Raw genomic sequence first — 72,089 nt, forward strand, 5'->3', positions numbered from 1 at the left:
ACCCAGTGTATAGTTGCTGTCTCTAACTGAGTGTATTATACCAATTTGTTTGTATTCTTTTATTTGAATTATTCTTTGTCATCATTCCTTGACAATACTTTCCTTCACTAATATGTAATCAGCATATAAAATCAAATATTTTTCATTTTACATTTCAAATTATTTTATTATTTTTTAGAATTTAGTTCATGATTTTATCTTGAATATAGCTAAACAATTTTCTGAAATACAGTCTACAATTTTATCTTTAAAATAACTAAAAAGTTTGGCATTTATTCTATAGTGTAGCGATGTAATAGTTGGATAGTAACAATACATTTTATCCTTGTTGACTTTTATCTATGTTCGGGGTGCTGAACATTCTATATATTCCACATTGAACTTGACGAATACCATTGATGGTAGGCTGCACCACTGGCTGGCAGAGCAATAGTTTTGTCTGACAATAAACATAGATTATGATGAATCTCCCTTTGTTATTTGTAAAGAAATTGTTTAACTGAATCACAAACTATTAAATGATAATTTAGATAGTAGTAACTTGTTTTATAAGTTTAAAGTCTTACACCAAAATATCAGGAGCTACATTAAAAATATATAATTATACTTTAGGGTATAAAAAACAAATTTCATTGTATTATTCTGACTGAAGCTGGGTTAAATGATGATAGTGATTTGTTAACTATTGATGGCTATAACATATTTAGAAGCTACAACAACTTGAATTAGAACAATGGAATAGTAATATATATAGATAACTCATTATCAATTTCCTGTAGCCAGTTATTAATTGGTGGTATCACTATGAGTCTTTCCTTGACTTTTACGTGGGCAGGTGTGAATTATTACTTAATTGCCATGTATCACAGCCCTGCTTTGTCTTTGCAAATCGTTATTAATAGTTTACATGAATATACAGGGTGAATAAAAAGTCAAGACCCCCCCCCTCTAATATTTTTCCAAGTAAATATACAGAGATATCCTTTTGGTGGTCGAGCAATCTTAGCAAGAAGTTTCATTTTATCATTTTGAAATTTTTGAGTGTACCCCCAAAAGGGGGGATTTGGGGGGCAACTCATATATTTTAAATGTAAACCCCCTTCAAGTGACACCTCATTTTGAAGTGTTTGTAAAAACTTAAAGAATGGCGAAAACTAGAGGTCGCTATCTCTTCTCTATCTAAAATCGTAGCCCGTCAAATGTTGTGGAAAATCAACGGTAAAATTGTTAGTATTGGCTGCCATTTTGGATAGAGAAGAGATAGCGAGCTCTGGTTTTCACCACTCTTTAAGCTTTTGTAAACACTTCAAAATGAGGTGTCACTTGAAGGGGGTTTACATTTAAATTTTTGAGTGTCCCCCAAAAGGGGGGATTCGGGGGACAACTAAAAATGTTTCAATAGAAACCCCTATCAAGTGACACCTCATTTTGAAGTGTTTAAACAAACTTAAAGAATGGTGAAAACCAGAGCTCGCTATCTCTTCTCTATCCAAAATGGCAGCCAATATTAACAATTTTACCGTTGATTTTCCACAACATTTGACGGGCTACCATTTTGGATAGGGAAGAGATAGCGACTTCTAGTTTTCACCATTCTTTAAGTTTTTACAAACAATTCAAAATGAGGTGTCACTTGAAGGGGGTTTACATTTAAAATATTTGAGTTGCCCCCCAAATCCCCCCTTTTGGGGGGACACTCAAAAATTTCAAAATGATAAAATGAAACTTCCTGATAAAATTGCTTGACCACCAAAAGGATATCTCTGTATATTTACTTGGAAAAATATTAGAGGGGGGGGTCTTGACTATTACTTTATTCACCCTGTATAACAAATTCAACAACTTGTTCTAGCATGAAAATAATTACAGGTGACATCAACTGTGACATTTTGTGCCCTCAATTAAATTCCTTAGCAGACCATTACTTCTAAAGACATACTAAGTGACCTAGGATTCATCCAGTGTATAGACATAGTAACAAGACCAATAAGTAACACATATATTGATCATTACTTTGTCAAACTTCCACCTAATTTTACAACCAACTCAGCCATTCTACAGACCTCAGTCACAGACCACTATAGTATTTGTCTCAAAATTAAAAATACTGCCAAAACCAATCTGAGAGTAAACAATGACTCTAAAAAACAATCAATTAGGAACGTGTTAGACAAGATCTCCTTGTTCAAATCATGGATTTGATCTATACATCAATAGACGTCCATTCCACTGTAAAAAATTTTAATGATATACTTATTTCCACTGTTAAATGTAATTCATCTACTGTTACCACTACTGTACTGCTAAAACGTTCAAGATAATTAACTGTCTCTTAAAATCAATACATCATTGGTACAAATTAAGTAGGCTAACCAGTATATTTAAAACATAACCACTAGTTCCACACTACCATAATGATGAAACTGCCAGGAGCTAATACTCAGTACAACACTGTCAATTATTGCTGGCCACAGCCTGTAGTTGAAGGTGGTTGTGATAGTGGGATATTGTTATTTTTGAGGTAAAAATAAGTTTTCCTCATTTTTGACTTAAAAGTTTAAGCTAAAAAACTAATAATTTATTAGGCTATATTGAAATGTTTTCATAGGTTTAATAATAAATAATAATATTCCAAAAACATAATAATTAAAACTTCCTATTCTATCCTTATGAAGAATAAGTAATTGGTTGTAATTTGTTTGTTTTAAAAATGTTGTAGAAAACATAATAAAAACAAGTTCAACTTTTAAAAATGATAAGATATATTAATTATATTGATCTGTTATATGCATCATGAATATTTCTTTATACTTTGCCATTGTTGTACCAAAGACTGGTACCAAACTGTTCTTTAAAAATTACCACAAACAGTTGAAGATACCCTTTGTCATTTACTGTGACATAAAAAGTAAGTTAGTCAAAGAGGATACCTGTGAACCAAATCCAAATACATCGTTCACTCATCGTATAGGTACATACTCCATAGAAAGTCTCACATACAATATCATGGATGAATCAAGTAAAATAATACGTACACTTTCCTTTCCAGACATATCCACATTCATGATATCATTAGAAAGTGAATGTGAATCAATAGGAGGGATATATAAAAGAAATATCCCTCCTAACTGGTATCCTCCCAAACCACAAATCAATGACACCTGTCACATATGTGGTCATATTCTTGACGACGACTACGTCCTTGACCATAATCACGTAAATGGAAAAGTAAGAGGGTACGCCCATTCATCATGTAACTTTAACTATCTACACTTTGTCTACCACACTTTGTTCCTATAATAATTAAAGATTTCGGAATAGAACTGTTAAACTACTTCACCAGTGTCAACGCAAACATAAAATTCATCCCATTCAAGGGACAGATAGAGAAGTTCTTGTGCATATCAAAAAGAATCAAGAACACGACAATGAAGTTTTTAGATTTCTTCCAATTCATCCCCGATGATATACCATTCCATCAACTAAAATCTATACGATCAATCTGTATAGAGAACTATAACCTCGACATCTTCCACTACCTGACAATAGGTTCTTACTGTTTCGACGTCATGCTCAAAGTCACTAAAGTCCAAATAGAACTTTTAAACGACATAGACATGTACAACATGATAATGAAAGGAATAAGAGGTGGATATACATCCGTAATTAAAAGCTATGCAAAATCAAACCACCATACTCTTCCAAACTATAATGCCTCAGAACCAGATTCATTTATATACTTTTACAATATAATAGGTCTATACGCCACTATAATGTCAACAGAACCACTTCCACTTGACAATTTCAAATGGATTTCACCATCAACATTTAACACTACCAATAATACTACCAATGGTACAGGTTACATTTTAGAAGTAGATTTAAAATACCCTTACAATACCAATCACATAGACTATCCACTGTGCCCTTACCACGATGGAGGTACAGGAACATTAATATCTTCTTTCAAAGATAGAAAACATTACGTGATCCATTACAAGACCTTAGAACAAGCTCTGTCAATGGGCATGATACTAGAGAAAGTCCATAGAGTAAATTCATTTAACCAATCATGTTGGTTAAAACCCTACATAGACATAAACACCCAATTACGAACAACCAACTCACATGACAAAACCCTCTCAAATTTCTTTAAACTGCAATCGAACTTAATCTATGGCAAATCAATAGAAAAAGTAACTGAAAACCTAAACAAATACTTCCTGTACGACAACACTAAGAAACTCATGTACTTAATAAAACAACCAACGTTCATAGACAGACTAATTCCAAATGAAAACAATTATATAATATTCATGAAAAAGAAAAGGGTCCAGTGCAAGAAACCCATACCTGTAGGATTTTCAATACTAGATCTAAGTAAGAGATACATGTACCACATGTATTACAATAACTTGAAAAAGTACTTCCCACCGTTCAATTTAATATACACAGACAACGATTCATTTGCAATACAAGTATTCACTGATACTACTTCATTTACAAAAGATCAACATTTCATTTCTAATACTCTCTTAGGTAAATTCAAAGATACATCTCCTAATAATCCCATTCTAGAATTCGTTACAGTAAGAAGTAAAACATACGGGTACAGGACATTGAAAGATACCATACCACGACTAAAGAATTTACCCAAATCTTTTAATTTTACAAACTATAAAAACATACTACTATCCATTAAAATGTACAACACCTATAACAGAGTAATTGATAATAAACTATACCAAGTAATACAGAATAAAGCAGTAATAAAAATAAAAACACACACACACACACACACACACACATAACACAATGACATCATCATGAACAATCACCATCTCACTCTCATTCTCTCTCTCTCACTCACTATCACTCCTCTATCTCCCCTCTCTCTCTCTCTTTCAATACCCCTCTTCCTCCCCCATTTTCTCTTTCACTCTCTCTCTCTCACTCTCACTCCCAACTCACATTCTCTCTCTCTCTTTTCAATACCCCTCTACCTCCCCCATTTTCTCTTTCACTCTCTCTCTCTATCACTCCCACCCCCAAACATTCTCTATCCCTCTCTCTTTCATTACCATCTACCTCCTACATTTTCTCTTTCGTTCTCTCTCTCTCTTTCATTCTCTCTTTCACTTTCAATAACAAACACCAACCCTCAACTTTCAATCACAAATACACATATATGAAAATTTTCAATTTCATTTCAATTCGCCATAAAATCCTCTCCTTCCATAACTACTAACCTGTTTTAATTTTTTAAGTATTTTTTATTTTCTTACCAATTCTTTCTTAAGTTCATCTACTCAAATAAAATGGCCAACAACACTACTGTACATTTTAACAATTTTGTTAACTGTGAACTATTTTTGATATTCGGTTTTTTAGGTATTCAAATGTAAATTTTGCTCCAAGACGACACCAATACAATTAAGAAAACCAATAGTAGAGTCTACAAACAAAGACGATGATGTAGTTGTTGCTGAAGATCTTGGAAAAAAGAAGAAAAAGAAGAAGATAGCTAAATATGCTGGTTTGAATATTGCTGCGGTTGAAAGTGTAAAAAGTACCTTTGTCAGTATAAACAAGACACAACCTGCTATAAACAAAGGTAAAGATCAGAAATATTTCAAGAAAATATCTGTAAAAGAACAGCAACGTATGCAGAAAGCGTTGCAACTTACACCCATGCCAAAAAAGAAGACATCTTTATTGGATGCTTTTCTTGACAATATGTGATGTTACTCATTATACTTATTTTTCAACTTACTTATTTATAAACTACTTTTTTCAAATACGGTATTGTTTTAATTTATCCTCCCACGCACGTTTAGATTTTATGTTGGTGACTGATAAGCATATTGTAATTATTTTAATTTTTCCAGACTAAATCTGTAAAAACATAGTAAAAAAAGTTATCATCAATCTAACAAATACTTTCTTTCATTAACTTGTCAACAACCTTACTCATGGGTAAGTAAGTGGTGGGAGTAACTAATGATGTTTTATAAGGAAAATCACAAAGCTGCATTAACTTTTGGACCATAATTTTTCAGCTATAGGGGTTGCAGTATTTTTTTAGATTTATAAGGACAATGCTGATCAAGAAGTTATTTGGTTTTAAGGAGTACATACTAATTTAAATCAAAACTGGCTTTAAAAAAATCTGATTATTTTATGGGAAAATAACATAAGTTACAATAACTTTCTAACCGTAATTTGTATAGCAATCAAAGTTCTACCATTTTGTTCAGAATTTAAAGGACTAGGCCTATAAACACAATTTTTTTTTATCGTTTGGGCCATTTTTGAGAAAATTTGATTTTTCATTATTTTATGGGTTTTTATAGAAAAATCACCATTCAATTTAAAATTTGAACAAAAAGAAAAATAAAGACCTGGAGATACTATGGATTATTACCTGCATACCAAATGTCATCTCAATCAGACTACAGGTGTGGTCTGCAGCTCCGTACACATCCACACAGAACTTTGAAAACCACTTTTTGGGGTTTAGACTTCAGGGGGACACAAAATGGAAATATTCGCCCAAAACTCATACTCGAAAATTCTGACAAAAACAATACTTTCACCATGGTATAGAGGGAAAGAGTAATACTAATAAAAGATATCTATTGGGTTATCTAAATATTAATAGGCAAGCATGTTTATTTAAAACCTTTTTTCTCGTCTTGTGTGCATCGCAGGGAAAATCTACACATGCTGTTGGAAAGATATTTTCTTAGAGATGTGCAGAATCCCTTTATAAATTTAAATAGGTAAAACAATACACACTAAAAATTAATTTAAAATTAAAAAAAATTAACATGGGCCTTATGGTTTGCCATGCTGGTGACGAAATATAAACAGAAAATAAAAAAAATGGAAGAAATTCCAATCACATGTTTAATTTACTTACAGCGTGGGTTAAAAATAGAGAAGCTTGTACATTACATATTTTTGGTTGAGTTTTCGATCACTGGACGACCTCTATTCATTGTTTAATACATTGACTAATGCACAGCTCTCAGACCCAAAGAAGGCACAGAAACTAGAAGGCACATCTTCTAGTTTTCATAGAATGATCATAGACTGATTAGTGATTGCTTATAAATGAGACCATCTATGACTATCTATGTCTGGTTGTTTTTTTATTATTCACAAATCCAACTCATTCAAACTGTAGATAATCATTTGTTAGGGGAGATATCACTCAAGCATCTCACTTTACAATACCAATGAATACAAACCTTATAAAAAGCGCATTGCCTATGGTAAAAATTCAGTCTGGTAATATTTAAATTTTGGATAGTTCCTGCGGCGGCCGCTAGGAAGGGAAGGCGCTACTATCGCGAGCGCACGGACAAGTCAACTGACTTGAGTCCGAGAAAGTGAGAAAAAGATCCGTCTTAGTGAGAGAGAGATAGAGGAGATTAGTACGGCCGCCGCGGGAGTGCATCCTAGTGGCGGCCAAAGCTCGTTTCGATGGACAAATTTGAGTCTGACTATTCTCCATAAGCATTTTGCTTCTTATAAGGTTTGTATTAATTTCTTTAACTCATAATAGTTCAAAAAGAGTAACAAATTAAAAATCTAAATGAAGTTAAGACAATTTATGTGTCAATACCGATTCAAGATAATGTTGTCAACATAAAAGCTCACAGGAACACAAAACTTAAAAAGATATAACGTCTCCAGAAGATGTCTTATGTTGGTCTGGAGCATGTACAAAACTGTACATTTGTGTAATGGCTAGAGTACATAAGACTAGTTTTTAAAAGAGGGAGAGAAGTACCTATTTAGGTAAAATAAACTAATAATAAAATAATTTAAGTTCTTTAATGATGTAACAAAAAATATCTATAACAAATAAACAATAAATAATTAACTAAATGAACAATCAAACCTAACGATATTACAAATTTATAACATGTAACTTAACAGTTACTAATTCATGAAATTTAACTAATAAATTCTATACTGATAAAAAATGACTAGAATATAAAAGAAGATAGTAGGCCTGGTTAAATTTAGAAATACAATCTTTTCTTGATATTAAAAATTAAAACATAACAAAATATTGTAATTATTTTTTCAGATATTTGAAATCACTTAAACAACTCTAACCGTTATAATCAATACTGACTTGAATTCATTTCTATCCAAGCTACAATTCACTCTTGGTAGGGTTAAAAAAACAAATGCAGAATCGTGACTTTTCTGGCTTACTTTGTCTGATGAAGACTACTTGCCCTACCAAAAGTCAATGGTATCAGTCAATACAGAAACAGAAACACATTCATTATAAAAAATTAGGTACAAATATTACTTATTCATATTTTAAAAACATTTTTCATGCTTACATCAACTTTCCCTGATTTTGTAGCATTTTTAAGCATGAATGTGATGGTATTTTTACCTATGGGTAAAAATGGTATTTTACCTATGGGTTTCCCTATTGGGAATTCGGAAGGAAACATTGATCGAGAATGCAATATGTATTATGCCTTCTTACATTTTTAATGTCATAAGTTCCAGTAAGGACACTTTTGGTGAGAAGGACGTTGTTACGGTACTTAATTTGTAACTCCAAAGCAGTTAATTTATTCCAAAGGAATTTGTTCTTGAACAACCTGCAAAGTAAAAGAAACAATTAATAAGTGTTTAAACTAAATTGAAATAATATACAACAGGTATTGGATTACAATTATTGTACACCAGAATGACATGTATTTTTTAAGTTAACTACAGTAGAACCCTTCATATCCTACCTTGATGGGACCGGCCATATCCTGCGATCGGGACAACACCTGTAAGCGTAACTTGTAGAATCCGCGACTTTGGTAATTGTCTCCCACGATGGCGGCAATACTCGTGAGCGTAACTTACAGTCTTCGCGACTTTGGTAATCGTCTCCTGTGATGGTGGCAACACATGTGAGCATAACTTGCAGTCTTCGCGACTTCGGTAATCGTCTCCCGTGACAGCGGCAACACCTGTAAGCGTAACTTGCAGTCTCCGTGACTTTGGTAATTGTCTCCTGTGACGGCGGCAATACCCGTGAGCGTAACTTGCAGTCCTGTTATCGGCGACAGTAGTGTTCGTCTGCTGCGATTACAGAAACATCCCCGATCTGCTTTTTGGTTACCTAATCGCATTCAGCGTTATCGCCCCATACAGGAAACAAGTAGACGGTCGGACACTAGGTTGGATATCCCAAGGAGTCAGTTATTCCAAGGTCGGTTATGAGGGGTTCTACTGTACTTACAAATATGATAGTTTTTAAAGGAAAGGAAACTTTAGAAAAAGTAACCTTTAGTAAGACACAAGACTGATATGATTAACATTATTTTTAACATCAAATTTATTTTAAAATAATTTTGTTACAAAACAAAAAAGTCATGCCTACTAAATATTTTCTATAGAAAAAGCCAAATGAAACAAATTTAGATGCTTAACAAATTACAAACATACTCAAAATCAGCTTTGGATTCCCATGAAATCAATTTCTTAAAGTTGTTAAAGTAGGCCAATACAAACGTACGGCAGTATTCTTACAACTAACCACTCGAATGTGGAACCCTACACCATCTTGAACTTATGTAGGTACTGTTATAATAACAGTAAAATAAACACACCCTTATTTACATCCAGTGAGTACACTATGCTTTCAAATAAATTGAACCTCAAATTAAAATTTGAAATACCCCTGTCCCAGCAATCCTGTAGTTAATCATATTTAATTTTTTTAAATCATTTTTCACCGGGTCAGTGTTCTAAAAGATAAACATTCAAGACAACGGCTGTTACATGTAAAATTGGATAAACATGTACTTAGGTTTGCTACTCAGAGACTTTTGAGTAATTTTTTTACTTTCACATATTCAGACCGGCTTCAGATTTTTAGCTGACTACCACTCAACTACTTGGCCATATAGTGAATGGTTATGTAAACGGTTGGACGTAGCCCAAGGGAAATATGGAAATAAAATGGTTTAATATTGCATTGTCATCCATTTGTGAGCTATGTTTCAAGTCTCTAGCTCATCGGGTAGGGAAGTTAGTTTAAAATCTATTGCAAATTTGTACCGAACAGACAAGAAATCGAGTTAATAAGAACGTTTTTAAAACAAAAAATTTTTTTACTACAGTATAACAAAGGATAACGGACAACAAAGGCCAAGTTCAAGTCGCAAACGAGAGCCCCAACCAATCAGCAGCTAGAGTCAGTACCTGAGCGCAGAGAGTCGTGTAGTCTGCGTCGGTCTGTCCGCTCGCTCTGATTGGCAGAGGTTTCCCCCGTCTGCGTAACTCTTGCATGACTTCCGTTAAGTCCAAGATGGATACCGGGTCCAACTTATGTTTGCCGATCAGCTTCACCAGGTACTCAATGAAGTGGGTCCTACGCACACGCCAAACAAGCATTGACTAGAGATCAAGTGTTAGTACTAATAAAGTTGAAACCATATGAAAGATCTTCACCTTGTGGTTTTTGAGACAGTTTGTTTAGGTTTAGTGATGAAAAATGTAAGTCAATAAGTTTTTTTTTATAAATGAAAAACTAAACAGCAGACATCGTTAAAAGGATTTGTGTTGACAGCTGCTCTGCATGAAAAATGTTTGATTCTTCCATTGCATTTGTAATATGTCTACTGTCATTGAAATAAGCATGTTGGGATAAGGATGTTGGCTTACCTGATTGGGAAATAGTTCATTCTGGTACAATAAACATGGGCTTTACACTATAGCACATTCAACTGTCACATTATGCTCTCAGTGACAAAGAAATATTCTAAGTTTTGTTTTGGTGTGAGGTTTTTGGGCTCATTAAACTTAAGGACTGATATGTAGGTAGGTGATATGTAAGGACCTACTCTTTCTCACTCAGAACCAGAAACTAAGACCCTTTTGCCTTATTTCACAACCTAAACCTTTTTCAAAGGTTTTTGTGGAGTTTCACCATCAAGATATCCCGGTATTGACTCATAACATAAACATTGTTTATGTTGTTATTTTTATTGTTTACTGAACAACCTTACTACATTTGATAGGCTTGTATTTTTATATCTTCATAAATTGTGAAGCAAAATTCAATATAGTTCAATATATTTCAATATTCAAAATTCTAAAATAATATTTTTCTAGAGCAATTGTTAAAATGTATGTGATTGCTAAAGCTGTCAATATTTAACATCACTTAACGTTGCTTTCATTTACATTTTGTTAAATCAATTTAGGACATTGAGTGGAAAGGGAGTTGTGTATGTTTTGTTTCTGTCTCAAAAACTACAGTGTCTGTTGGAAGGCAAAAAACCACAATCTTGAATCTCATTAATATTCAGATATATGTTTTAGTAATGTAAATGTTTTTGTTTTTATAACTAAATAAGATAAGGTGGGTCTTCCCACCTACTAACAGAATTACTAACAGAACCCATGTGTAAAAGATGTAACAAAAGAGATTAATTTTGACCAAGACATTTAAACACATATCATTCATATTAATGTGATTCAATTGTAAATTATCACACTATAAATCTGTCCCATGATGCAACATTGCAGATTTCACAGGATACCTCCATGAGGGCGTTGTAGTAGTGTAGAGGTGGGGTGCCATAAGGACGAGGGGGGAGTCGTAAGCCTTCCCTCCTCACTAACGTCTCTAGATCGTCCGCCGTCAAGAGCCACAGGGACTCTAGGTGATGGTATCGTACAATCCGACAGAGTCGCTCCACATAATGCTTCCTATTTACGATATTGATCTAGTTTATCTTTAGACTAGTTAAAATCTCTGACAAAGAAACTTGTATTTTCTGTCATCGCAGAAAACAAAACAGTTTATTTCATCAATTAATCACTTGACTAATGCAGTAACACATTTTGTTTTAAACTGAATATGCATGCAAGATGAGTGTAGAATGGAGTAAGATTAGGTGTAGCTTTGTTACTGACTGCTATTTAATTTTTTTTTATAACTATACTAAAAAGACAATTTATATTTGACCCCAATGACCTAGCACAGTTGGATCAAATTTCAAACAATCTAAATACTGCTGCCCTTTTTCAAACAAAATGGAAAATGTCACCTAAAAATAAACTAAATGATATAAACCGTAACAAGAATTATAAAAGTAGATAATCAGAAATAATTGATTTCTATTCAAATTAAAACAAATGGGCTACCGTACAATTGTTTGTCAAGTTGCTAAAAGTAATAATAAAGTAGTGAAAAAGCACCAAAAATATTTAATGTACTGGTTGTCCTTCCTATGCAAAAGAATGTGTTTTTGTATCAACCCGAGTTTTGTGTTCAATTTGAAATGTCATGACCAACCGTAGAAGACAGTAAACCTTAAGATCCAAGAAACACACACCACATAAAAAACACTGGCCAAAAAACATGTAGTTTTAACCAGACATCGAGACATCCAAGAATATTTCATTTAATGTAACATAATACTTTTATTATTTTTAAAATTTTGCCACATAGCAGGCGTGTAAAATAATATTTTAAACTTACTTACAATTAATAGAATGCTGCTGACTGTGCAAAAAAAAATTTACATACTGCAAGTATGGAGATGTATACATCCCAGATGATAAAGGATAGACATTAATAATACAGTAACTGTGAAGCTGCATAGCTACCACTTAACGTTAACATTGTCTTAACGTCTTAATCACGTCAATAAGACAGTTGCATATTTAATACAAACATTTCAAGGTAAATATCAGGGTGAATGTGAATTCAAGGTCCAAGGTGAATATGCTTGCAGAATGAGTATAGAATGGTGTGGATCTGTGTAAGATCAGCTGATTCTTTAACTAGGACCGTTTACGTTTATTAAAAAGGTCACTAGGTAGTGGCTTTAAAATAAAAAAAAACCCAATTACCTGCAAAGTCCTGCTTTTTCCACTGCCAATCCACAGTTGGCGTCCAAGAGTCCCTCAGGAGTTTCCCGTTGCAGCTGAACAGAACATCGGGCGTAAGGTCCCTCAGGACCCCCCTGCTCCTGGTTGTACTCTATCCCGTGGTCCTGTGCAACCGGAAATGAAAAGTTGCTATTTGAATTTGACCTTAAATACGTTAAATTTGTATAATCTATCATTATAAGAGATAAGTAAAAAATGTGGCATATTGATTGTCTTTATAATTTGCATTTTGAAATACAACTTATTTTGCTATTATAAACCAACACTTTTACTTTTTAAAGAAAGTTACTATTAAGACGCAGAAGATATTCGTCAACAATGTAAAATTGCAAAAACATTTTTACAAGTTGATCTGTTTAAATATTAATTTAAGAGGAGTATTTGTACTACCTAATACATGTTTATAGTAGCAAAAAATGCAATGTAGTAAAATATCTAAATACAAAATTTGGATAGTGATAAATGATGGTATATCCATTAATCACTACAATTGTTTTGATGGAATCAGCAGGCAAATTTATAATTGCTAAAAATGAACACCTCATGTCCTCAACTCCTAGAAGAGTTAAAAGAGCTTTACCCAGTATTGTATTGAAATTCTCTGCATTAGGACAAAAAATATTTTCTTAATAATGTATTAAAAAAAAATCTGTCCATTTGATTATTTATCTTTACTACCTGGACTTTATTCCTAAACTAGCCATACCTCAAGCAGTTTCTCTAGCAACTGCGGCTCCTTGTCTCGTAGGTAGAACAGACAGTTGCGAGGGTGATGTGCGTGAAGTCCTAGCTTGGCACAGTACTCAGACACTGTACAGTTGGCTCCCATGGAGAACGGTTTGCCACAACCAACACAGAACTCGTGCTTACACTGAGGACAGGTCAGATGCATACAGCCTCCTTTGGATAGGGAATAGCTGCAATATAAGACAACTGTTGTGAATTGGAGTAGCGAAGCTCTTATACCACACTCCTGCTTTTGTTTTACAAATACTCCTCCTGAACGGTAGGATACTGCAAGTAGACAATTCATTTATGTGAACCAAAAGTACCATTGAGTTTGGATACTGCAAGTAAACAATTTGTTTACGTAAACCAGATGTAGCCTACCATTGACTTTAAAACTTGGAAATAGACATTCCATTTAAGTTAACCTAATATATCATTTACATTGGAGACTGCAAGTAGACATTTAATTTATGAGAACCAGATGAAACATATACTTTGGTTCCTGCAAGTGGACAACTCATTTACATGAACCAGACTTATATACTGTATAATTGACTTTGGATACCGCAAATACACATTCCATTTATGTGAACCAAATATACCATTGATATTTCTCATTGCAAGTATACAGGGTGTTCAAAAAAGGTGGGGACATAATTTATGTAGGCCTAATGATTACTTGGGTCAAAATAAAGAAGAGCACAGATACAGGGTGGCTGAAAAGTAACTTACACCCCCCTTAACTTTTCAACCATTTGAGATATATGAAATCTGTTTGCGACAACCTTCTTAGATATGAGGGGCTAAAATAATTATGGCCAATTTTGAAAATGTTGCCCTTAGTGGGGGTAAGGGGTAGTTCAAAATTGTGAAATGACAGGGGTATAGTCGAGTTTGGTATCAGTTTACAGGTCTTGACGAAACATAACAATTTACATAAAGAAAACCAAAGTCGGCCTAAGTCGGCTTAAGTTGTTATTATAATAACAAAATAATAGGTGCGTAAGTTACTTTTCTGCCACCCTGTATATGCCATTTTGTATTTTATACATATATAAACATTTTTATCTTAAAAATTTTTCTACAGATCTTTATGAAACTTGGTACCTATGTATGTTATCTTTGAAATTTTTAGTTGAATCAAGATGAATTAATTTCTAACATGGGTCTCTTCTACATTAAGGGGAGATGCCCAGTTTTTCGGTCAAAAAATTAATTTTTTGTTTATTGCATTGAAAAATTCTTCATCTTTTCCTGATTCAGAAAATATATAATTTTAATATATTTACTACAGTCTAACAATCATAAAAAATAATATAAATAGTACCACACACTCGGTTTTAGTCACAATGGGCTGAATTAGCGTCAATTAAATTTATGTCAGAAATTTAATTTTGTTGAATGGTTGCACTGAATAAATGTTGTTGCTAGGTTAAATAGTCAACAAAAATCTTTTTCTGTTTGTTTTTCTTTCTTCATAACATATGTGTATATAATAATAGTGCTGTTTGTGATGAGGAATAATGTGGCATAGGGTAGGCCTAGGCTTGACTTTAAATGAGTTTTTCCGAAACTGTGTTTTTTAATGTTTAGGTACCATTTTCCAGACTACTATAAGTACCACTGACTTTAAATATTTTTCTGTTACTTATGACATCATGGCCCACAAAGTGTACTAAAAGTTTGCTTCTATGTTTAAAAAAACATTAACAATAAAATTAATTATTTTTTGTAAAATAGTGAAAAAAATTATATATTTTAAAAATTTTGATAAAATATGATTCTTTTGATAGAACATATTTAAATTAGTACAGTTTGTCTTAAATGTCAATACAAATAAGTAGTTAAAATTTGATATGCATAGATAAAAGGGTTCTTTCTTAAATGGTACCTAAGCAACACGATGTTTACCCATATAAAATGCATTAAATCTAAAAAGTGGGCATCTCCCCTTAACACATACCAAGTTTCATAAAGATTGATAGAACAAATTTAAAGATAAAAATGTTTATATGTATAAAATACAAAATGGCGGATATCTGGGTTATTCTTGACTTTCTCTTTCTTTTGGCCCAAAGAAGGTGAAAATTATGCCCCCACCTTTTTTGAACCCCTTATCTCATTTACGGAAAACAGATTGACTTTAGAAAAGAATTGGATTAATATGCTAGCTCCGTTTGATATTGCAAGCAGACAACTGCTCTGTACACCTAGTTATGTTCCCTTCACATCCTAGATATCTAGGCTCTAGCCAAGAACCGTTATACATACATTCCTTCAGGCTAGGCATAACAGTTCGCGGCATTAGGTGTATAAAATCCTTTGGTAATCAGTGGGATTTGAGCTCTAGACCTCAGGACCGAAGCCTCGTACTCTAACACTCTTATCAGCTTGCTCCCCAGTGGTTAGAGCACAGGCCTTCTGTCCTAGGGGCCAGGGATCAAATTCCTCCAATCACCAATGGTTTTTAACTATGTGCTAAAAGCACTGGTTATTCGGAGCCTACCTTAATCCGTAGGTCCATAACTGAAAACAAAATACATGTTTCTCAAGTGAAACAAATGTATTTGTGTTGGAGAAATCCTGACATGTCCCTTACACTAGATGTTAGAGCTTCTGGCCTATTAGCCTGGATTCAATCACCAATGGTGTTTACTTAAGCTGTAGAGGTTACTTAGCTAGAAAATAGAGAAATTATGGTTCTCTCAGGCATTTATGTTTATTTTAATATTCAACTAGTCTTCACGTGTGTATATACAATTGTCAATTATTGAATAATCACTTTAGAAGATAGACACACATATTGTGCAATTACTTTAATCTGAATATGAAGGCATGCAAATATAAAACAATGTTTAAATGCCAGTTTTTCTTAAGACATGTAGGATGATTTAGATGGTGCAAAGCTGACCGATTAGTTACTAAGGTCAGCTGTTTCTTTATACAAGTTCATTTATTTAATGCCCAATGCTCAAGGGTAGCTGGGTCCTGTTTTGGACCAACAATAAGCGGGTTAATATACTTTTCTTGAAACAATAACAAATCTTCTTTTTACAGTCTGTGATATCTGACCTGTTGTTACATTTGGGACATGTGACGCCGTGATCCGCCAGATGTTTAGACAACTGAGTCTCGGAATCATTGTTATCTTGTAACCAAGCTGCGTAAGCCTCACAGCTGATTCCTTCATGCTGTTTCTCCCACTGGCAACAGATCATACATTTTATTTTAACAAATTAATAAATACACGATAATGCAAATTAGTACACACAAACTCAATGGAAGTATTTAAGCAGAGCAATTCTGATGACATAAATTTTTTTCCAATTGGTAATTGTTTTTAAACTCACCGGACGACGACAGTTGGCACACGTGACTGATCGACAATCTGGACACACTAGCCTCTTTTGGCGTGGATTGGCAATGAATCCAGAAGAACACTGCAAGTTTAAAACTGAAATTAGATTCCAAAACAGATTGAAGAAGTGCTCAATTTGTGGCAGAACGGCGTTCCGGTACCTCTCTTTCAGAAAAATAAAATATTGGCATACACAGGTACTAATCATATTAAATAGGTTACAGTTCCGACAACCTCAGTTTTTACAAATTGAGCACTGGATGAAAGTAGAAACCAACTAATTTGCTCATTTTCCCCCCTCAGTTTGTTTTCAAAACATTTTCGTGGACACACACATATTGTTTGAATATGAGGTTGAGAGTAGCAAAATTTCTGATTTGTGGTGACTCTCACAAAATATCCATCCATTCAGTCAACTTCCATCTTAGTCGTCAGTTTATTTTAGGTGGGTCACCCCCACTAATCTCTGCCACAGAGAGTGAAGTAATTATTTGCACACCAAACCTAACCAATGGGATTCAAACTTCAATCTAAGGAGTTGTCATCTGGCTGCGGAGACTAAGCTTTTGTCTACAGCACTAACAACCCTTATAAACAAAAGTCCAAGAATAGTAGTTCTAAACTTGACTACCAGGCTGCAGGACATGCCTGGTATAGCTTTCAGCTGTTTTAGTTGAGTTATATACCTGCGTACATAACTTTTAAGTGAAGGCTTAATTCTGTTACTCTCTTTTCTGTTTACTCTATCTCTAGCAGTCCTTAGAGGTCAAAGGTCAAAAATATATTTTAATATAAACATTAATTTACCTTGACACACCACTTAAAATGGGGATCCTGCATGAGAGTCCGGTCCCGAAGTTTCCTCTGGAAAAGTTCATGGACAGTCTCTTCCAAAAGTCCCTTGAGAAGAATATCAAGGTTGCTGAAGTAGTCCAGGGCCTGAACAAACGTCAACACATGTTATTTGCAAGTAAACAAGTTTAATTGGGCCCTTACATATAATATTTTTTTTTAGAGTATTTTTAATTTTTCTCAAAATAATCTATAAGTATAAAAGAGGATGTTTGTAGATATAAATATATGTATACTTGTTTGGCAGTGATAAACTCAGACACCGCTGAACCGATTGCCACGAAACTTGGTACATACGTGTAGAATTTCATGGAATACGTTTATACACCATCAATTTCGTGATCCGTCCAATCGGCTCCGCCCCAGTGGCTCTGGAGTTTCCCATGTTAACCTTATGAGAAATGGAATTAATGAATCTTAACAGCTGTTTCAATTAAACAAGTTGGTTCTGTTCTATGAAGTTCAATAGCATTAAAGTTACAAGGATTACCAACAGGGTGCAGCACTATTATTTCTTTTACATTTATGACAACAGCTAATTTGCAACCAAAAGGTGAGTGAGCGTAGCGAACGAACTTCAACCTGGAGGCGAGTTAGCGTAGCGAACGAGCTAACCTGAAGGCAAGTGTGAGCGTAGCGAACGAGCTAACCTGAAGGCAAGTGAGCGCAGCGAACGAGCTCCAACCTAAAGGTGAGTGAGCGTAGCGAACGAGCTCCAACCTAAAGGTGAGTGAGCGTAGCGAACGAACTTCAACCAGGACGTGATTGAGCCATGTGAACGAGATCATGAAAATTAAGAAGTTAAACGGGGCAAAGCCCGCGGGTTACAGCTAGTTATATTTAAATGTACAAAGTACAGTGAAATGAGTTTGTGAATCAGAGAATGATTCTGGTTTGCCATTTTTTTAAGTGGGGGAAATTGCAAGCACATCTTATTGTTGTGTTACTATTGTTTCTAACAAAAACCACCAGTATAAATGCTGTCAAATCGCTGCTTTTGTTAAACCTCTGATCATTATATCCTTGCCTTAAGTATGTCATTCCAAATCCCTCTTTTAAATTTAACTCTTAGAATGGAGGGGGTGTGCTCTTGTGGAGTTTAGCTTAACCCGTTAAGATTTTGTCCGAAAAACTAGTTATTGTGTTATGCCTTCCATGTCCCGCTCCCTACCGCATTCTCGGATTACCATAAACCATGTACTCACCATTCCTATTGGTTAAACCTGAATTGTGAGTTAGTGACGTGAAAGTAAAATTTAACAGTATACAGAATTCTAAGTAAAACTAATAAATAATATAATGGTTTTCTAAGCTTTGTTGCCAGGTCAATTAATTATAAATATTAGTTTTAGTAAAGCAAGCAAGATATTCGGTCACTCACCTTATCAGGATCACATGAGTGAAGTTCTGGTAGTTTGCAGAATGGACAAACGCAGTCGTTGATGCTGCGCTCTGTGATCTGCAGAGTGAAGTAGTGGAGAGCGCAGTCTTTGCAGCATCTATGCTCACATTCCAGCATCGAGACCATCTTAGTGGCAAACAATAATTTGTAAGAGTACAAAGCACTAATGCAGTTGTAGTTAGTTTTTACATGACGGATGAAATTGAGAAACCTTTCTTGTCAAACAGTAAGTTTTAACTATTAGAGAGTTTACCAGTGTCAACAGTAAGACATGGCCTATAATTTGAATCTCTACCACACAGTTTTCCCCAATCCACAAGCAAAAGTTTCTCAAATTGTGTTGTCCTAAACTAATACACTTCATATATTTTAATATATTTTACACATAAACCCTCTTTTGCTTGATAGGGTCTCCAATGTTCCTCAAAACCATAGCAATTTTGTATGTTTGTCAATTTTACAGCGAGTGTTGTAGACACCCTGTGAATAAAACTTATTACTTCATGGTATTTTGTGTTACAGAATGTTAACAATTAGGACTGACCTGGTTCATGGTATATTTTCCTGCACAAAGTTGACAGTCCTGTTGAAGAAAAGTGAGCGCAGATTGAAGAGAGCTGCACTCAGTGGCTGCAGAAATACACGCTTCTCTATCAAAATTGAGCTCCAAGAGCTTCACCACCAGCTCAGCTTGATCATATGTAGACACTACACCCTCGGCTAGGTACCTTCTCACTTGGCGCTAACAAAGAAAATGATTAACAATGTATTTTATTATTTTGTATTTGACAAAACAATGTAGGCCTAATTGTTGGAAATGTAAAATTAAACATCATGTATTTGAAAATGTTGAGGTAAGTAAGTTAAGGTAAGTAGAAAAAAAGTATTTTACAAGTTTCTTTCAAGGTTGAAACCAATTTCACAATCGATCGACCTTTTTTTTTAAGAAAGTAAAGTTTGTTTCGCCAGCCTGGTGAAAACCCAGCTCAGGCTTGTTTACATAAGTATGTTTACAAACATTGAGTTACTTTGTGGGGTAAGCACTTTTTCCTATCACCGCATTGGAAGTATATTCTGTATAGCGTTTTGATATCGTTTGTGATTGAACTGAACACTCAATTGTTTATTGAACAGCAGACACCAGTAAAGAAGAAATGAAAGAACATTTTAAACTAATAAGTTAATTCAATAGTCAATAATAGACTTTAATATGACAAACCGATATCATCCTTCCTGGCACTAGAAAAATGTGCTCACCAAACAGAGCCTGCCAGCTTTTCTGCCGTTTGCACGAACATGCGCACTAACATATTTTTGCTTCTGCCTGCGTATCTTTTTGTTTGGGGTTTCACTTGCAAAACAAACTGTAGTAGTAAACTTCATAGATACAGTATACAACACAGAGTGAATAACCACAAAATTTTGAAAAACTGACACATTTCCAAAATTTATTGTTGATTTGTTTGAATTTGTAAAGTAAAAGATCAATTCAAAAAGATTAACTATGGTATCATGTTACCAAAGAATAATTTATAATTTTAAGAACTCTATTTCCTTTACCTACCAAAAAAATTAAAATAACTACATACTAGTAACTTAAAAAGCTATTTGTGATGTCTAAAAATTACATACGGTATTAAAAAAATCTCTTAAAAACCTCCAAATCAACATGCAATAAAATTCCTTCCCATAAATCTTGATTGCAACATCAAGCAAGCTGAAATACAAAGACACAAAGCAATCTTACTCTTTACAAGGAGACCTAAAATAAGACCAAGTTCTGCTATTCAACCACAAAAGAAAACTGTCTTTATTGAGTATCAGAACTTTTTTTAGAGGTTGAACCTGAACCATTAATTTTTAGCATGAAAAGTTCATCAACAAATCCGGGGAACAAATATTTACATCTTTTAATCTATGGGATTCATTCAGCACCACCAAAAGCTTCACAAACTTTGGTCCACACTTGTAAGCTGAAAACTCACCTCATACTCAATGAAACTTTGTTGTTCAGGAGTTACGACTTCATCTTTTTCAACCGTCTTTAACAAACTTTCTGCCTTAATGATTTCATTTCCTAAAATATTATCTTCAGGTTCACTTTCAGCAGAAATTCTCTCTGCAGCATCTTCATCTTCTACTTCTTCTTGTGCTTCAAAGAAATCACTTTCAGTTTTTACCTCTGAATCTGAAGAGCTAAATGTTTGTAACCGTTTCAAATCACTCTCAGTCAGAGCAATTTCATCCCCATCAGATTTGCTAATGTCCACCGAATCGTGATTGAGAACACTCGCGAATAATGTACTTACTATCCTATCCAATACTAGGTCACTTGATAAAGATTCTTTTAAAAGTTCTAATATTTCAGCCCTGCTTTCAATCATAGACAAGCTTCTGTCGCTTGTCTGTGACTTGTCGCTTGAGTCTCTGGTTGATGAGTTTTTACCTAAACTGGATTGTTTATCGCTTTCACTTGAAACAGAACTGAGAGCCTCGTTTAAAATGTATTCAGGTATTGACAGCGGTGTGGAAATATTAGTTTGATCACTGTTAGTGGTTGCACTTAATTGTGAACTTACAACATCTCTGTCGATTACGTTGAGAGCTACACCAGATGAAGGTGTTGAAATATTTGTTTGATCACTATTAGTGGTCAGCTGTGAGCTAGCAGTATCTCTTCCAGATGCACTTAGAGCTGCACTTGATGGAGGTGTTGAAATGTTTGTTTGATCACTATTAGTGGTCAACTGTGAGCTAGCAGTATCTCTTCCAGATACACTTAGAGGTGAACTTGATGAAGGTGTTGGAATATTTATTTTATCACTATTAGTGGTCAGCGGTGAGCTCGTATTATCTCTTACGAGTGCACTTATAGCTGCACTTGATGGAGTGTTTGAGTTTGATTGAGAAATATTGTTTGATTCTTTATCACTTTTACTCGAATCATTTTTACCATCAATTTCAAATGACGTTTCAGTTGCTATCAAATTTGAATTAATTTCTTTTGTTTCTCCAAGTTGATCCATATCCAAACTTTTAGTTAGGGACGTAGTTGTTGAAGATGTCTTATCTGAATTACTTTTCTCAGAGTCACTTAACGAATTTACTTCATCACATTCCTGCGGAAGTTTTAAATTACTTGACACAGCTGTTATGCTGCCATCAATCTCTGAAATTGTTTCTTTTATGTCTTCTGTTTCAGGAACTATATTTTCAGCTGTCTTATTAATAGTTTTATCTTCTGCTAGTTCTTCAGATACTGCAATTTTATGAATATTCTTAGGCCTATCACTAGAAATTTTTGACTGTTCACTTTTAACTTTTTCACTACTATCCGATTTACTGGCTGGTTTGTTGTGAGATTTAATTTGTCCACCTTTATCTTTAATTTGATCTGATTTGTCTTCATTAGATTTGCTGTTGTTAGATGGTTCAATCTTATTTTTGTTATTGGTCGTACTTATGATTTCAGATACTTCTGGCAGTATACCCTCTGCCAAGGATTTATTCTCTATGGATATGTTATCTTTGTTGTTTACTTTATCATCCTCCAAAGAAATAACATTTTCTAAAAAAGTAACTTTTTCTATGTCATTTGCTGCCATAGACATTGGTTTCTTATCAGGTTTCTTTCGCTTTAATGGCTTCTTAATTTTTTCCTCTGATTTACTTAAGATATGTACAACTGCTTCCTTTTCTTCAGGACTGTTTGGTTTTGTATGGTGTTTTTCTTCTTCATCGGTGATTTTTGACTCAGTGACAGTAATTCTTTCCTTTACCTCAGAGAAATTGTCATGCATTTGGTTTACCATGATTAACAAGACAGAATTTCCTGTTTCTACATTTGTTTGTTTTGTGGTGTCTAATGAATCTGTCTCCTCCAAAACCTTTTCAGTTTTTGGGACAATTTCATCCTGTGTATCTTGTTTTATATTTGCATCATCCTTTTTGTCAGATAAAGTAGGCAATCTTTCATTAGAGTTGACAATATTGACAGTATCAACCTTCACCAGCATTTCACTACTAATTCCACCTTCATTTTTGATAGGTTGCATGCCAATTTTCGCAGTAGGAATTATTTTCATAGACGGTTCAGGTGATACAGATAAATTAATTTGTTCCAAGTTGACAGAATACTTTTGGTTGGCAAGAAGGTTTTCTTCTGCAACTTTTCCTTCTGACATTCCTTTCTCGTCTTCTTCCTCTAATAATTCTTCCTCTTCAGAGACTTCTTCCTCGTCTTCAATTTCTTCTTCTTCATAATACTCTTCAACATCTTCTGAATCATAAGGATCAGGACTAACATTTCTGCTGTTGTTGGTAGAACCAGCTATAATTTCTGAGGCACTTGGTGAGATGCTTCCTTCTCTTTCGAATTCTAAAACTTTCTTCGTACTTGATCTTGAGTCTGATTTTACATGTTGTGCGGAAGGTGAGATTACTCTGCTCCTGTTTTCTACTATGTTGATTAAACCTTCAGATTTGTTCTTTTCATTATTTGCTAAGCCTATGTAGTCTAAAGGTTCGCTTTCATCAATTACCTTGTTGTTTGAGATGTTAATAGGCTTATTAAATTGATTTTGAATCACAACACGCCTGGTATTGGGCGAATCTGCTTCAATATTCATTGCCAATTCCTTTATTGGTGGCTTTCTTTCTGATGGTAAAGGCTCATTTTCAGGAATTGAGACTGAAGAGGATGAGCTGGCTTTATCTGAGAGCTTTCCTGATTTCAGTTTTGAGACAACCAAATTTTCTGTTGCTGCATCCATCTTAACGACAAGTTTTGCTGATGTTACGACTTCAGCGTTTGGAATGTTGGTTTTATATTCATTATCACCTTCTATGACATCTTCTGAATAACACAGGCTTTCATAGGATGTACTATTTGAAATCTGCTCCTGCACTGAATGATGTTGGGGATGATTATTATTTGATTGGAGTCCACCTTTTTGATCTGGAATGTCTTGAACTTTTGATGTTTTTACATTTTCTAGCTTATTGTTTGATGCATGTTCTGAAGGATCAGCTTTTACTGATTTAAGTCCGTCTTCTGAAGAAATCATTTTAGAACTCAATTGTTCAGAGGTAATGAGGTTGTTTTGTTCTAAATAACTTTCTGCTTCATCTTTATTAAATAAATATTTCCTTACTTCCTGAACTTTGCCATTGATTATTAGTTTTTCCACAATAATTTGTCTTTCATCTGATAACTTTGTATCCGGTGATAACCTAGGGTTGACTTTCTCTTCAGGTTCTTGATTTTTAGGAATGTTTAATTTACTTACATCTTTGCTTTCAGGCGTTTCCTCTACATTAACCACTCTGTCCTTCCCACTTGACAATGGCATATTTACATCCATTTCATCAGTCCCAACTTGCCTAATTTCATTTTTATCATTTATACTGCTTAAATCTTGGTCAATTTTTGTTTGGGAACTAAGACTATTACCAACCTCACCTCTGAAAATGTTTTCGTAATCTCCTTCAGAATTTTCTTGCTTCACAGCCTTATGTCGTGGAGGTATTTTTGGGGGAGATGAAAGTGTATCATCAACCAGAGTACTCTGCGCTAGCCTGGGCTCTGGAACATCTACAGGGAATCTATCCATTTGGATTTGGCTATTTTTGGACTTAGCTTCGTGAGCTTCAATCGACCGATGCACATAAGTGTCCAGCCAAGACTTGATACGTTGAAAGTTTGGGTCACTCACCTCCTCGGAAATTCCACTTCCCTCTCCCTGCCCCAGTCCCTCCACTAACACTGCCCCATCTGCAAACATAATAAATTATATCAAGACTTCAGTACTGTACATAAAGGTTTTCTAACTGACATTTTCTCTTTATTTACATTAGAATTTTTGACCAAGAAACTTTTTACCAAGGTAGCCAGTTTGATTATGAAACACTTTAAAAGTTACTGTATTTTGTTAGATTGTTTTGAACTGGGACCAGTTGTCCTTGATCATTTGGGAAACAACTGATCTTTGTAAGAAACAATGCTGCATAGGTACACTCCATGCCATTGACTTTTGGATACTAAAGTAGACATCCGATTTATATAGAACAGCTGTCATCAATTTTATGTAAAATGACATGGTTCAATGGTCTAAAATTATATTTTCTCATTTTGTGTTTGTTACTGAGATTGTTGACATCGCATGAAAGACACTATACAATTCATAAATAGTCCAGTTTAGCTCGGTTAAAAATTTGGCGTATCTAAACAAAATCAATAATTACATCAGCACCTTCTGTCAATGGTTCAATCCAACAACATTTATCATCACTAAAACTAACTACAACGTCATAAACATTGGAATGGAATGACTACTTCTATCCACAGTATAAATTTCACACAATCTTGCAATCATATTCAGTGTAAAAAATGTACCTAGCCCATTGCAAAATTAATTAAAATGACCTTGATTTCCCCGTAGCAGGTTGCCGCTCTCATTTTCCTGTCCCTGTGGGGGCCCCCAGATACGCATCAGGAACGGTTTCAACTGGGACTTGTTAAGTTCCAAGTAAGCTGCTTCTAAGTTACCATGATTTGCCGTCAGAACAGTCACAATGTCTTCTCTTGTAAAGTTGCCTCTGGACATAAGGTCAGCATACTGAAACACAGCAATTTTGGTCAGGTATTTGTCTATTTTAAATATTGGTGGTTGCCTTCTCACTTCATTTACCTTTGACATGTTTCATTTTGGAGTATTACTTTTTAGTCTTAAATTTCGGATTTATGATTGAAATATCTTTTGTCACTTAAAATTAAGTGTTTGAGTTTGGTAATCTTAAAGATCCTACTACTAGTACTAATTGTACTTTTAACCTCAAATCAATAGCTGATGATAGTGAATATCAATGAGATTGTTGATAAAAAAATTTGTTAAGCAACTTTTAGTGTTTTTTATGAGCTACTCCTAAAAAATTTATTTTGCTACTAGTTACCTATTTTGAAAAAAAGGTTGTAAAAACAGCTACATGTTTTAAACAGAAGCTTTATCTAAAACATTAGCCTCCTTAAAAGAGCACAGTTTAATGGCTGCTTGTTCAATGAAACACTTTCAAACACTGAAATATCACAATTGCCATTTCACAAGATTGAAATTGAATATAAATATTTCCTTGTTGATTTGGGTAGGATTTATTTCTCTGTAGTTTTAGCTTAATGCTCAATGTTCTGTTCCTGTAGCTTACATATCTATAATTGCATAGGTAACAGTAACCTCATAATCAATTCTCTGTCAACTTCGGCTTACACCTATCAGCCCTAGGGTAATCCCTGCAACTTTTGTTTTGTTTAAATTAGAGTTAATCAAGACCTAAAAAAAGGAACTCGAGATGAAAGATTTATTGATCTTCAGGCCAGATTTTTTTAAAGTCTGCTGATTGCTAACAATTTCTGCCAATCGTTTCAAACGGTTGTCAAAAGTGTCCCACATAATTTTTAACTGCTATTTATGCCATGTAATATAAGCTATCTATATTTTTGTATTTTACAAAACAAATGTCATCACAAACTTGGAAATAAAAAAATACCCCCGCCGCAGCAAACCTGCAGACTAAGCGAATTTAAACTTGTCTGATTACATTTTTACTCAAATATTTCCATAAATAAGACATATTTAAATAACATTAGATTTAACAAGTGCTTAGGTTTGCTGCTACGGGGAAGGTAAAAAGTGTTTTTTTGACCATATGTGAATAGTATGGGATGAATTAAATAAATTTGCCAAATTTTATCAATATATATCCATAAACAAGTAAACTACTGTACAACAATTTGTATTTTCTCCATAAGAATAACATGGGAATTTTAAATTAAACTATTTTTGAATTTTCTCCGTGACCGTTAGGCATACAACAGCGCTTCAATATACTAAATTATTTCTTTTTTTAAGCTCTACAAAACAGTATAGAAAAAAATTGTAAAATTTTTTGTTTTTAGGGTAAAAAATGGGAAAAACACATTTTTACCCCATAAAACCCCCCATAAACCCCTGTTCCCATGGTCCGATTATGCTGGATCGCGAACTCGTTCGAATAAATGTAGGTTTACACGTTTGTACCAAATTTCATCAAAATCGGATCATTTTTGCTCGAGTTATCGCGCTAACGGACACATATATATAATATATATATATATATATAAATATATATATAAATATATATATAAATATATATATATAAATATATATATATAAATATATATAAATATATATATATATATATATAAATATATATATATAAATATATATATATATATGAATTTGAACGGATGGTGTTTTTGGCCTCTAGGGACCTCAAAATGAAAAAAAAAATCGGTCCTGCGTCCAGGTCTTACCATGAGTACTACGGTAATAGCTTATTCCCTATATGGGAAATTCGCTAAAATGTGCACTATTTGACAAATTATAGCCTATTTCCAAAAAATTGGGGAGGAAAAATCGTTTGGAACTGAAAGTTTTTAAGTTTGTTATATAATTATAATCCCAAGTCCAATTTACAAACCTTCTTTTGCCTTTGTTCCACACACTCGGTGACGGCAGCCCAGACATTGCCTCCGTGCATCCTCAGAGCCTCTCTAGCCTCAGATACTGAGATGGTTCCGATGGTGTTTTCCTGAAAGAATGTTGTTTTAACTTGAAAATCATATTCTAAACAACTGCTGTAATACTGCTTTTTTAAATGTTGGATAATTGACAAAATATTACATTTGATATACCGATATACGAACACTATTTTCTTTTAGAATGACTAAGACTAAACCGTAAACCGTTCAAGACAGGGTTTAGAACTCGGACGACAAGTCTCGGGGTATTAAAACGGTGAATTAATTAAAAAGACGTACGTCTAATTTTTTGCTAAATGAACCGGTTAATAGTAATTTTGTAGCTAAAATTTAAACAGGACTATAGCCACTGCTAGTCACTGACCGGCAGGAACTGGCGGGTCTAAACTCGAGTCGATGAATTATAAGTTATTAGATTTAAATATTTAAAATCAAATTTAAGTAAGCGAGAATGAGTGGCAAACGAGTATGCGTATGTTCTAAACAAAAATAAAATAAGCGTAGGAAAAAAGTCTAAACACAATGAAGTTAACCTGAACGGATGTGATTGTGCTCCTATCCAACTTATAATAGATACAAAGTTATAACTGGGGTTCTACTAACCTTTCGCTCGTGGCCGTAGTTGGTTGCAAGAGTGACCACAGTGTCAATCATGTTTCTCCAGTTATCACGTAGCCAGGCCACGGGATCACCATCACCACACTGAGCTAAAGCTACTGTCAAATCATCGGCACTGAACTGCTGCTCTTCCGCTTCCTACAAGGCATGTAACAGTAACGTCAAGTGTAACCTCGCTTCACATTCTTTTAACTTTAACCTTTCGGTATCCACTTTTAACCTTACTTCTGCTCTGCACATGGGTCTCAGGCCCGAATAATATGGAATGGAATAAACAAAGTACGGTAAGGGGTGAGCCAATACATTACAAGAATATACACTAATATGTTAAGTGACATACCAGGGCGCAAAACCACATTGCTGCTTTGCTCTTACAATCTGTCGCTTAAACAACTGAGCCACCAACTCACCAACTTTGGCATAATCAATGAGTGTGAAACTAAAGAAAACATTTTCTTGAGTTGCTTGATTTGCTTTATTAATTTTACCAGGAGTCACAGGAGTGCTATGAGACATTTTGAAACTATAGTTTGTTTACATTTGTACTCCAAATATACAAATTTGCATAATCCCCAGCCATTTTACAGCAGTTCGTGTGAATTTGAAGTTAGGAGTGTGTGATATATAGCAATTTTCGGAGTTATGTTGTATACTTTACTGTGATTCAGTAGTTTAATGTTTTTAAAACTCAAAATACTTCTTATTGTGCAAGCTTTTTTCACTAGAAAAGTGTACTGTATATACAACAGTTTCATGATTTAAATAAAAATAAAACTCACCCTTAATAACTTGACCATTTCCATCCCTTGCTTGACCTGTTTTTGCACCAAGGTGCTGAGATATTCGGACGGCTGTGAACCAGAGCGGCGACTGTACTGTAGGGGAACAGAGTGACATGTAATAATTAAATAATGATTGATGAATTGATTACAATCAATAATCTAATACTTTACTGAATCACACTTCAAAAAACGTAATAACTCATGCTGCACCATCCTGGGGTTAGAAAAAAAGTAAAATAAGACAATACGATCAAGTTTTAAAAAGATTGTTTAGCTCCAAATTACTGTACTGTTTTATATGTGGTTCAAATACTTGCATATAGTAATCCTTGTTTGATGTTGTGGAAAATAGTTTCAGTAGTAAAAATGTCACTTGAAGGAGGTTAACGTAGTTCATAAAAACAAACATAATTGCAGAAATAAAAAAAGACATATTATTATTATAATAGTCTAAACAGGGCCGGATTTCCCAATAGGCCTGGTAGGCCCGGGCCTATGGGAGAGGGCGCACGGCCGAGAGGAAAAATATTTTTTTAATATCTAAAAATAAAATAAGTAACCATAGCTTAACATATTTTGCGAGTTGATGTAAAAAAAAAAAACTCTTGCCAATAAAGCATTATAATTTTTAAATTCATTAGAAGAAATAACTGTTAGAAAATATAAACAGTTTTTCAACATTACGCATCAATTTCGTTACAACATTGATAACGAACATTGGTTATACGGGAGTAGGCTGTAGGGATGTTGTCGAGCGCCCGAGCGGTACGCATCGTATTGCCACTGTAGGCCTACTCTTTGCACTGCCACTATGCTGGCTCAACGCCACTGATCGGAGTGATTAGGGGCGTATGCGTGTTAGTGTTAGACACCGTTACCACCCTTACCTCACAAAAAGAAAATGTATTAACTAATCTTTAGATCAGTTTACAGCAACCTGCAAGGTCAAGTTAAAATATATAATAAGTTTTGAATATTAAAAATACGATAAGTTTATCTTTAAAATTCAATAACGAAAAAAATATCTGAGTTTGCAACAGGTTTTAGAAAAATAAAATCCCCTCCAAAGCACCATTTGGTGTCATTTCCTCCTCAGCTCAGACCTGAGGATAATTATGGTTGGCCGGACTATTGCTTTGCAAATATAATCTGGATGCAGTACCACCATAGATTAGCCATAAACTCAAGTCGACTTGTTATCATATTGTTAATCCTAAATATTGTTTTTCATGTCTAGTTCATATATGTTGGTGACACTGGAAGTTAGTTTTGACGTAATTTTGTTTCTATTAATTTAGGGATAGTTCGATGTTGCCGTTGTGAGTGTTTTAGTTTCTTGTAATATAACCAGGGGACGACCTATTGTTTATGATTAGATCGTTTTATATGTTTTATCTATGGTTTTATTTTGGACAAACTAGGTTTAAAAAACATATAAAACTTAAATAAAAAGAATTGTTTTCAGCTAATCCCTAAGGATGAAAAATCTACTAAAGGCCTATGTTTAACCTATGGTATCACGTACTGTTATGGAGTTCACGTTTTGGGGCCTGAAATTGGAATCAATGGACATGCTTTTTTTTGCAGAAATGCTCTGTGGGTTGGATTGTTTTGTTTCAGTCCCACAAGCGTGAGCATTTGCTAAAAGCATAAAATTGCCAAAAGTGTTTAAGACGGCATTTTGTTAAGGCTAACCAAGACAATTCTTAAAAAAACTTGCAATATGATAACATTCCGACGAGGAGTGGTGTTCAAGCAATTAACATAGGCCTCTAGGCATGATATAGTTTTTAATAAAGGTTTGTGAGAAAGAAACTGTGACCAGAACAGGGGGCGGAAAAATTATTTGGGCCTAGGGGCGCCAAAATGCTAAATCCGGCCCTGAGTCTAAAAAAATACTTAAAACCGGCTGTCATGTTACAAGAGCAACATGACACAGCGGAAATTTAACGTCTTTATTTTTGACCTTGTGAACCTGAATATGTTTACCCTTAAGGCTCAAAACTAGCTGGCACTATAGAAACATATTATTTCTCTATGCACATATTTATACCACTTCTTTAAATTGTTCTTTAAAGTGTCTCAAATTTTTTTTTTTGTTTTTTTTTATTTTTAATTAAGTTTATATTTTAAAAAGGTATTTTTTTAAATAAATGACTATTGTGCACAGGTTTCCAATAATGTAAAAAATAAAAACATAAAAATGTTGTTAAAAGATTATTACTGGAGGAGGGGGTTGGAACCCAAATAACTGCATGAAAATACTTCCAGTAATGTAGATATTGTAGATTGTGCAAATATTTTACTGGGGTGCCTCAACTATTTTCACTTTAAATTCTGTTATTTTGCAGAAATTAAATCGGAGCAAGCGAATCCAAAACCGCACAGACGACTTGCAGATCTACCTTCTAGGAAAACACATGCATCATTCTCAAAAAACAAAAGATTAACCCTAGAAACATTATAAGCAGGTTCAGAAGGTCGTCGGCTCAGCTGTGACGAGCTTCTCAGAGGCGGCTCGACGTGGCGAAGCTCCCACTCTCTCGGAGCGAGTTCAAACTCGGGACTGTGAGCTCGCGGGGGCGTCACGGGTAGACTCTGATAACACAGGACGTCAAACTCAACAATCAAAACTTTTGGGTAAACTAGAGACATACTGGAATGTACAGTGTTTGTAATTTATTTATTTATTTATTTATTTACAAGCTGTACAATACGCTTGACAGATTATTTGTGATACAATGTACTGTATTATTAAATTAATATTTACTAGTAAAGTCTCAATAATCCGACTTAAACCGGTTACATCAATGTTGGACAAGGCAGAAAGTTGGATAACAGGGAGAACAATAAAAACCCAATGTAATATCAAAATAATCTATCCATTAACTCTACTGTTAGTATTATATACAGTTAGTATAAAAAAGTATAGTAGCTCAAAGTGAGAAAATGTATTTAGCAAGTTTCTATTCATATTAGTAGTTAGGTCGATCAGTATGCAGCTAAAGCCATTTTTAATATTAAAGAAAAATTAAATTCACATCCTTTTAAGAAATAGTTTAATTTAGCCTATATCAGAGAATTGGTATTTTGATCATGTCGGTTTGGTTGCCAAAATTGAGTTTTAATAATGTTTTATGATTGTTAAGTTGGTAGTTTATAGATGAAACTTACAATCAAGTTTTTAAACATTGATATTTGTCACTAAATTAATCATTTATTTGAATTATGTTAAACATATCCTAGGTATTGGAGAATTAATAACATTACGGTTTATGGACTCAAAAATAGGTTATAAAAGGAAAACAATTCAATAAATACAAGGTATGGTACAGTGTTCTGTAAATAGCATGTTTACAATGTTAAACATTGGACTCACCTGACTGTCGCTGGTTACAGACTGACGACTGCTGAAGTTACGATGAGGATTCCACAACTCATGGTCTGCTAAAGATGTTGCACGCTTGAGTCTCGGCTTTTGTAAAACGTCGTAAGTCTGCAATAGTTGAACCATTACTCGTATTGTATACCAATGTGACTTGTTCATAGCATGTACTGAATAGCCAGTTACTAATCTTACGACAATAAAGGATATATTACTTTCATGAATTGGGGACACAATATTAAGGAGCGTCCAAATATCAAAATAATTTGAGTGTGGGATGAGATGCCTTGGGTAATTTTGCTGCTAAAAGGTGTTTCTGTATCTAGGACCATTGTTTAAAACCCAACGATAAAGGAGAGCTCGGTCTAGTCTTAAGTCTCTAACCATAAATAAACTGTGGTTTCCCAGGATTGAACCAGGGAACTTCCAATTGTAAGGCAAACTTTAAATTTTAAAACCATTCAGCTACCTGGCTATTTAAATTGCTATTACTTATAAAAGTCAAATACCACTCATTGACTCTCTGATCACTATATATCAAAAACTACAAGCCATAAAAACTCAGGAATTGGCATGGAGGTTCCAATCATCCTCTAGGTGTGCAACAATAAGAAGTGTTTCTGAGCAATTCCATCAGGGGTCTGCCCCAGTGGCTTTTTAAGTTCCTCATGGAGACAAGATTTGTTTAGATTTGAACACATGAATACTTTTGAGTATGCACTATTAATTAAGGGAACAGCTGGTTATATTTTACTAGGCGAAATGAAAATATTTAGTTACATTATTTTTGTGGTTTGAAAATGTGTTTTACTGCATAACAAATTTGTAATAGTAATCTGTGTGTTATCTATAATTTAACCCTCCGAGTGTCATGCGTTGCTGCAGCGACTCACGAACACTGTTTACGGCAAAGGCTCTATGACTGCCTGAATCGGATTGAACTGGATCGAGTTAGGTATCGTTCTTTTCGTTAAATTATAAGCTTTCTCCAGAGGTCTGTCTCAGCGCTGTATGTTCTCCGAGCCGATCGTAATTGTAGCAGACAGCTGACGTGCGCATTTGTAAACAGCTTGGTTATCCTCGGACCGATGACTGATGTGTTTTATTACGTTTATCATTGTACACATTTCACATTTCACCAGTACACATTTTTTTTACCTAAAAAGTTTTTTTAAACAAATGTTCCTTATGTTTTATATATAATATTGAAGCCCATGATTTTCCAAACAAAATGGTTTAAAGAACAGTATAATTAACATTGTTTTTAAGCTTCTCAGATCCGTTTTAATAAAACCTTGCAAATGAGCTAAAAATAGGCAGACATTAAGGCCAAAACAAGGGACACTCGGAGGGTTAACAACATTATATTATTTAATGTGCTCATAATGTCAATGTCAAAGGAACAATTATTTGCTAACGAGTTAAATCTATTACTCAAATGGATGGCACCTGCCTTCTCCTATCACTTAATAACGATTTATAATTGGTGTTCAAGAGAGGAGATCAGAAGATATTGATAAGTACAATCCTGTCCATTCCCTAGCTAGATATAGGATAATGACAATGCCACAATCATGCAATTGCAGAATGATGAGTATGTGTTTGTAAAATCAGAGTCCAAGTATTTGGCGGATTAAGTAAAGTATTCATACACATACAAACGCAATTGGTGAAAACATTGTAAATACCGTTGACCTGTATACTGTTTTGGACCTTTTATTGAATTATTGAATAGGGATTTGAGAACTACAATAAAACATTGTGCAAAGTTTTATATTACTTAATGTTATTTTAAGACACATAGTACTTGAAAAAGGTTTTTGAAGAACTGACTACTATTAAAAAATTAGTTTTAAGCATGAACTCAAAAAAGATACAGCGGGGATAGTAGCATATCCTGGGCAAAACATATTTTGTAGATGATTTCAGAGTGAGTAGTCTGAGGCTCTTGGTGGAAGGGCAGTTAATGTTGTAAATGCAGTTTTCCCGTAGTTTTAACTTCGTTAGTCAAACGTGCTTAACTAAATTAGGTGATTATCTATAAATTGATTTAGGCCTAATATGTTTTTTTATTGTTGCCCTATCAGAAACATTTAACTTTTAAATTTAAATTTTTGTGAGCGAAGCCACAACGGGTTTGCTAGTTGATAATAAAGTTTACTAGACAGTCAGCCATAGTAGGCAATATATGAACAAAACCATATACTTGGCAATGAAGACAAATAGTTACCATTCCTTGAAGCTAGATTGCAGCACTAATCAAAGCTTTGAGGGCGTCTCACTCACCAAAGTGAAAATATCAGAAATTTTGAATAGACTCTCAAATCAAAACAGTGCTACAGTTTCAAAAAGTTATAAATTTAAGTTATATCATAGATAAAACATAGCCCCTTAGTAGATTTCCCATCCTAATGGAACAGCTGAAGCCAATTTTATTGTTAGTTCATGTACGGTTTATGTAGAGGTCGTGTTTTGTTTACAATTTGTTTCCCGTTATTACAGCCATTTAAAACCTCGTTTAACCAAATAATACGATCTAATCATAAACAATAACTTGTCCCCTAGCTATATAACCAAAAAGTAAAGCACAAATCAAGAAATTAACCCTAAAATAATGGAAACAAAGTTTCATCGACACTAGCGCCTTTGTGTCACGTACATGAACTAGACACGAAAAACGTGCTTCAAAATTTACAATGGGATGAGAAGTCTACTTGTGTTGGTTAGTCTATGGTTATATCATAGATAAAACATAGTCCCTTAGTAGATTTCCCATCCTAATGGAACAGCTGAAGCCAATTTTATTGTTAGTTCTGTCCGGTTTTCTGTAGATGTCGTGTTTTGTTTACAATTTGTTTATATTATTTTAGGATTAGTTTCTCATTATTTGTGTCTCACTGTTTGGTTATACAGCTAGTGGACAAGCTATTGTTTATGATTAGATAGTTTTATTTGGTTAAACGAGGTTTTAAATTACTGAAATAACAAGAAACAAATTGTAAACAAAACACGACATCTACAGAAAACCAGACAGAACTAACAATAAAATTGGCTTCAGCTGTTCCATAAGGATGGGAAATCTACTAATAGACAATAGACAATAGACAATTCCTTTATTACAATTTTATCAAGAAATGTTACAGCGTCAAATTTAAATATGTAGATAACATTGGTATAATAGATACAAAGTGAAAAGGAAAAGCTTCTTCAGTGTTGTGTGTGGTCTTGCCAAAGGGACTATGTTTTATCTATGGTTATATTTATTAATTAACTTACTTGAGTTGAAATACTTTGAGGCGGAGGTGAAGTTCCAGTTGAAATTTTAGTCTTCAGTGTTGTTGAGTTTTCCGCCCCATCATTTTCTGGAAAAAGTTCAAATGAATTAAGGTATTTTCAGTAGTAAAAGTTTAAAAACCAGAAGAAAACCTGCATATTATGGTTAGGATTACAGTTTAAGTCTGGTAAATAATTGAAGAAAAGATAATTTTCTTTTACATAATATATTTGAATTATGCATTAAAGGTAATTAAAATCAGTTTTTTTAAGATTAAGAAACTGAGTCTGTACTTGTACTAGGTATCCATTAAAAACATCTCAATAGGAACAAAATTAAAAACTCATTTTTAACATTCTCTCTGAAAAAGTCCTTAGTATAAATAGCAACGTTATATTTTGTGACCTATTATTGTATATCTATCAGCACCTGGAACTCCACCTCTTAAAAAAAGCTCTTAATACTTTAACACTTTACTTTGACCATACAAATGTAGGTATAAGGTAACTAGCCACTTGGCTTTCCTTAAAATATTAATGTTTTAACGTCATGCAAACATTAACTAGTAACAATATCAAAGTTCAGACCATATACAATTACAATCATAATGCATTAATTAATTAATTGCTGCAATCCATCAGTTAATTTTTTTTATATTTTATTTTTGTGTGATTAAATTTATTGGTATTTTTTTATATTGAAACTTCTAAAGGCACTTTTAGTTATATTAATTTGACAATAGTTAATTAATTTTGTAACAATTGTAAAACTTGAAGACCATTTTTACGCAAACTAACACTAAATAATTGAGGCTGACATTGCATACTACCATTGAATTTCGGATGCTGAAACCGATTTCATATTCAATAGGACAATGATCCACTCACACGTGTTACTGTCAAAATTTTTTTACATTTTTCTCTCGGTTCCTTAGACTATAATAGTTTATAATTTATAAGTGACGCTATAATTAACCATAAGTTGACACTAAAGTTTGACCTGGTTAAAAAAATTGTCTTATAATATCAGAGGCTCAATTCTACAGCACAGGAATGTTATGTCTACTTCTATTAACAGTGTGATTTGGGTTTGAAAGAAAATCACTCTGTTCCTTCTATTTGGTTTTTCTACCAACTTTCCACGCAAAAAGCACACTTAGAGACTGTTGGCTGTAACTTAAGCTTTTTACTAGCAATTAAGACATTGATTGTCCAAACATGGTGTAGTCTTTTTTTCTGTGTGCATCAATTCTGAAAAATATATAAAAAATATATAAATGACAATGCCTTAATTCTAAATTAAATATCGAGTTAAAATTTTCTGTTACCCCTTAACCTTTTATTTAAAAAGCCCAGTTCAAAAATTAACTTGTGATAATACCTGTATGGTGTAGTATTTTTAAATTTCAAGAAAATGCACTTACTATAAGTTGATAAAAACATAATTAATAATTAATACCACAATTACAAAAACAAATTGTTGGATTAAGGCATCGTCATAAATAAATAAAACAGTTTAGCAAATAAATGTTTATTGAATATAAAAGACGTAGATCACAGAACAGTCAGGAGTAAAGCTTTGTCCCCAGCCAAAACGAAATGGTTCTCCGCCGTTTACCTTTCTTCTTATCAGCAGGTTCCATAGACACATTCAACTGCCTCTTGGTTCTCTCTGCCAGATCAGCATCAGTCTTGTCGCCCTCGGAGCTTGCCTGCTGTCTCGGTGGGGGAGGTGATCTCGTTCCTTTGACCATTTCTTTCCGCGTACTAACTGGTAACTGAGTAGTGTTTTCCTTTAAAGGCGATGTGCTCGAATCTTGACGTAAAGGACGGTTCACCTTTTGTTCTGGAGGTCTCTGACTAATCGCTTGTTGTTTGAGCGGAGGTTTAATAGGTTTTACCTTAGGATTGTTGGTGGTTTTGCAGCAAACAGTGCACACTCTGGTTCCCGCAGGGTTTACAAAAGTGCAATGATCACATTCCCACTCTTGGTCCGGGATCGGACCGAGGGGTTTGTCTACATCACTAGGTATATTGACATCGTCTTCTTTCACTTCAATGGTGTCAGTGCCCATTTCTTTCTTCTTTGCTACAGATGAGTTATTTTTCATCCCGTCAGACATCTCGTCCCCAGAGTCTTCACTGCTTGTATTCCTCGGATATCTTCTTGGCAAACCTGATGACTGAGAATTTCGTCGCCTTCGTCTACCTCCTCGGTTAGACACCTCATCGTCGTATCGTCGACTTCTGTTTGAAATCACGTCATCGTCCAGTCTCTGGCTTCTGTTGGACATTGAATCATCAAAATCATTCTTTCTACCACGGTTAGACATCTCATCGATCATTTTCCCACTTTTCACCGACATTCTGTCATCATCGTACCTTCTTCCTCCTCTGTTAGATATTGTATCGTCATCGTACATTCTTCCTCTGTTACTCAACTCGTCATCAAACCTCCTTCCACCTCTGTTGGACGTTGTTTCATCATCGTATCGTCTCCTAGCTTCTTCTTCGTTTTGCTTCACTCTTCTAGCAATCAGTTCTTCAACACCCACCGAACTCTTTTTCCTCGAGCTTCTTCTCGACAAGGCTGGTGAAACATTTCTTGACACAGGGGATGTTCGTCTTCTGTGTCTTCTGCTGCTGCGGTGAGACATCACTTCGTCGTCCGAGTCGTCACTAACTCCTCGTCTGGACCGGACTGGTGATGCGTTCCTGCGACGATCGTCCTCGTCGTCAGTGGTGAGGTCGCGTCGGCTTCGACGGGGAGGAGCCCTAAGACTGCCCCGTCGTGCCATCTCATCCACGGGCCTGTAAGGAGGCAGCATGGCAGACCCATGCCAGGTGTTAGTGTGTATCCCTCCTCCCCAGGGTGGACCTGCGTTACCCATGTTCCAATCCCAGACCAGCCCATGATGGTGACAACTAGGACAGTTGAGCGTGGCCATGGACTGCGCCTGTAACATCAACATATAAGTTAAGTTTTATTAGGTTCTAATAGGTTAAGTCTTGGAGGACATATGCCCCATAATATTACAGTCTAATACGTAAAAATGTCAATGATCAACTATCAATTATCAATTATTTAAGACAGGGACGCCATGAAGTTTACTACAATTTAATATGTTCCCAATGACTTTCAACTTAACTTATCGAACAAGAGTTGACAACATTAATTAATAATTCAATACTATGAAGAGAACTCAAAGAAACTGTGTATCCCTAATATAACTCAAAAATGTAGATTTTTATTAGTGAAGTGTAAATCAACACTCTTAATTTTGTCTTTACAACAAAGAAACACAAGCACTTTTAACTCTATAATTTTATAAAATTCCGTTATTCAGATCTGCACACATTTCCAATAGTTCTTCTTAAAATGATAGTTTCAGAATGATTTCTCTTTGATTTGTATAGACTCAGTATTTATATCTACACAAGTTACGTACATGCATGAGTGGTGTGAAGCCGGGAGCGTTGAGGGCCGTTAGACTACCAGATCTGTGTCTGCTGTCCATCTCCCAGTCTAGGTAGCCACTGTCTCTACTAGGAGGCTGCAACAAACAACCAGATTAGGAAAAAAATAGGTTTAGAATAGAATAGTTGTGTGACATGTATAGCTTTGTTACTCACTAAAAATGCTGATTCTTTATTTGAAACCATTGATTCAGAACAGTGATTAAGGCCTCTTCAACTGATCAAAAACGCTAGACAATATCTATACACGATTTTCTAATCCAAAAGATTTCTAGCTCAACATTGGACACATAAAGCTTTAATCGCAATTTTTTCACAAATGTTATTTCAAATTTAATTACCTGGTGGTCAGAGAGTTCTGCGAAAGTGAGTGGCGAAGTTGAAGCAGACAACCGCGGATCTCTCGTCACTACAACAGAAGTAACATGAGCGAGCAGTCAGCTACATGAACAGCAGTCCTACAACAAACTTGCAATGTAAACTAGGTACAACATTGTATGTTGAATCCTTCCAGCCTTTTGACTGAAACACTCTTCCAGTCACAAAGTTGAAAGAATCTGACTATAATATAGTAAACCGTTAGGCTTACATGGAGGCGCTGGTAACGGTCGACCTCCCATCATCCGCTTCAGGCTTCCAACAACGCCTGCACTCACCCCCGGCCTGGTAGGCTGCGTCTGTAACATCCAACGGTTAACACTTTGAGAACAAAGTTATTTATTTCCTTAGTGAGTTTCAAAACAATGAGTTTGATCTTCCCACCATAAATATGACGGTAACAATTCATTTTTTCCTGCATGTCAGTTAGAGATGTGCAAAAGTAGCACAGTAACAAATTAATTAAGAGAAAATTAGTTATTTCCCAATAATGTACTCAATCATTAACAAAGATTAAATTAACCTGGTGTGGATTAACATCCGCACGGGTGAGTACTATGACTATCAGCAGTACTATCCTGATAATTAGACCAATTTGTATATACCAAAGGCAAAAATGTGGTTCGGACTCCACTATAAACTGTAGGTCCCTTAGTTGCCATTAGCTGTATGGGCTATTAATTAACAGTTGTGTCTAAGGAATATGTCAGCCTTAGTCACAAGACTACAAGATCGCGCCACTCATCCTACACTCATCTCAATTCATACTTGGCTTAAAATACCTACTTTTTATGGTCGCCATTTCACTAAAAAGTATTAAAGTACCTATTAAGTATAAGTAAAGTTCTTGGAACTAAATAACAACCAAAAGCTTCATCTTTCAAGGGAAAATAAGTGTTTGAAGTTTTTTCTTTAACACAGTTTGGAAAACAAATATAAAGTAAAATAATAAAAGTATAGTGTTGCCAAAGTTTGGTTTAGTTTAAGAAATGTTCAACAAAAACAAATATTATCCATACAGAAGACCCCCTCTTAACCGACTTCGCATTAACCGATAATCGGATAATCCCCCCTCGATCGTCAAATGTTACAGTTTGTTTAAACCGACCTTGCTTTGAGAAAAGTTCGGTTTAACCATCACGTTCTAGGAATCTCGACATTCTGCTCCCACGCTTGAAGATGGGAACCATACGCTTATCTCCATAGGATGTCACTAAGAATAAGTTATTTTGTATTTATCACAACAAACCATTATGTTTATGAAAACAGCTATTTTTGTAATATAATCTGGAATTATCTTATCCCTAGAGTAAGTAGCCTACCAAAGTTATTAAAATAAGAATTATTATTGACTCTTGCCTACAACTATAACTTATTCCAGTGAAAGTATTTGACTGAACCATGTTTTTGTTCATTTTTATTTGCGACTCTTCTATCAATAAGAAAAAAGAGATAAGTGTAGTTTATTTTATAAATAATGTAAGTACGACTTCAAAATAATGATTATACAATTCCAAATGAATAGCACTTCATTTTGTTATGTTTTTAGGGATGTTTTCAACTGACCTTTTGAGTTATCCGAGCTAGGTCCGGTCCCATTAGGGTCGGTTAAGAGGGGGACTACTGTAACGGATGATCTAAAACATTGCATTACGTAAGGTAGATGTCTGCAAAGTAACTAGGTAATAATAATCTAACATAGTTTTACTATTACTGATAAAAACATATTACTGATGTAAGTAACACAACAAACAGTGATAAAACCCTAAGAGTGAAATAAACAGTTTAGAAACTACAGTGCGTAAAAGATTAAAAGGAAATGTTAACAAGTAAAGTCAATATGAAAAAAAGACCTAAGAAAAAGATTGTCAAACTGCTTTCCACGAAAGAAGAAGAACTAGTTGAAAGGGCAAAAGTTTTAGGGAAAATCAATTTCACACAAAAAGTATGACACAAAGCTATGTACCAGTAACAGCTATTACAGTTATTCGGAAAAAACTATTTTGTGATCGTCATGCAAAACCAAACTGTGACTTGTACTTGCCAGATTATCCACCTCAAAAGCTGTTAAATAAGCTAAATGTTTAAATACATGTGCTTACACCATCTGTAAGAATTGTGGATGAAATGTGATTCAGTAAAGTGACTTGACAAAGGTTGAATATGAACTTATTACATGGTTCTTTAGGAGGACAAATGAATTGGTAAATCTTCAAAACATTGATGATGATGCATCAACAGGTGTTCATATAAACATAGTCTCAAATAAACGGTATCAAGCAATCTGACACATACTTTCTCCCATTAGATTGTCAACAACCTTTATCATGGGTAAGCGGTGGAAGTAACTAGGGAAAATCACAAAAGTTGCAATAACTTTTGAACCATATAATTGTTTCAGAAATGGGGGATTGCTCTATTTTGTTTAGAATTATAAGGACCATAACACATTCATTTTTATCAAACTGGCTTTTTTACAAAATCCAATTTATTGTTATTTTTTGTTATTTATGGGGGTTTATGGGAAAATAACACAAGTTACAATAATTTTTGAGCCGCAGGAGGAAGCACTACAACATACTAAATTTTCATCAAAACTGTTTGGGCCCTTATAGAGAAAATCCAATTTTTCTGTTATTTTATGGAGAAATCCCCATTAAAAATCAAAATTTCAAAAACAGCAAAAAAGATACTATGGAGGTACGGAAGTACAACTGATTCATAAAATAGTAATTAAAAAAATGTTGGCCCAGTCAATAAATTACTATAGGCCAGGGTACTCATTTTCACAACCTTTTTAGTTAGGAGCAAAGTTTTTAGATAACTCTCTTTCTCTCTCTCTCTCTCTCTCTAGTGTCTTTGTTAAATTTTCCTATGAAAAGTCCTTTAACGCATTTTGTTTTGAAGAATATGAAGAATAAGGAAGAAGAAGTGCATAAACAACTAACTTACCAAGGAAAAGACTTCCTATCCATGTAGTTGACAGCCCAAAAAAGACCACAACACAGTTAATTTGAACACAGTTTGGTGTTTGGTTGAGTGATGATCAGTTTGCAAGTAAATGTTTAGTAACAACTAACACTTTAAAAAATTATCGCTGGGACACAACGCCCTTTTGATAACGGATTCTCTATAAGGGACATTTGGCAACGATCTTTTAGCAATGTTGCTGAAATAAAAGGATTCGGCAACCTGTTATAGGTGGGCGAAAAACGTTGCCGTTGTGTTGCTGGGAAACCACATTAACTTGCATCTCTACAAGGGGGCTTTTAGTGATCATTTTTTAGACTGTTAACCGCCTGGAAGTCTTGCCTTGGATTTATTTGCGTACCCATTTTTTCTTTCTGAATCCTAGGTCAAAAGTCAAAAGTGATCTTTTCTCTAAAAACTAATACAATGAATAAAAAATGCAAATTCTAATGAACACCTGTTGTGCTAAAGGGTGTACATCAAACCAGTAAACAACGAAAATCATCTGTTGCTATGACTCACCTGTTCCATGGGAACTGGAGTGGTGCGACCGGAGCGTTTGTGGCGACGGGGGGGAGGGACTGGGGCGGAGCTGTTCTCTCCTTTAGGGGGCAGTGGGGGGCGTAGAGTTGAGTGGCGTCCACTGTCCAGGGGCTTGAAATAGACAAAAAATTCTCAATATATCAAAATTATCTTCAAAGAGCTTCCTAAGAAATAAAACATTGTCAATGTATCAAACTTTCCCCATTAATTTCCTACTACTACTTTTTACTTCAACTACATCAGTTCACCATCACAGGTAAGGTAATATTAGGAATTACCTTTGACTAATAGAGAGTTAAACATTTACCAGTTTTAGAATAAAAGGACACAGTTTAACTGAGCTACTGGCAGCGTGATTTGGTGCCAACTATACTGTTTTCTTTCAAATACACCAGCTATTATTCCAAGTAAAACTGATAATGATGACTTGCTGATACTGTAGCATATTTTATGTCACATCTACTACCATTGTATAAAATACTTAGGGGGAAAATCAAATTTTGTCTGTCTGAGAATGGCTCATTTCATGTCTTTTTAATAAAATCATAGACAAAAAGAATTAAATATAGGTCAGCTGTGCTGCAGTTACCATGGTTACCATAGGTTCTGGCATACACCGCTGGGAGCACCGTGTAGTTACGTTGCGCGTACGCCAGCACCTGGTAACCGCAGCAGGGCTGACAGTCTATATTTAATTCTTATTGTCTAATGTCTAAAATGCTGGCCACAGCTGATCTATATACGGTAGATGAGATGAATACTTCAATATCCTTAACTCCATGCTTGTATCCACAGCCACTCAGATATATCACCTTGCGAACGTGTGTCTGTCTCTTGGGGTGGCGGTGATACATCTCGTCGCAGGAATGGCAGAAGTTCTGTTGAGAGCATTTCTCACAACGGACGGCCGGAGCCGATGATCCACAAAGGTCACATCTCTGGTTATCTGCTCTTGGTTTACCTAAACAATTAAATTTTACAATTTAAAATTTGAATCTGTTGTCATGTACCAATTTTATGGTTCACGATTTCTTGATCTCTTTGATACCATAGCGTAGCTGAAGTGGTTATAATTTGTTCAATGGTATATCTGAAATTAAATTGTTAAACTGCATGTCAAACTTAGAAGTATGCTGGGTCTAAACTGCAGGGCTCATGTGAAAGACAAGTTAGTTTAGTTACAATTAAAACTACTTTCAATCGCATCCTGTTAAACCGAAGCTCGGGTTAATAATCAAAAATAGATAATTCAAAATTATTTGAAAATTGGCCAGGTAACGGCAACTGTCTTCAATGGTGCACCCATTTGGCAACCGCTGTGAAGATTTTTAATATAGCGTCAAGAATTATCATTGTACATCTTTTTAGTGATTGATTAAGTGAAGAAATAGGTTATCCAAAATGGCATCACCCCCTTTATTTTGGTTGGTGGGTTTAGACTGTATATTTCATTTTGAAGTTATACATACATGACTATATCTTGTACATGGAAGAGAATCAGTCTGATAAAGAATTTTTGGAAATCAGTATCACGTATAAAACTAGGCAATGAAACAGCCTGAAGTTAGTTGACCATACCTGGCGGAGTTGGTCGAGGCGGGGGTGTGTTGGAGTACGCTTGCTGTGCGGAGAACTCAATGACTTCATAGTCAGGGTCTGGTGGCGGAGGTACAACAGGGGGAGGGGGAGGCGGGGGCGCAGCCGTAGTTCGTGCTTGCTGAAACATACATAACGGATATCGCTAAAAGAAATATGTAGATATTGCGTCCCCCTTAAATTCAATTAAGGTTACTTACAACTTTAGGGATATCAATTATAGCTGGGAAGCTAAGTGGTTATTTTCTCAGCTAGTAATCAAAAGGTTGCCAATGCCAGTTCGATCCTAAGTCAAAATCTTTTCAAAGGTTCGAAACTGGACCAAAGTCGTACTTGAACATTGGGCTTTTGATAAATGATCCAGGCTACAAGACTGGCACTTAGTAAACTAATGTTTTTTTTAAAACAACCTTTCCAACCTACTATTTTGTAGATCATACACAAAGATCTTTACAAACTAGGTAGGTATAGAGTTAATATTTTTAAGTTTTATAGTTAAAAACATAACATAACATAAAAGGCAGAAGGTAATCAAACCTAATATTTAGATCCTAAAATGTTTAGTGATAGCAATTAGGTGAAAATTTGTTAGACATAAAAAAGGTGTTTTTTACCGTCTTTTATGAAGGTTAATTGTTTTTTTACGTTAATAAAATTTCTTTCCTCACTTATATAATCTGAGAATTGTACCATTTAATGTAGCTACAAATACCTCCCAGATCAGCTCAAATAACAAGTCGAATGTAAAAGACAAATCAAGGCTCAAGACTCAAACAATCACAGTCTTTGTTTAATGATCTTCTTACATAGGTTTGTGCCGCGAAAGCCTGAACTTTGTCATGAGCTGTGTTTTGTGTTACGATTAGTTTTCAACTCAGGATATATAAAACTGGTCTGTCACATGCTGCTCTCTTTTCAGTGAATTTGAGTCAAATTAATTAGCTTACTGCACCCCATTCTTGTTTTAGTTAAATCTTCAAACAATTAAAAACAAATTATTTGTTGCTTTCTTTGAACAAAAACCTTGTTTTTAATTATTCCGTTTTTAAATCACAATGCTATAATATTTAAACAACAAGTTTTTATATTTTGAGAGTTTTCATTCCAAAATATTAAGAAATTTGAGCAATGTAATTGCGGTTCCAGGACCATTGACCATATGACCAATACAACAATGAAACAATGAAATGTTTAAAATTACCTGAAAAATAATAGAATAATGATGTGGTCCTAGATATAACAATAAAAACCCAGGGGTACAAAACCAACTGTAAATTTATAAATCATCTCTACCATAATTACAGAAGGTTTGTGTTTTTCTGGTAATTTACGGATGTTTGGAAAGAAAAGACAGGTTTGTGGATGGAGACACGACTGCTGTGTTGAACCTAAATATACACTTGTCTGGAGCTCAGCCAACAAGACTAGACTTGTCTTGTACATCTCCATAACCATGTAACTATGTAGCGAAAACTTGCTACCGTCTACTGTCTGTTGGAATCTTGCCTATTGGGTACCTTAGCCTTGACACCTTTATGTTCAGTTGTCTACTTTACACAGAGCTTTATGGTGTAAAAAAATGTTAAATCCTAATGCTGTAAGTGCTAAAGAACAGATCTTTACAAAGCTATTCATCAGCAGGAAAAGGGAGCAGATATAACCTCTTTCTTATGGCAGTCTGAAATCACGGTTAATCAATTAACTATTGAAATTTTCATACTAAAGGTACCTGGAACCTAAAAAAAATTGAAAAATACTTCCATTTTTTATTTGGTGGCCTTTTTTTACCTAGGACGCTAGGCACGAGCCTGGGTTTGTTTTTCACATTACTTCAGGCTAGACCTAGGAGTTGCGGCATTATCACTTAGATAAAATCCATTGGTGACTTGGCGGGGATCGAACCCGGGACCTCAGGGACTGAAGTCCCGCGCTCTAACCACTACGCCAGCTCGCTCCCCTTTTGGTGGAAATAGAGGTCCTTGAACTTTTTGCTGCGCATCTTTTATCCAATTTTGACTATTCAGTGTTCTATATCATATCAATTTCTAGGATACTATACCGGCAGTATAGTGGGCAAATGGTTAAGCAATTATAATGCAAGGGGTAAGTAATCGTTGACTAAGCAACAAAACACATCTTTTGTTGTATAGTTACCTATATAAGAGTTGCTGTTCACTATATTTATATTGAAATCAAATAATATACAATTCAATTTTTTACATTATTAGTTGGAAAAATACTCACTAGCCATGGAGGCATCGTGCGTGCTGCTCGCAGCCGAGATGATGGCGATGCAGTGGGTAAGGGTCGCCATCGCTCTTCCTTCACGTTCTAGAAAACGACAATAGCAAATTTTTAGAAGTATTTCACTAGTTAAATTTAATACTTAAATAATAAAAAATACTTAAAGTAATTTCAATACTTTAGGGAAGTAGAAAACGATAAGTGAATTTCAAATTTAAGAGAGGATCAAGTGACAAGGGTGTGACTGTGACAGGCTTTTAAAACACTTCGACCACGCTGCCTATGCCAAGGTCTGCATGTATCTGAAGATGTCAAATATGCTCAACGGCCGTAACAATAGTATCGGCGGTAAACAGCATTTTAGCCGATTGACATGATTAAATAATTGTGTTGTTAATTTGAAAATTTGCTAAATCATTTTTCAAGGTTGTAAAATTGATGGCTCTAACTTCTATGTAAAGTCAATGGCTCTAGCCACAGTTCAAACTAAGTTGAGTTTAGCCTACTTCTTGAAGAATTTTGTACACAATTTAACAAAATATAAACTGGAAATTATGAACTGAAACTTAAGAGTACAATGTACTTATCATATTTTAAATCAATTGGCTCACTTTTTGGCATTTTGGAGCTGTTTATTCATGAGTTATGAGTTCAGGATTAAACATTTCTGAAGAGTTAACACATAATTAAAACCCTTTCAGTGCTATGCGACGATATATCATTTGTGCGTCTTTTTCCTGAAAAGTGCTATGGAACGAAATCCCGTTGTTCATGTTTCATCTGAAAAGTGCTAAGCGACGATATACCTATTGTACCAGCGAGACTTTCGATTGTGTGAGTCAAATAGGCATATCGGTTTGACTCTGTTGTTGTTTTGACAGCGACAGTTTCTTTCGATTCCTCATAGGATCGAGGCCTGATATATAATTCCATAGCACTTTTGAGATGAAAAATTTTATTTTAGCAAATTTCCCACATGGGGAATTAGCTATTACCGTAGGTCTCATGGTAAGACCTTAACCCGGGCTACCGATTTACTTTTTCCGTTCAAATTCATAAATATATATAATATATATATATATGTGTGTGTGTGTGTCCGTTAGCAAGATAACTAGAGCAAAAATGATGCGATTTTGATGAAATTTGGTACAAACGTGTAAACCTTTGTTTATTCGAACGAGTTCACAAAACAGCATGATTGAACTATGGGAATGGGGACTTATGGGGTTTTTAAGCGGTAAAAATGAGTCTTTCTCATTTTTGACTCTAAAAAAATAAAATTTCACAATTTCTTCTGAGACCATTTTGTAGAGCTTAAAAAAAGAGATAATTTTGTATCCTGAAGCGTTATTTTATGCCTAACGGTTACGGAGATAATTAAAAAATCTTTAAATTTAAAATTCACACGTTATTCTTATGGAGAAGATAAACTGTTGTAGTTTAAATTTTGATCAAATTTGGCAATTTTGTTTATTTCATACTAAGCTAAGTTTATCAACATATTTCAATAAAAAACACACCTCAATACCTTCCCTGTAGCAGCAAACCTAGGTACTCATTAAAATTAATTTTCAGGTAATATTTTAGTAGAAATCCAGCCAGGTAAATAGAAATTCGCTAAGTCTGCAGGTTTGCTGCGGCGAGGGTATTTACCCATTTTTCTCACACACTATTAGACTTTGCCCCCCCCTGGCAAGCCTAGCACATTTGGTACAAAATAAGTTAAATAAATAACATAACTCTAGCCTTTTTTCGGACAAAAAATTCCATCATCAAAAGGGTTAAACAATTAAATTGTAGGCCTACATGAAATCTTTTAAATCAATAAAGATCTTAATAAATAAAAATAATTTTAAAAGGGTAATTAGTATACGGTATAATAATGTAAAAACAAAATAAGAATCATATACATTAATCGATAAATAATAGGCCCTAGTTTAAATGTTAAGTTTGGTGGCCCGGTGGCTTGCAAAGGTTAAAAAATAGCAAACATGACATGATAATGAAGATATTCGGTGGCTTGCAAAGGTTAAAAAATAGCAAACATGACATGATAATGAAGATATTCGTTTAACCTCAAAACCCCCAAGTTATTCTATAGCTAGCCTGATATTTCTCTTTCCAGCTTTTAACAACCCTTTTTCCAAATTTAACATAGGTGTAATGCTTTAAACTAATTACTATGGTAATGATTAACTAACTTAGAGGGAGTAAAAAGTCCATATTAAAAAATTATAAATAACTTTGCTTTCTCCTAGACAACAATAAAAATTAACACAGAACTATAAATAACTACAAACATATTGATAAGCATCAACATGGTTTAGTTTCTGATTAAAAAATAAGCAATCGCTTAATCACTATTGTGTATAATAACTAATAGAATTAGGATTTTCGGGGGAAAAGTAGAGGAGATTCAAGTTAAGTTTACTAACCAAATTCAAAACAGTTCAAATTCAAATTAACAAACTCAACAACAAGTCATTGGCAATGGCGGCATTATGGCAATGGCAATAATGGAAATGGACAGCTGTTTTAAGATAACTGGAAATTCATCTCACATCTGTCAAAGTTAAAGAGGGTTGCATTGTCTTCAGCCATTGATTATAAAACAATATTCACATCTTTAATTGTATAATATAGCGTTACATTACACCATTGACTTCAGATACTAGTGTTATAGACTTCTCAATCCTGTTACAAAAAATGTGAACTTTGATTTTATTTATATTTGGCGTCCTCAAACTTTTGAAAGCGCTGCTGGGTAAATGAAAGTGTATGCGTTAGGCTGTATAGTTTTGATTTTTAGTTAAAGAAACATAGTACGTGAAATTAATAGTTATCATACTTTAATACTTCCTTATGAAATGGCGACCAAAATAATACAAATCAACACGTAATATTTGCCAAAAAAGGAAGCTAAAATATTAATCTCATGTTACTATACGACACATATATAACTATGGGTGTCTGCGCGTGCACCCAGAGAGATATGATCAATCATCTATCATTATGTGTTCGTAAATTTACAGTCAATAAATTTATCGTCCAGAATAGAAGAGATCGGGCGTTACAGACTATTACACGCCCCCGCAGTTTGCAATGGAATTCATTATACCCAAGAGGAGTCGTGTGCCAAAACTAATTTAATGTAGGCCCCTTATAACGAGGCACCAACCGTGCTGAGATTGGCTGGACTAGAATATCACTGCTTCCGCAAGTTGTAACGTTGTTTTTAAACATATAAATAAGGTTCATTTGTAAGAGGGAAATAATTAAACCTTACCATGATCATTTACAATTTATCAACATTATTATTAGGTTCCACACCTTGTTTCTTATTGGTCTCGTGAGTAAAATATAGGTGAAGGTAGGAGTAGTAGGTAATAGTTAAAAATAGATAACAGTGTTAGATAGATCATGGTAACAGTTAAATCAGTTTAAAAAAAATTGATTTTTTCCGAAGAAAATAATTAATTATTTAATTTTATAACCGAACCGTATCGTTCTGAATGTAAAATGTCAAAACGAATGTAAATTATAATGTCGGTACATGATTTGCTACTACTAATTAATTCAGAGAAAAATTCATACAACTTCAATTAGGCTACTCTTTTGACGGATAGATACTTTCCAGATTTCAGTTTATTGTAAGTGCCAACTTAAACAGTTCAATAAATAAGTTTGAAAAATTGGTAAATGACAGTAAATCATAATGATATAACCACAAATATGTATACTTCGGGCGTATCAGGCCTACAACGTAGTTATGCCAATGTTGGTTTCACAGGTATATTGAGGTTATAAATGACTAAGACTACCTAATTTACCCCCTCCCGCCCATTACCTGCATATCGTGGAAGGCGCTGTTCGGCCGCTGCCCGACGCACGACTGAGGAACTAATTTTAGTCTTCGCGGCGTTTTTGAACTTGCGCCAAGGCGGTGTTTTTAACCCACCGTCACCTCATCCTCTTATACTTCAGTTCGTCGACTCTAGGATTCAGTAATTGGGAAAGACACTTGTTAAAGTTAATTTATTGCTTATTTATGTCCATAAACATGACTAAAGCTAAAGAAATCACAAGAATTTTAGTGCAAAATTCTAGGGTATGAGATTATTGCAAAGTTGATGCAAAATCTGTTCAAAGCTCGATACCTAAATATGGTATCCAGTTGAATTTTATAAAGTTTTGCTATATTGTATATGGTTTTTTAAAGTAAATTTTCCTACAGTCTTTAACTATAGTGGTTTACTGTCCAAATCCCTTGTAGTTCGTTATGACTACAGCTGTTTCATGGAGCACATCATCAGGTCTGAAGATCCATCCACAGTCTTTCTTCATTTGAGTAATCTGAAATAAAATTATCTACTAATAATACAATATGTGATCCTCTATTACACTGTACTTCAATCTGTTTTTGTACGAGAATAATTTATAAATAATTAGGGATTGAATAATTTATAATAGAGCAATAATAATTTTACAAATAATTTTAGACTAGACAAAATCAATTGTTTATCTAACAGATTTATACATTGGTTAATGGTTACTTTGGGTTAAAATTTGAAAACTTGGGCAGTTTATCTATATATAAGTCCCAAAGTACCCATGCACTTTTGAGAAAACTACAAGTCATACCCCCATAAGAAATATACTTAAAATGTTTGTCATGAGAAACCTTGCGCGAAACTATCCAGTATTTCATAAATTGCCCCTTAAGTTCGTAATTCCTTTCTAAAGGGAACTTCCCATATACCTAATGTTAAAAATAACTCAGCTGTACTTATTTGTATGATATTCTTTCAATTTATCTTCTTACTAATTATTATAAATGTGAAAGTTTGTGTTTGTTTGAAGTTCAATCACGCATAAACCACTTGACAGATTGGGCTGAAATTTGGCATGATAATAGCTCACATTCTCGATTAACATGCAGGCATATTCTTATCTCAAAAATCCTTTCGGGCTCCGCCCCAGTGGCTCTGTAGTGTTCTGGTTCCCCATGTTAACCTTATGAGTATTCATATTTAAAGGGAATTTAAGAATTTAGTCAGCTGTTTCAACTAAAATACTTTGGTTCTATGATATAAAAATGCATTAAAAAGTTATAAGATTTACCAACAGGGTGCAGCACTATAATTTTTTTTGCATTTTGTAAAAAGCTAATTTGAACTAAGCAGCAACAAAAAACTGTGATACGCAATGAGAACTGTCAAAATAGGATTGTTTTGTTTATGTTTTTAATGTCATGAATAATTCGTGATTTTTTGCGAATTTTTAATGATTTATTTTTCTTTATTGTTTAGGCAAAGTGGTAGAACATTATGGCTATGGTAGATGTGTAATACCATAGTATACCGTCAATTTAAAGAAGCAAATATTATCAAACTTTGTCCTCCCCCATTGCAAACGCAAAGCTTGAGTATAACTGCAATAAATTATTATAGGCATGCATTGTGGATGCGATACTACCTTGTGTGGATTAACGTCCGCACGGGTGAGTACTACGAAAATCCGTAGTACTATCCTGATAATTAGACCAATTCGTATATACCAAGGAAAAATGGGGTTCGGATCCCACTATAAACTGTAGGTCCCTTAGTTGCCATTAGCTGTATGGGCTATTAATTAACAGCTGTGTCTGAGGAATATGTCGGCCTTAGTCACTAACAAGACTACAAGATCGCGCCACTCATCTACTTGGCTTAAAATACCTACTATGTATGGTCGCCATTTCATAAAAAAGTATTCAAGTATTAAAGTATCTTCATTACTCCATACTTTGCTTAAAATACCAACTTTTTATGGTCGCCATTTCAAAGAAAAGTATAAAAGTAAAGCATTTTAAACTTATATGCCAACCCCGTTCGAAGGACGGGTACTCTGCTAGTTACCTTCTAAAATCAGAAATCAGGTGTGATTATTTGTTTGTATTATCAATTACTGTATTCTGTTTTAACGTATATATGTATTCTGTTAAAACGGATATATCCACTCAAAACTCAATTTTTATGAAAGCTATACTTTCTCCATACTATGATAGTGGGAGAAAATAATAATCAGCTGAAACTCTTCTTGTTTTTTGTCCCATACTTGTCTCTGTCTTGTTGCATTAATAATTGTTGTCCAACTTAGCATTGGTATTATACTGTTGTTTACAATAATTGGCTACAGCTATTTTTTACCAATATATTTGTAGGGCTTCAAGTGGAAATTGGGCATGGGCTTATGGCACCACTTGCAGACTATTTCAAGCCCCAGCCTCTATTAAAATGTTTAACCTAACCTAAATACCTTTTGAGAAAGTATCATAAAATCTCTCAATATGTATGCAATGGCTGAGTTCATCACCCTTTGAAGAGGAGGCTATGACCAGTTTTCATGTTCTTATATTAAGACCTATGTTTTAAAAATCAGGTTTCGGAGAAGCCAAAAGCCCCATCAAAATGTGTACTTGTAATATTCAACTTAAAAGAAGTCAATTCAGTATGTTTAAATATTAATATTATTTACATATTTAAATATTAGAAATATGTTGTTGAGTCTGCAAATTTTCTCATGAAATTAAGCCGAAAGATGCCTGGGCGAACCATCATGTTTTGTAAATCTTGATTGTGTCTATTGTATGTTTTTCTCTAGAGGAAAATTTAAAGTTATAAAAGTAGATAGTAGCCTATTAAGTAACAATTTTACCAACCATTTTCCAGTGAAGAAAATATTTGAGCTAAAATGTTTATTTTATTTTTTCAACAGAAAAGACAACTAATGAACAAAGTACCAAAAATATCATCAAAATGAAATAAGAAGGTATAATCTGATTAAGGTCATAGTTATGCCGATTTGTCCCTAAGTATAAAACTTAGAAATCAAGTACTTGCACTGTAGTCACTTCAGCAACACAGTTTCCAAAAGTCTGATTACATTGCTAGTTGACTCATACGAGAAGTGCATACAGGTTTTACAATGAGAGGTTCTATATATAGAGCGAAGGTCATGCAAAGCTCCCGTTCTCAAATAAGGTGCCAAAACGGGCAAGGTCTTTACCTTAGATCGTGTTATTATTTGCAGTACAGTATTTGTAAGTAAACAATATTATGTAATCCTTTGATTACCCGGGATTATTCAGTGATTTATTTCTACCATTTTATTTTATTTTTCTCCCTAATAAACGGAAAATCTACACTAAAGAAGTTTTTTGCCTACACACACAGTAAGGATTTCAATAAGGGACCACACGAGCCGGTTACTGTTTAATTAAGCGGTGACTTACAACAGACAGGTAAACTCATGATTGCACACCAGACCTTACAGATTCGAACCTAATGCTGCCTCAACAATGTCTTCGTTTGATCAGTCTACTGCACTAACAACCCTTCAAACTTGAAATAGTTTTAAACATGACTAGCAGGTAAAAGGGGGGAAAATTTAAACACCTAATAGAAATTCAGAGGTTAACGAAATGAACAAGATCCAAAACGTTTAACTTAATAAAGCTTATATTTGTATATGGTACAAAAGTGAATAAATTATAAATATGATCTTTTTTTTAAATTAGAAAGATATTCAATGAGGTACAAAGTGGTCGTAGTAGCTGCGGGTGTAGTCGATCATCAAGTCTTGAGTACACTCCGGTAGTTCCCCCACCACCAGTCCCGGTGACCCACCATAGCGTGTGAACGGAGGAACTACAGTCTCTGGTCCTAGGATGGTGTTGTCCTCTATCATACAACAGTCCTTCAGCACACATCTGCGGCCCTACACAAACATATATGTTAGGTGTTTCCCTTACCTTAACATGTAGTATGTAGGCTACCGCCTGATCAAATTATATTCAAACTATTTGTGACAGTACAGCAGAAACATATTTCAACGCTGAACTAAAAGCCAATTATTGCTAGAAATGGACACAAATCAACCTCCCTAAACAAAAATTCTTTTAAAATTGTAATATCTATTAGAGGAAATTACCTAAGAAAACACTGTTACAAGTCGTTAAACTTGTGTAGACTATTGTGTATACATAGTCATCCAATTTTGTAAAATTGATTTTATTTGTAAATTGTTTTAATATTTATGGAAAAGTTGGCGGAAGCTAAGCCAGCTAATGGAGCGATGATGAGACAGTGCAACCAGGTAAAGTAAGAGGCAAAACCAAATCATGGAAAATAAAAACAGAGGAACTGCAATAATTTCTTAAAATCAACGTCTGTGTTAGGTTTGTTGTTCATTAAACGTTGTATAAAATCACTCTTTATTACGTTCAGTTATAAGAGTTTCTTGTAGCTCGAGATTTTTTTACTCATACTTTTATTTTGTAAGGCCTAGTAACAATTTAATAAAATGACAAATAAGTTACATTATATTATTGCTCAGTATTAAATATAAAAATGTTTGACGTATATTCTATACTAGCTGTACCCCCGGGCTTTGCTCCGTTTAACACTTCAAAAGTATTTGCATGGCTCATTCACGTCCTTTTTGGTTGGAAATTAGCTGTTGTCATAAATAAAAAAAAAAAAAAAAAAATAGTGCTGCACCCTGTTGGTAGTCCTTGTAACTTTGATGATATTGCAGTTATTATTGTTGCTATTAACAGCTGTTTCAATTAAACAAGTTGGTTCTGTTCTATGATGTTCAATAGCATTAAAGTTACAAGGATTACCAACAGGGTGCAGTACTATTATTTCTTTTACATTTATGACAACAGCTAATTTGCAACCAAAAGGTGAGTGAGCATAGCGAACGAACTTCAACCTGGAGGCGAGTTAGCGTAGTGAACGAGCTAACCTGAAGGCAAGTGAGCGTAGCGAACGAGCTCCAACCTAAAGGTGAGTGAGCGTAGCGAACAAACTTCAACCAGGACGTGATTGAGCCATGCGAACGAGATCATCTTGAAAATTAAGAAGTTAAACGGGGCAAAGCCCGCGGGTTACAGCTAGTTCCTTTTAAAAATGAAAAATCATAAGGTTAACATGCGGAACTACAGAGCCACTGGGGCGGAGCCCGAAAGGATTTTTGAGATAAGAATATGCTTTAATGTTAATCGGGAATGTGAGCTATCATCATGCCAAATTCAGCCCAATCCGTCCAGTAGTTTATGCGTGATTGAGCAATACACACACAAACTCACAAACTTTCAGATTTATAATATTAGTAAGATAAAGTGGAATAAACCTTTATTCACAAAACAGGTAGGCCCACCCCTAGATCCATCCACACACAAATTTCTTTTGAGAGTGCTCAGATGGAGCTAATAAAAGAGTTTAGGGGTCGATACAATGAGATCCACAGTTTCAACTAACTAATTTTCGTATTACTATTGAGGGCACAGAAGCACTCAGGAAAAATCATGCACAGGTTTAAGAGGATCAATACATCCGCACAATCGGCAAGTGTTGAATTTTGAACTGTTTGGAACCCTCCTTGAAATTTGGTATTTTATTCATTCTTTATTTGGGTTTATTTTAATGGCACTGGTGGCAATGCAAATAAACACAGCAGTGTTCTGGGACTGTGTTAAACAATTAAACTACTAAATCACAGTAAACCTTACAGCAAAACTGTGTAGTTTATAGTCGTGCATTCCTAAAGAAGCGGTATGAAATGTTAACAAACTGCTGTTAAATAGCTATTAGGATTAAGAAAACTCTTATTATATTAGGAAGGATTATATGAGGTTATACTGCACATAAACTTTAACTAAAATAACTTTTCATTCAGTAGATATATTGCACTTACAATGACAACATTTTTGCCAATATGTACGTATGAGCCTATGACTGCAGCGCTAACAACAGAGTTTTCTCCAACAAAGACATGTTCACCCATGTGAAGAGGGAAGAAAGCAACTCTGAAGAAAAATAAATAGAATCAGTAAGATATAACACTATCATAGACTAACCAACACAAGTAGACTTGCCATCCCATTGTAAATTTTGAAGCTCGTTTTTCATGTCTAGATCATGTCAGTGTCACTGGTGGCCAGTGTTGACAAAATTGTGTTTCTATTATTTTAGAGTTAATTTCATGATTTGTGCTTTACTGTTTGGTTATAGAGGATGAGATGTTGTTTATGATTATATCGTTTTATTTTGTCGAACTGGGTTTTAAATGACTGAAATAACAAAAAAACGAATTGTAAATAAAACACAGACTCTGCAGTACACCGGACAGAACTAACGATAAAATTGGCTTCAACTGTTCCGTAAGGATGGGAAATTTACTATATGTTTTATCAATGACACTATCAAGACCAATATTTCTGCTTGTGTTTTGTAATTTTTTCTATTTTTAACTATTAATTGAAATGGGGACGCCACCTTTGAACCCAAAGATGAGTGTCAGAATGGATCAAGATATCTTGAGTAGCATTGTTACTGACTAACAACAGCTGTTTCATTAATCAGAACCATTTGATTAAAAGCCCAATTAACTAACGAGATAGACAAAAAGAATGAAATATAGACCGTCAGCCGTGCTGCGGTTGCCATGGTTACCATAGGTTCCGGCGCACACCGCTGTAGTTTACGTAGCGCGTACGCCGTAACTACCGTGGTGCTTCAAGCGGTGTGCGCCAGAACCTATGGTAACCGCAGCACAGCTGACGGTCTATATTTAATTCTTTTTGTCTATGCTAACGATCAAGTACAGCTGGGGTCCAGTTTCAAACTATTATAAAGCTACACACTTTTTTTTAAGAAACCGGCAACCTTTTAACCTGGAGAACATTTTAACTACTGACCCACCCAGCTCCATCCTAGTTGTCCTGAGTTGTTCCATATAGTTTTAGGAGAAGGAATAAGCACTTTACTTGTCAATCTTACACCAACCTTATATTGTTAGATCACATGGACATTACATGTTTCCCCCCAGTTAGTCTGAGTTTATTACTTTTTTCCCTAACACATGTACGTGTAACTGAATCATAGCCTAGTTTTCATTTTCTGTTTTCCATCGTAGAAGGATATTACTTTATTCATTGGGCTTTAGACTTAACATAGTTGACAGTAACACTAGCAAATTTTTACAACCAAACTGAGACATTCTTACCCTTTGCTGAACTTTTTAAACGGTGGTCTGATGACAGAGTTTTTACTGATGACACAATGCCGTCCAATACGAACATTTGCTAAATCACCTCTGATGATAGCATCGGATTGCACTATCACTTTGCCATTGAGAACAATGTTCTGTGAGCCACACAACACAGTTTGTTTGCTGACTTTGTTTCCTGATGCCTGAAATATTACAACTTGTCAAATTTACTGTCTCAGTGTGATACAGACACATGTGGACAGTATAACAGTATAATCTCTCTGCGTTGTTGTGACGTTCCTGTGGTAAAAAACTACTGTGGCTGTTTAAAAACGTTATCTCCTCTTTAACTTAAATTATGTCTATTCCTTATAGCCTTATGTTGGCAAAACATTCTCACACAAAAACTTGTATCCTAATTTACTGATCTAAATTAGCTTTTGAATATTCATAACCCTGACAATTTCTCTTAGCATTTAAAAAGGGTAGGTACGGTAGGCTACTTTATTATTCTAAGAATTGTTTGGATGTAGAACTACCCTATGCAATTAAATGAGTTTGGAAATAATAATGACAAGATTTCAAAAAATTTTCTTTAAATTTTATATTTATTGATTAGTGACTTGACTACAACATAAAAAAGGCAACATCCAAATCAAAAAGGTAACTTAATAATGTCAAGAACCACGATGATTACAAGGCGTTGCTTTGGCCTACCTTCCTTATAAAAGAAGGTATTTTATATCAAAACACTAGCAAATTTCTCTATAGGGAAGTAGCTTTTACCTTAGGTGGCACGGTAAGACCTAGACACGGGACCAATTTTCTTTTTCATTTTGATGTCTCCAGAGGCCAAAAACACAATTTGTTCAAATTTTTAAATATTTATAGCCTACCTACGCCATGAAAGTGATAAATAGAGCAATTCTGATCCGATTTTGAAATTTGGCTTTAGGGTGTAGAGAATGTTAAATCTGAATGAGTTTGCAACCCAAAAAGTTCAGGTCATGGAAAGATAGGGTTAATTGGGTTTTAAAATTTCAAAAATGTTTTTTTTCAAATTTATACAGTTTATAATACATGGAAATGCCCAATATTCATATAGGTCTACAGCCTTGTTGGGTGCTTTTCCGTTAAAGGGAACATTCATTATTATTGATGTTTTTTTTATTTATCAATATTTTTTGAACCGATATGTTAATATTAACGAATTGAAACAAATCAGCTGACAAATTCAATAAATAGCCTACATATTGTTCAGTCTCAGCAACAATTACAAAAAATACTATATTGAAATGAAACTGTTCTAAACTAACCTAACATAACTAACCAAACTTGCTGCAAAATACCATTTTAAATTCTGTTTGATATTCTCCACACATTCCTTTTCTGTTAGGTTATCAAACAGAATTTTGAAATGGTACAGCAAGTTTGGTTAGTTAAAAATGTTAGGTTAGTTTAGAACAATTTCATTTCTTAATCCATATTATATTATTTTGCCTATACAAAAAAACGAATATATCGATATATCGACAAAAGTCATCGATAATATTGAATATGGCGGATACAAACCGTAACATGTAAACAACATTGAGCTGAACATGTCGAATTTGTAAGGTAGGCCTATGTAACCTATTTCGTATTGAATATCAAGCTATAAGTTAACAGCTCAGGAGCTCGATTAGAATGGAGATGAAATTTAATGCTGAACGTTTAACTTTGAAAGTAAGTTAGGCCTACCATCGTCTTAAGTTACAATAAAAGATTACGGTGAAAATAAAAAAAATACATTTGAAATTTTCATGTTATTCTTATTGAGAAAAATGAAACTGTTGTACGTTGCTGGTTTATGGGCCTTATATTTTTATCTAGTTTGGCCAATTTATTTTATTCATCCAAACTTACTTTAGGTAAAAAAAACACACTTTCTACCTTTCCCTTAGCAGCAAACCTTAGTAAACTTACTTGTTATATCTAACGTTATTTAAGTGGGGAATAAATAGGCCTAAGTATGTCGTGTTTATGGAAATAAGTTTGGCAAAAATCTAGGCCTAATCAAATTAAAACAAAGGGTAGACTTCCATATCTGTTGGCACAAACAACCGAATGAAAATATCGATTATTCGATTGTTTCATTCGATACACAAACGTAAATCTATTCGATAATGAAGTTTGAAGTACTGTTTATGGACAAAGCCTAACAGCAAACATGCTGATGTCCGAAATGCAATGCAATTCAAAATTCTTGTTCCTAACTTACTAAATTTATGTCAAACGAGAGTTATTCCAACATTTCCCAACCTTATATTTTTATTTTAAACAAACAGAACCGACAAATAATGAAAACTCATGTCACGTTCAATTCAAAGCTTCCTAATTTGACTATCATGCCATAGGACAGGTCTAAGCTAACTTACCGTTTCAACATATTCCGACTTGTTGTAGTAAATATTTTGTAATTCCATTGTGGAATTTAACTGCAACTGCAATGGTAATAATTAAGCTTCCATCAACAAATTGACTTAACAACAAAAGTAGACGATATACCAATGCTTGCAGTCTAACCTAAATCCCATCCCAGATTTGACAGTAGCAAATAGCAAATAAACAGACAAACTACTGAAAACTGACGACTGCTTCTTCTCTTCTTGTTCTCTTCATGGAGTATAAATTGAACCATAGAGTAAGAGTTGCTTTAAATTTTGTATTGCTTTACCTAATGTTAAAACCCCGACAATTAATTAGCAATTATGCGATCAATCAATTGTTTTCAATTTGGGAGACATGACGTCAGCATATGACGGGAATAGCACACCTATGTTTTTTACACCATGCCCACACCCTCAAGTAATAGTATATTACGTTACTAGTCCTGAAATAGGTGTTTACCGGACGAGTGTGGTTATACCTTTGACTATTATTATCCAATAGTCAATGGTTATACTTGACTATTATCCAATAGACAATGGTTATACTTATCGTTGTTTAAACGATACAACACTGATTCACGGGTCTGACTTAGGGGAGGTACGAATGAGGCATTTAGTTCAAAATTCCTTCGTGAACAGCGCTGTAGTAGAGAGCACTTTGGCAATGAAGGTTTACTAATCGCAAAAATAGTTCTGTTCATAAAATAAAATTATAAATGTCTCAAATTCAATTTTATTATTTTTTAATTATAAAATTAAACTATCATAACCTAACCGAACTAACCAAACTTGCTGATAAAGAAATAATATAACAAAAGTTTAGTAGTAGTTTAGTAACAATTAAAATTTTGTAATGACTTAATAATAAAATTAAACTGTAATAACCGAACCAAACCAACCAAACTTGCTGATAATAAAAAAATCTTGGACAAAAAGTAAATGCTACCAGCAGGATTCGAACCCGGGACCTACTGTATATCAGCCCGGCACGCTAACCACTAGACCACCGAGGCCGATTGCTACCGACCGTTTTGTTACGGTAATGGCGTTCCCTCAGCTAATAAGAAGCCCACAGCTGTCATCGTAGCCTCTTCTATACCTCCCCTGAGTAAATACCCTGATTCACGGTCTTTTCCTGGTTATCAAACCTAAAGAACAGTTCGATACACAAAGAATCTCCGGTGTTCCTGACCTGGATGATTCCTAGTCATTTAATTTCATTTACGATTACCAATATTGCACTTGCAATTAATTAAATCCGTTATGTATGTAAACACGTTTTCAATTATTGCACTTGGTTTGGATTTGCTTACAACACGTGATCGGAAATGGTTGCGGTATTTTTGTAAACAGCATTTAATGTAGACATATCAGTGACACTCGACGTTCTGTACCCACGAGCACCTCAGCTTCCACAAGCACAGAAGGCCTTGGAACAGTTCCTGGGATAGGTAACAGCTATTTGTGTAATAGCTTCACTGTATATCTTTATTGGACCTGTTTAGATAGTTGTTTCAACAGTTTCAGTTGCGAACTGTGCATTGTGATTTTAAGGTGTTTATTCTTTACTGTTTGTTTATTTTTGACTTGAGCTGCTTGAAAAGGTGTTTTATGAATATGAAAATTAAAGTGTTGTGAGTGAGCTGAAGCTGATTATTTGTTAATGGGTATTAACAATTAAGTATTTTGCGTGCATGTATTATTTATGAAGTTTTAAATGTTCACTTAATCAAAATAAAACTAGACCTACCACTACCAAAACTCCAATCTAACAAATTCAAACACAAACGCAACCCAACCTAACATTAACAATCACTCTCTTTCTTGAGGAATCCGAAAAAGATAGGTTAAGTAAACTTCATGAATACTTTAAACTTTTAAAACTTCATAAATAATTCATGCACGCAAAACATTTAGGCTAATTGTCAATACCTAATAACAAATCAGCTTCAGCACACTCACAAAACTTTAATTTTCATTTTCATAATCATAAACACCTTTTCAAGCGGTGGGGCACACGGAAGATTTCTCAGGTGCCGTTTGACGTCACTAACTGCTGCGTCTGAAAAAACAGACAATTTTATAATTTTCTATTATTAAATTAAACTGTCATAACCTAACCAAACGTGCTGATAATGGAAAAATCGAATAAAGGTTTACTAATCTAAAAAATGGTTTTGTTCATAAAATAAAATTATAATTGCCTAAAATTCAATTTTATAATTTTTTAATTATAAAATTAAACTGTAATAACCTAACCAAACCAACCAAACTTGCTGATATGAAAAAAATGTTGATAAAAAGTTAGTCCCGCCGGTGGGATTCGAACCCGGATCATTTGGATTATCAGCCCGCAACCAAATCAAATCAAATCAAATCAAATCAGTTTATTTCCACAATATATACAAATTTACAATTTTTCAATAAAATAAAATAAAAATATATATAGCCCTGAAGCATTATACAGTAATTGTTAACGTAAATTAATTCTAGTAAAATTAATTTATAAGTTATAAAAGTAAAAACTTAAATACTAGTTGAGTGTTTGCTCCGGCTTGAATAATAACTAATTTAATATATAATGGAAATGAGTCTACATAGACCTCAGTGGTCTGTGCGTAGACTCGAGTTGCTAAAAATTATATATGTATTTTTTGAGCTAATTTGCAATTGAAGAAAAAGTTTAAATAAAAATGTACTAAGTGCTATGGGAACCTGTAAAAATAAAAATAAGTAGATTATATAAAAAATTGGAGTAAATATTAATTAAAATTTTTAATAACAGAATTGTTTAAAGGGGAAGCCAATAAATAAAACGGAAAAGAATTTTGTTGGTTGCAAGAGTTTGCAGAGGGGGTCCGTTTAGTGCTGTCAGACAGTGGCAGGTCGCCTGTTATCAGTAGTGATAAGAGCCTCGGCCTCTTCATCGCTGATATCCAATAACCATCTATTAACTCGATTTTTGAATACACCTAATGTAGGAGAATGAAATAACTGATTTGCTTTATACATAGTGGAATAATTCCGGAACAAAATATGTGCTATGTAGAAACAATTTGTTTTTGAAAAGGATTTGTGCTGCTGAATAGTAGAAATTCCAATTCTATTTGCATATCTTGTATTATGTGTGTGGGTTATGGAGGTAAAAATTGAATTGAAGTTTTTAAATATAAAAATTAGAAGATCTTTGATAAACAATTTTGCAATGGGGAATATTCCAGTTTCATGAAATAGTAAATCTGAGGGGTATCTTTTACACTTTTTGAAACCAGCTTTTAGGATAGACTTTTGAACCAGAATCAGACCTGTGAGATGTGAACTGTACGCCCCTCCCCAAGCTAATATTCCATAAGACAAAACCGACTGTACATATGCAAAATATGTTGATTTAATTTCTTTAAAACTGAGAACATCACTTAACTGTCTAAATGCAAATATAAGTTTTCTAGTTTTATTTTGCAAGAAATTAATATGCTCTATCCATTTCATATGTGAGTCAAAAATTATTCCTAAATATTTATATGAGTTAACTCTCTCTAAGGTATCGCACGAACAACTGTTATTGAATTGGTTGAGACAACTGTGCAAGATCAAATTGGTTAGGTTATAGTCAGCTGTTGACGCGAGAGAAATAGGCATGAATTTTGTTTTGGAAACATTAAGAGATAGTACATTTTGGTCGAGCCATTTTTTTACTAATTTGAGATCTGATTGAGCTTTACTCTTCACACCTTCCCATGTCTTATCCTTAACATAAATCAATGTGTCATCTGCAAAAAGAAACATTTTTCCGAAAATTGGTAATTTAGAAATATTATTTATATATATTAGGAATAAAATAGGCCCAAGGGTACTCCCCTGAATCACCCCATAGTCAACAGGCACCTCATCGCTATTGACTCCATCTATGTATACGAATTGTCGCCTATCTCTGAGGTAGCTTTCGAACCATGAGAGAGCGTTCCCTCTTACACCTATAGCAGATAATTTTGAAATTAGATGCTTTCTGTCTACACTATCAAAAGCTTTTTTGAGATCTAAAAAAATTAATACTGAGCGCAAATTTTCGGATAGAGCACTAAAAATTTCTTTGTTGATATGAAAAAGAACATCTGTAACATTTTTATCTTTTCTGAACCCATATTGACAGTCTGCTAGGATCTGATTCTGGTTCAAGTAATCCACCATTTGTTCCTTAACTATTTTTTCAAGCACCTTAGAGAATGCACTCAATAAAGATATTGGTCTGAAATTATTTTTGTCTTTGTGGGAGTTTGATTTGTATAAAGGAAAAACTTTTGCCAATTTAAACTTGTCCGGAAATATTCCACTAGCCAAACTTAAGTTTATGATATGCAATAATGGTTTAGAGAGTGAATTTACATTTTCTTTAAGAACATCAGCCGAGACACCATCAAAACGGTGATTAGACGGTGATTAGTGTATTAGACTATAGTCAATGCCGCAACGCTATCTACTGCACCACCGAGGCCGATGGCTCAAAACCGTATCGTTGCGGTATTGGTGTTCCCTCAAAGTGACGTCAGCAGTTAGTGACATCAAACGGCACCTGAGAAATCTTCCGTGTGCCGTTTCGCCTTTTCAAGCAGCTCAAGTCAAAAGTAAACAAACAGTAAAGAATAAACACCTTTACAAAATCACAATGCACAGTTCGCAACTGTAACTGTTGAAAAAAACAACTATCTAAACAGAAGATATACAGTGAAGCTATTACACAAATAGCTGTTATCCCAGGTTCGAAGGCCTTCTGTGCTTGTGGAAGCTGAGGTGCTCGTGGGTACAGAACGTCGAGTATCAGTGACAGCTAGAATAAATAAACTTGATCCAAGAAGATCCTAACAGCTGTTCGTTATTTCATAAATGTCGTACTTTCCATACCGATCATTTGGGGGAAACTTGACAAAATTCGCACAAAATTGGATTTTTAAACGTCATTTTATTTACAAAGCAGTGAGGACATATTTTAATGGCTAAAGACACTCTCACCAATCCAGCGAATACATTGAAATGATTTGAATGTTGATAAGTACTCCCGTTTTTCTGGAGAAGGCCCCGTAAAATGCCTTCTGGGCCGTGACAGACAGACAGAAATTGAGATATTATAGAAGACTTGTTTCGGTTTCTTTAATGTATAAAACGTAAAAATAACAAAAAAATATAATTCTGAGCAATGTACAGAAAAAATTGTAATTTTATTTTATAGATTGAAATTACTGATTAAATGTACCTGATGGAACAACAGCATCTTGTAAAAAGGGCGAAAAAGGCTACATTGGACTATATAAAATATTTATTTAAAAAAAATATTGTACTAATAAAAGGTTCATTAGTTCAAAGTTTTAGCAATGTAAAATTGTATATTATAATTTTCCTATGAGTTTGAAACGTAAAACCTCTCTCCTGAAAAATGCTGAAATGGTTGATTCGCCCTTTTTACATAACCCCGACGAATATATATATAATGTGTCCGATAGCGGGATGACTTGAGAAAAAATGATCCGATTTTGATGAAATTTAGTAGAAACGTGTAAACCTACGTTTATTCAAACGAGTTCGCGAACCAGCATGACCGGACTATGGGAAGGGGGTTTATGGGGGGGGGGGGGGGTTCTATGTGGTAAAAATTAGTTTTTCCCATTTTTAACTCTAAAAACATAAATTTTCACAATTTATTTCCAAACTATTTTGTAGAGCTTAGAAAAAATAAATAATTTTGTACATTGAAGCGTTGTTGTGTGCCTAACGGTTACGGAGATAATAAAAAAACCTTAAATTTAAAATTCCCATGTTATTTCTATAGCTGTTGTAGTTTGCTTGTTTATGGATATATTTTAATCAAATTTGGCAATTTTGTTTATTTCAAACTGCGTATAAATAAAATAAAGTTAAGTAATGAAATATTATCGTAAATTTCGACCTAAATTGTATTACTTTTAGGAAGCTGAATTAATTTTTATCAGTTCAATACCATCATAGTCTTTTTGGGTATGACAAAAACTATGAATTCGGACAGTTTGCCCCCAAACGCGCTTGTGTACGGTATCTATATTTTTCCAATAACAGACAATAGGTGGGCAAAAAAGGTGCAATATTATATAGTGAGTTTGGATACCCAGACGATTTGGTGAGTTTCCTTGTGTGTTCAATCATAATTGATTTCAACAAATAATCTATTCCAAATTTAAGCATAATGCTTATATGTACAAGATAATGATTTAAACAGATTTCACATTAAATTTAAATTCTGATTGTTTAAATAGTGATTGGAAGCGACACTAACTTCACTGATTGTGGTTTTGAAACCACCCTGTAGCCTGTACTTGAAACTAAAATGATATACAGTTTTCTAGTATTGTATACCCAATGGTTTACCATCAAAGTGAAAAACGTTAGAAAGGGGAAAATCTGCATATTTATTTTAGTTTTAACACGTCATATAGCTATATAAACCAGTTACAAAATTAGAGCTTTAATAATATTCTTACATAATTCATTTTCTTTAAGACTCCGCCTGCCAAACTGTCATACTCACGATTCTACTGTCGGATGGATCCTTAGTTTTAACAAGGGTGAGGTGGCTTTGGCATAAAATCAATGAGTCCAGAAAATACAAATGCCAAGCACTCATTTGGATTTTTGTTTATAGAAAATAGTTTTCAGTAAACATCACACAATCGTTACAGTAACATCTTTATAGTGTATAAAGTACGTAATGTAGATTACGTATTGTAGATAATAAGTTATGGCATACATGGTTATTAGTTGGTTGTGAATAAAAAGTAAAGAACATATATACTTTTGATGTGAATTTATAAATTAAATTAAAACATTAATTTATTGTGTTATTGGGTTCTATTAGATTTGCGTTTGAAATACATCAGTTGGTCATTGAGCAATAGTACAAACTATAAACATAGTCACACACAAGATTGGCTCTAGGGGTTTTATTTGCACTTGAGTAGGAAGATAACTAATGAAAAAAAAAAAACAGCCGAAATAGTGACTGCTCGTGTGCTAATGAGTTTGCGTCTATGACTCGTATGATGTATGATGAGGAGAGACAAATATTTGACACACAGAAAGTTGCTCAGTCTTTGCGTTCGTGACGCCACCTACTCAAACCTTGACTGGCAACGTTCCTGTATTCCACAAATCAGTCTGTTTATTTTCAGTAAGATGTACATATATTTAGTCTCATAAAATAGAAAGAACTTGATTTTCCATCTAACAATTGTCTGTTTTTGTAGTTACGTGAACACTAAGGTTTAAGGGAAGCATAATATAAACCAGATAATGAGAAAATACCCTGAATAGCGGAAAACGTGTTCAAAATTGTACTAGGGGAGGTTTAGTTAACTAACGTATGCGATTTTAATCCCAAGAAACAGAAGCCAGTTTTAAGTATAGCCTAAATAGGAATTTTAAACATGTGGGGGACAAAGGCAAGTTCAAGACAACAGATGTGTTCTCGTGTTCAAGACAACATTCATCCAGCAAACACAAATCGAAAATAGACTTAATTAGCTTGGCTTCCTCACGGTATAAAAAATGAAAAAAAAAACAAACCCAAAGTGTATGACCAAAAATGGGGGGTGAAGTGGGGTAAGTGTACGCAGGGGGAAAGTGGACGCGTTGACTATAAATAAGCCATAAATGGAAAAAAAAATTAATTCATCTTTTTATGTGATTTGAAATGTGATCTTTCAGATTCTGAAGTCAGAAATCAGCATTTATAATTATTTATTATTTATACATGAAAATTAAGTTTTAAAACACCTTTGCATTTCTACTTCCTACGAAAGTACCGCCTTCAAATTTTGAAAAATCATATAAAATAAAAAAATAGAAATAGAAACTTGAAAATTGGTACACTGATACAGTTTTGTAAGACGAATCCAAAAATGAGGTTTATGTACCTCTAAAATGTATTGTTAAAAAAATAGGGGGGGGCGTACACTTTCTCCGGGCCAAACAGTGGTTGGGGTGAGTGTACTTCCAGCCCTGGGGTAAGTGTACATAGCCCTAAATGCAATGAAAAAAAAATGCATTCGATGACATCGGGCCTGTCGTTAAGTTTATAAGAAAAAAGGTGACAACGTGTTTTACTGGCCTGAAAAAGAAGACTGTTCAGTCATTCCTGAAGAGGATGTGCTCAAAATCCTACCAGAACCTACATCAGGCAGAAGGGGGGAGTTAATATTTGACACTTCTCTCTTTTCTGTCAACGTTCAATAAAAAAATAAAAAAAAACTAGCTGTAAATATGTAAATAATAAGTATTTTCAAAGCAAGTGAACAGTTCCTTAAATATAGTGTTAGTGAAAGAGTCATGAGGCCTAATATGAACTGCTTAAGAATTATTTGGTGGAATAAAAAAAAAAGTCATTTTCAGTGCAGAATTCACCTCCAGGTAAGAATTGTATACGCATATTTAAAATTGTGTTTTTAGATTCTAACTAGTCTACCATTATTTGTGAGATATTAAATAAGTTTTTTACAGCATTTAATTCATTTAAAATAATTTATTAACACACTAATAATAATAATTGTAAATGTACCAATTAGCCGTTTCACGAAAATTGTATGCGGAGTTTCACAAAAAAGTTCATAACTCCTGAACGGTTGGAGCTAATTTAACAAATAAAAAACCATTTTAATCAGCAGATTCTAAGCTATGCTCCACTTGCCAGATTCAACCTAATGTAAGTTAATAAAAGTATAAGGGGGGTGCGTACACTTACCCCGATTTCAGGGGCAAGTGTACGCACAGGACATCAGTTTATAAAAAAAATTATATAAAAAAAGTTTAATAATTTACAAATAAAAAAAAACCACATACACAAAACATTCCAAGCATTCTGCTCACCAAGTTTCATTAAGATATCTGAAATACAATTGAAGTTATTGTAAGTTAAAGTACATCTAGTCGTTTTGGCACGTACACCTACCCCACTTCACCCCCTAGTCTATTTTTGGTCAAATTTCAAAGCGAAAGTCGCTCAGGAATTCTAGAATACGCGTGATTTAAACATAGTTTTTATTTTTTGTTTAAAATACTGTATCTTGAATATATATATATATATATTCAGCATACCCAGAATATTGCAGTTTACCATCTTATGTGTAAATTAATAGTTGAAATTAGGAATGCAATAGTTTAGACCCATGAAGCTCAACCAAGCACTGATAAATAATTTCTAAGCATGTCAATCCAGGGTTATAATAAAAGGAATCAGTTCGAGAGTAAGTAACTCCCGAAGAACCATAATAAACTGCAACGTCACCGACCCCCGTGGAGCGTCTGGAATTGAAGGGAGGTGAAAAATATAAAAGACATTTCCATTGTTGTAAAAGTCCACTTGCATCTCATCCGTTGATCATCTACCTACCTTACCTCTCTCGATATTCAGGTAAATAAATACTTTGTATGGCAGTTGGAGAAAAACTTTAATTTTAATTTTTGTGTAATTTTAATAATGACTCTGCAGGTTGACAATAAGAGTGTTAAATAATAATTCTAGTTAATTTTGAACCGTATATCTATGCCTCTTGATATAGTATGTTGCATGATATAAGACATGTTAGTGTGGCGTAGTTTTGATCATGATGCCTAATAAAACATACAAAACGGTTGTATCCAGACTATATAAAACAAGTTTATAAATGGCACCACACAGTGTAGAATCATTGCGCTCATCATAATTATGCGTTATTTTACAAATTAAAGTTTTTACTAGTAATTTTTTTTATTAAAGAGTGAATAAAATTTAGTCATTTCGTTATAAGAATGTACCCCGAAGACTTTAAGATTTAGTACATTTAGATATGTTAAATAGTATATTTTAATATCACCAAAGTTTAATACTATGTCATCTAATTGGAAAAGGCATTCTTATTGCGTAATTTGAGATATAATTGTCACTCTTCAAATACCATTTAAGTCATTTGGCCAACAGGATTATTTTTTATATTGCTTGCATTTTGAGAATTTGTGTGTGTAAATCACAGATTTAAGAGAGTAGGGAGTAGAAATTATAGTAGTAGTAGACTAAAGGTAGAGGTGGGTAAACATAAGCTGAATATGTGTTATATGTTGTGTTAGTAAAAATGCCATTCTTTTGCCTAGTAGACTGCACTGCCACAATTTTAAGTTGGGGTTTAGGTATATAAGTTAATACAAATTAAAAATTCTGCCCAGCGTTTATGGGTTCTCTCTATTTACAATCACATGTTATCGTACTCTCAGAATTATTTCAATTAACAAAGTACACACTGTGACATTGAACCTCTAAATAAGAATTAATAGACATTTTTCGGGAGAAAACTGTTGATTTTGAATATTGCAAGTAGACATCTCCGACATGTGTAAAATCGAAAGCATGTTTTGATGTGTTTCGTTTCGTGTACGGTGACACAGAGAGTGACTAAATAGTTCTCTCTTCCTCTTGTGGTAAGTTACGACACAAGCTAGAAGAGACCTTTAGTCTGATTTTTGGGGGTGGGGTGAGGGGTTAGAACCAGACATCTAATTATTTTTGTATCCGATTAGGTAAAGTGGATATATTGACAGTTTTAACTGAATTGTCTCTTAGTTATTTATTTAACTTAAATTGATCTAAAATAATCAACAACTATAATGACATTTTATATCATTTAATCACCATCTCAATAATTGATGAAATAATACTAAACCAATTAATTATTTTGGGTACAAAATATTTCTTATTTACGGAACAAATTGGGGGAGGCTAAATGAACTAAAGTTCCCCATTTATCTGGGTTAGATTTCGTAAATAGGTGAATTTGTTGCCCTCAAAAGCCTTTTAAAAGAGGCTGACATACAACAAAATGTATTATCTACAACAATGAAACACAACTTTTAATTTTAGGCGTTGGTTATACACCGATATCTTTATATGTATATAAATAATCAATGATTATGCTGCTATACAGTGACTATTGAGTAACCACAAGTTTATGTTTCCAGTATGCACAAAGGCATTGCATTATTAGTCCTGTCTGCAGTGGTGTGTCTCCAATATGTTGATGCCGTAAGATATCAAGTCGACCGGGATATCGAGGCACAGGTCAGTTAACATTGACTTTGATACTGCAAGCAGACGTCTTATCCTATTTTAAATCTTGTGTTAGAGTGTTAGTGTGAGAGAGTTAGTGTTACATGAACCTTGTGTTTGTGTATGTTTGAAGGTGCAGTTGTGGGATTAACGTTTTTGTCTTCTTACAGTATTTTAAGACAAATTATTTGTTATAATTCATGTCTTATATACTTCATTGATAACTAATTGTACCAGAGAACCAGCACATGTTTATCTTATCTTCTTATCTTACTAATATTATAAATGTGAAAGTTTGTGTGTTTGTTTGTTTGAAGTTCAATCACGCATTAACTACTGGACGGATTGTGCTGAAATTTGGCATGATGATAGCTTACATTCCCGATTAACATAGGCGTATTCTTATCTCA

At 34.2% G+C, this 72,089-nt stretch overlaps 4 protein-coding genes across 7 annotated transcripts in view; 2 read left to right on the forward strand and 2 right to left on the reverse strand.

Annotated features, from left to right (window-relative positions):
• The window catches only part of LOC129001723 (uncharacterized), a 29,558-nt gene extending 23,758 nt beyond the window's left edge, over positions 1–5,800 (forward strand). Inside the window, exon 3 of the mRNA XM_054429128.1 lies at positions 5,392–5,800. Coding sequence (XP_054285103.1) covers positions 5,392–5,742 — 351 coding nt within the window. The 3' untranslated portion in view covers positions 5,743–5,800. The remainder of the gene's footprint in view (positions 1–5,391) is intronic.
• A 2,023-nt stretch (positions 5,801–7,823) lies between these two features.
• Positions 7,824–51,006, reverse strand: LOC128999297 (E3 ubiquitin-protein ligase lubel-like). Of its 4 annotated transcripts, none has more exons than XM_054425710.1 (26): positions 50,966–51,006; positions 47,119–47,205; positions 44,857–44,995; positions 44,091–44,239; positions 43,258–43,389; positions 39,977–40,064; positions 39,729–39,796; positions 39,360–39,464; positions 37,529–38,867; positions 35,914–35,999; positions 32,632–32,748; positions 31,704–31,850; positions 29,250–29,345; positions 28,456–28,608; positions 27,792–27,902; positions 25,702–25,894; positions 21,263–25,050; positions 19,822–20,019; positions 19,257–19,403; positions 17,831–17,962; positions 17,016–17,105; positions 16,738–16,868; positions 13,643–13,853; positions 12,898–13,040; positions 10,237–10,405; positions 7,824–8,636 (listed from the first exon to the last, which is right to left on the reverse strand). In XM_054425710.1, exons 1-26 carry the CDS (start codon positions 50,969–50,971, stop codon positions 8,607–8,609), a joined length of 8,055 nt encoding a protein of 2,684 aa, XP_054281685.1. In that variant the 5' UTR covers positions 50,972–51,006; the 3' UTR covers positions 7,824–8,606. The 4 variants fall into 4 exon arrangements, with proteins under 4 accessions (XP_054281685.1, XP_054281686.1, XP_054281688.1 ...); XM_054425711.1 differs by lacking the exon at positions 10,237–10,405 and adding an exon at positions 11,580–11,748; XM_054425712.1 differs by lacking the exon at positions 7,824–8,636 and adding an exon at positions 11,580–11,748 and having other exon boundaries at positions 10,263–10,405.
• A 3,593-nt stretch (positions 51,007–54,599) lies between these two features.
• LOC129000176 (dynactin subunit 5-like) lies at positions 54,600–60,757 on the reverse strand. Its single transcript, XM_054427120.1, has 4 exons — positions 60,573–60,757; positions 58,171–58,358; positions 56,860–56,971; positions 54,600–54,876 (listed from the first exon to the last, which is right to left on the reverse strand). The coding sequence occupies exons 1-4, from the start codon at positions 60,618–60,620 to the stop codon at positions 54,685–54,687; spliced, it is 540 nt and encodes a 179-aa protein (XP_054283095.1). The 5' UTR covers positions 60,621–60,757; the 3' UTR covers positions 54,600–54,684.
• A 9,130-nt stretch (positions 60,758–69,887) lies between these two features.
• LOC129001547 (pigment-dispersing hormone peptides-like) overlaps positions 69,888–72,089 on the forward strand; it is a 3,354-nt gene continuing 1,152 nt past the window's right edge. The window contains exons 1-2 of the mRNA XM_054428874.1: positions 69,888–70,014; positions 71,592–71,691. Of these exons, the coding sequence (XP_054284849.1) occupies positions 71,593–71,691 (99 nt within the window). The 5' untranslated portion in view covers positions 69,888–70,014; position 71,592. The remainder of the gene's footprint in view (positions 70,015–71,591; positions 71,692–72,089) is intronic.

The sequence above is a fragment of the Macrosteles quadrilineatus genome, unplaced genomic scaffold (genome assembly GCF_028750875.1).
Source record: "Macrosteles quadrilineatus isolate MER2022 unplaced genomic scaffold, UCM_ALF_1.0 Scaffold_8__2_contigs__length_117827958, whole genome shotgun sequence".
Lineage (NCBI taxonomy): Eukaryota > Metazoa > Arthropoda > Insecta > Hemiptera > Cicadellidae > Macrosteles > Macrosteles quadrilineatus.

Excerpts from the sequence above, each read along its gene's own strand:
- LOC128999297 (XM_054425710.1), bottom strand. Across the intron at positions 36,000-37,528 it reads ACCTGCTGATAAGAAGAAAG|AAAATGATGGGGCGGAAAAC; the intron begins GTAAACGGCGGA and ends AACTTTTTCCAG. Across the intron at positions 25,051-25,701 it reads CCTGCTACGGGGAAATCAAG|ATGGGGCAGTGTTAGTGGAG; the intron begins GTCATTTTAATT and ends TTATGTTTGCAG.
- LOC129000176 (XM_054427120.1), bottom strand. The coding sequence starts at position 60,620 with ATGGAATTACAAAATATTTACTACAACAAGTCGGAATATGTTGAAACG. Across the intron at positions 56,972-58,170 it reads TTTAAAAAGTTCAGCAAAGG|AGTTGCTTTCTTCCCTCTTC; the intron begins GTAAGAATGTCT and ends ATTTTTCTTCAG. Across the intron at positions 54,877-56,859 it reads TTGGCAAAAATGTTGTCATT|GGCCGCAGATGTGTGCTGAA; the intron begins GTAAGTGCAATA and ends ATGTTTGTGTAG.